The 71,094-nt window shown below is 42.0% G+C and overlaps 5 protein-coding genes across 7 annotated transcripts in view; 3 read left to right on the top strand and 2 right to left on the bottom strand.

Moving 5' to 3' along the window:
• Nucleotides 1-17,931: 17,931 nt before the first annotated feature.
• On the top strand, nt 17,932-40,659 carry abcf1 (ATP-binding cassette, sub-family F (GCN20), member 1). Of its 2 annotated transcripts, XM_083925868.1 has the most exons (25): nt 17,932-18,109; nt 19,822-19,868; nt 19,978-20,043; nt 21,690-21,813; nt 21,910-21,944; nt 22,024-22,107; nt 23,463-23,516; nt 23,615-23,695; nt 23,783-23,878; nt 25,132-25,254; nt 25,466-25,566; nt 28,610-28,695; nt 29,367-29,506; nt 30,604-30,752; nt 30,831-30,914; nt 32,490-32,614; nt 32,970-33,082; nt 33,416-33,590; nt 36,023-36,097; nt 36,370-36,440; nt 36,520-36,552; nt 38,783-38,951; nt 39,035-39,099; nt 39,177-39,249; nt 40,487-40,659. In XM_083925868.1, the coding sequence occupies exons 1-25, from the start codon at nt 18,046-18,048 to the stop codon at nt 40,651-40,653; spliced, it is 2,400 nt and encodes a 799-aa protein (XP_083781994.1). In that variant the 5' UTR covers nt 17,932-18,045; the 3' UTR covers nt 40,654-40,659. The 2 variants fall into 2 exon arrangements, with proteins under 2 accessions (XP_083781994.1, XP_083781995.1); XM_083925869.1 differs by lacking the exons at nt 17,932-18,109; nt 19,822-19,868 and having other exon boundaries at nt 22,024-22,106; nt 23,461-23,516.
• Nucleotides 40,660-41,012: 353 nt separating this feature from the next.
• mrps18b (mitochondrial ribosomal protein S18B) lies at nt 41,013-45,110 on the bottom strand. Its single transcript, XM_083925870.1, has 7 exons — nt 45,005-45,110; nt 44,341-44,500; nt 44,165-44,262; nt 44,006-44,074; nt 42,526-42,592; nt 42,367-42,426; nt 41,013-41,222 (listed from the first exon to the last, which is right to left on the bottom strand). The coding sequence occupies exons 1-7, from the start codon at nt 45,083-45,085 to the stop codon at nt 41,026-41,028; spliced, it is 732 nt and encodes a 243-aa protein (XP_083781996.1). The 5' UTR covers nt 45,086-45,110; the 3' UTR covers nt 41,013-41,025.
• Nucleotides 45,111-45,861: 751 nt separating this feature from the next.
• On the top strand, nt 45,862-57,180 carry ppp1r10 (protein phosphatase 1, regulatory subunit 10). 2 transcript variants are annotated; one of them, XM_083925903.1, is made up of 18 exons: nt 45,862-46,003; nt 49,359-49,467; nt 49,579-49,665; nt 50,168-50,303; nt 50,383-50,434; nt 50,764-50,853; nt 50,938-51,066; nt 51,157-51,262; nt 51,392-51,495; nt 51,623-51,750; nt 52,029-52,188; nt 52,587-52,730; nt 52,816-53,062; nt 53,282-53,357; nt 53,487-53,705; nt 53,875-53,998; nt 54,114-54,500; nt 55,916-57,180. In XM_083925903.1, the coding sequence occupies exons 2-18, from the start codon at nt 49,361-49,363 to the stop codon at nt 56,074-56,076; spliced, it is 2,457 nt and encodes an 818-aa protein (XP_083782029.1). In that variant the 5' UTR covers nt 45,862-46,003; nt 49,359-49,360; the 3' UTR covers nt 56,077-57,180. The 2 variants fall into 2 exon arrangements, with proteins under 2 accessions (XP_083782029.1, XP_083782028.1); XM_083925902.1 differs by having other exon boundaries at nt 45,915-46,124.
• A 6,324-nt stretch (nt 57,181-63,504) lies between these two features.
• agr2 (anterior gradient 2) lies at nt 63,505-66,142 on the top strand. The gene is made up of 8 exons (XM_083925845.1): nt 63,505-63,546; nt 63,942-64,063; nt 64,160-64,223; nt 64,310-64,362; nt 64,583-64,659; nt 65,244-65,307; nt 65,675-65,758; nt 65,859-66,142. Exons 2-8 carry the CDS (start codon nt 63,955-63,957, stop codon nt 65,906-65,908), a joined length of 501 nt encoding a protein of 166 aa, XP_083781971.1. The 5' UTR covers nt 63,505-63,546; nt 63,942-63,954; the 3' UTR covers nt 65,909-66,142.
• Nucleotides 66,143-70,399: 4,257 nt separating this feature from the next.
• tspan13b (tetraspanin 13b) overlaps nt 70,400-71,094 on the bottom strand; it is a 10,917-nt gene continuing 10,222 nt past the window's right edge. Inside the window, exon 6 of the mRNA XM_083925492.1 lies at nt 70,400-70,511. Coding sequence (XP_083781618.1) covers nt 70,437-70,511 — 75 coding nt within the window. The 3' untranslated portion in view covers nt 70,400-70,436. The remainder of the gene's footprint in view (nt 70,512-71,094) is intronic.

Genomic DNA, 71,094 nt, shown 5'->3' with positions numbered 1-71,094 from the left:
CTTTTCTCCGAACCTTCACAAACCTTTGTACTTGTGATTATTTACCTCCATCACTGACTAACTCAGCTACTTGACGTTTACATTGTGGCCATTAGGTTGCCCTAGTTAGAGCAACTAAGGTTATATTTCACAATAACAGCACATTGAGTAAATTTACTCTGTGTGACCTCAGCAGCCTTGATATAGGAGTCTATAACGTGAGCTAGCTAAGCAGTGTTAGCTTAGCTGACATTACTGTTACACTGTGTTAAGATAGGCAGCCCCATGCTGTTCACTGTGAGATTGACAAGTGTGAACCAAAACAGACAGGGGCGCTCTTCATGAAGTAAAGGTTTGAATCCATGTAGACCGTACGGCCTCAGACAGGGGCGCTCTTCATGAGGTAAAGGTTTGAATCCATGTAGACCGTACTGCCTCAGACAGGGGCGCTCTTCATGAGGTAAAGGTTTGGATCCATGTAGACCGTACGGCCTCAGACAGGGGCACTCTTCATGAGGTAAAGGTTTGAATCCATGTAGACCGTACGGCCTCAGACAGGGCGCTCTTCATGACGTAAAGGTTTTAATCCATGTAGACCGTACGGCCTCAGACAGGGGCGTTCTTCATGAGCTAAAGGTTTGAATCCATGTAGACCGTACGGCCTCAGACAGGGGCGCTCTTCATGAGTTAAAGGTTTGAATCCATGTCGACCGTACGGCCTCAGACAGGGGCGCTCTTCATGACGTAAAGGTTTTAATCCATGTAGACCGTACGGCCTCAGACAGGGGCGCTCTTCATTGGCTAAAGGTTTGAATCCATGTAGACCGTACGGCCTCAGACAGGGGCACTCTTCATGAGCTAAAGGTTTGAATCCATGTAGACCATACGGCCTCTGAGGTAAAGGTCCAGTTTTTTACAAAGTTAAAGTTTCCCACTGCTGTTGCAGCAGCGGAGAATTGCACAGGTTCTTCCTAGACATCGTTCAAAATTGAAGCTGCATAAAAAGTATAGGTAAAAGTAGAAAAGGTTCACTTCTAATGACAGCTCCCATTCAAGCACACGCATACTGGAGGGAGACGCCATCGTAGTAATTGTGGCGCCATTAGATGGTGAAACACACAAATGGCTCGCCAATTACACCACCTCAAACTTCTAATGGGTCATAAGTGATGATAGAGAGATAACTTCTACATAGTCAACACTGTTTTTTTATGAAAATATCTTACCTTCAATGTATTAAATGAGTCTGTATACAACATATCTGTGTTAGAAATTATCAAAAATGTAGAGCTGACATCTTTAAAGTAATGTTTGAACTATACACTATTGCCTCTCAGGTGTTTAGGGGCAGTGACTACAAGATTGCGATCACTACGGCAACATCAAAGCCAAACTGACCTGCCAGACCATGGTTGTGAGGTCAACATGACAACCCTGCCACCCATGTACGACAATGAGACCTTTGAGATGGAGCAGGTGTTGAGCAATGATGACTCTGCGAATTGTGCTACCATGGATACAACGATTTCGTCGACAAGCTCATCTCCCCCTGACAAACCTCAGAGAAGTTTCCGGCAGAAACGACAGGAGGAGCAGGAAACAACGGCCTATCTGGAGGGATGTGATTACATGAAAGAGGAGGAGGGAAGGAGAGAGGAGGATGAGGGGACGGTGGTAGGAAGCAATCTGAAGGAAAAGAACAAAGGGTGTGATGGGGAAGCAGAGGAGGAAAGAAAGTTCAGTGGTTTCTGTCAAATAGAAGAGGATGGAGGGAGCCAAACAGAAACAGATGAGGATGAGTGCAGTAAGGACAAAGAAGAGACAGATAGAAGAGAGGGCATGGAGGAAAAGACGGAATGGAGACCGGAGGAAGAGGAAGAGGAGGAGGAGGCAGGTCAGCAGGAGAAAAGGGGCAAGGAGGATGGAGAGGAGAGGAGAGGAAGTGAGGAGGAGGCGGGTGGTAACAAGGAAAAAGGGATTGAGGAGGGTAGGGGGGAGGAAGGAGATGACAGAGAGGAGGATGGAGAGACAGACATTTGCGGCAAAGACGACGAGACAGGCAGTAAGAAACAGGAAACAGGAGAAGCATCGTCCTCCCCGGGCCGTCGCAGACGTGTCATTCGCCTGTACCAGTACGACGAGGACGGCCAGCGATTTGGTCACCTTCCAGACGCCGCCCCTGATGAGTTTGGCCCCGCCCCCAGGCTCAAACAGCGCTCCCTCTCTTTGACACGTCTAAACGCCATCATGACCGCCGCCTCTGCAGGGCCGCTGGACACAAGAGAGACAGGGGGGGAGGAGATAGAGGAGAGACCACTCTTCCACATGGAGATATAACAGAGAGTGGACAAAATAATGACAACAGTATGTCAGAGGAGTTTAAAGGACTGTTCCATCTTCAGTGGGAACCAGTGATTGCCACACACACACACTCATGGGATTAGAACATCATCTCCTTATCAAAGAGTGGTTTAAAACAATGGTGATTGATCATATGACCAACAAGCACTTGTATTTGCTGCTTTGTAGAAAAATACCATCTGAATCTCTGTCCATCAAAACCGTTGTCATCATTAAATATTTACACTATTGTTAATATAAAATCCCATTTTGGTATGTAGGCCTACATAGCAAAAGGAAATGACTAAAGTCTGATATCTTGATTACATTATTACTGTTCACTTGTGTTTACTTCCCTTCATATTAATGGCTTTCATCATTTATGTTTTCAGTGACTACATTCAATGCAGAAAATATTCAAGGGTTTTTTGTTCTGAAAAAAGTATATTCCTTCCATATTCCTTCAAGCGGTTTACATGGATAATATCAAATTAATATTCAGTTCAAATATATGCAGCCTTAGTGGACCTGTTGGACCATGCCAACAAAGCCTCCCTCTTTCAGTCTTTCAATGACCTTCTTGAAAAGGTTGCAATGTATCTGTATCCAAGTATATTTTTTAAGTATATGTTTTTCCTACCGACGAGAAATGTGGGCTTTTTCTTTGGGGGAGGGCTCATGCATCTCTACCACAGCCTTTGCAAACTGTTGGCAATTGGCAAACCTCAGTTGAGACACATATTCCAAATGAGCTGTATACATGTTCCTCTGCTCAGTATCTTTTTAAAGCGTTTCATGTTCTCATCAAGGCTTTTCTCTAGGACAAATGTTCAATGTGCTGAAATCATCAAGAGCTCCTTGAAACATATGCCCTCAAGTTTGTGGAAAGACATTGTTTTCACAGTGGCTGAACAGATTTTTACTATTCAAACTGCGTTAAAACGTCCACCTTCCTTTGTTGCTATTTGAATTGCAAAGATAGCCCTTAACCAACATCGAACTCTTCTGTTTGTGTATGTCAAGAACAAGGCATGGCAACATTGGGATGGCCCGTCCAAACACTGCTCCTATAACCTCAATAATACCAGAAAGTGTTTGTCAGGAGTTTTCGATCACCTCCTGTGTTTGTGGTTTTTTCTTTCTCTCTCTGTCTGTCTCCTTTCTGGTGTTGTGGTGTGTTGTGGGAATTTTGGATATTTGTAATTCATAATCATAGTTTTGTCAGGTCAGACACAGTTCAGTATCTCCTCTATCTCTGTCTTAATGGATAATGCAAATAACTAACTCATGATGGTATAATGGCAGATTTGTGCATCTGCACCCTGTGTTAGAGACCTTGTGATGAGAGAGGTTCAGAATGTGTCACGCCGCGGTGAGGTCTGTCATGTCTTTGGGTTTTTGTCTTGTGCATTTCCTGTTTTATTTTGAAAGATAACTCTCCTCTTGTTCCAGGTCACTTGCCCTTCCTCTTGTGTCACCGGTCTGACGCCATACTCTGATTCTCGATTGTGTCCACCTGTGGCTCCCCTTCCCTCATGTGTATAAAGTCCGTGTCTTTCCCCCTGTTCTGTGCCAGATTATTTCGCACCTTGTGTTGAATGTATCCAGCGGTTTTCCACAGTCTTGTTCGTGCCATTGAGTTCATTGTTTCCACATTTAGGTGTTTGTATTCCTTGTGTAATTACTTATTTTGTTAACTTTGTTTTTTTGTCAATCCTCCTGTATGGAGCGTCATAGTTTAGAGATTAATTTGTTAACTTTGCCCTTTTGTTTTTTCCTCCTGGACGGAGTGACTCTATTTTGTACTTTGTTCTTTGACCGTAGATATTTGTTTGTTCCTCCTGTGCAGAGTGATTTTTTTGTTTGTGGCCTTTTTGGTCTTTGCCAGTCTCTGTTCTTGTCGTCAAGGAATAAATTCAGTTTTGATCCGCGAACCTCCGCATCTGAGTCCTCATTCCTGCCTGGGCCTGAAAGAATGTTCAGAATTGTAATGTCTAAGGCATGTTTTTGTTCGGTCTAAAGACGTCACCCAACCAAGGCTATTCGCGTCCTGTCCCTTCCTCTAAAAGACTGTGCACGATTTGGCGCGTTGTCATTCCTGCTAGACTCAGGGATGAACGTATTTTTGTCTGCAGAGGAAAATGCTTTGGCAAAATAAACCATGGAGAAAAAGCTGATCCTGTTTGTTGATCTTTATTGAAGAATCCATTTCCACAACAATTTGGCGTCCCTGGGTGGGCACCCGGAGTGAGAGGAACGGGCTGGACAGGACTGATGGTGAAACCTGTGCACAGTGGAGTGAAGCTCCTTCTTCAACCTCACCACAAATTAAACTGAGAAGTGGGTGCCTAACGTCCAACAGCAGGCGTGTCCTCTCACTGCTGGCGCCTACTGAACTCGGTGGAGGATCTCTTCAATAATCTCCGGTGATTTTCCCTTTGTTGTTGCTAGAGGACGAGGGTGCAAGTCCCTCTTCCGCAAATGGTTCGAGTCCATTTGTTTGTTTGTTGACGTCTGGAGGACGAGGTTGCGAGTCCCTCTTCCGCAAATGGTTCGAGTCCATTTGTTTGTTTGTTGACGTCTGGAGGACGAGGGTGCGAGTCCCTTTTCCACAAATGGTTCAAGTTTGTTTGTTGAGGTCTAGAGGACGTCTGGAGGACGAGGGTGCGAGTCCCTCTTCCGCAAATTGTTCGAGTCCATTTGTTTGTTTGTTGACGTCTAGAGGACGAGGGTGCCAGTCCCTCTTCCACAAATCGTTCGAGTCCATTTGTTTGTTTGTTGATGTCCTTTACGGCCCTAGAAGATGAGGGTGAGGGACCCTCCTCTGCAGGAAGTTCGAGTCCGGACAGTAGCTAGGGAGTTTAAGTCTGTGTGCGTTGTTCCCATGTGCGTCTCTTTTTCTCTTTCCCTCTCTACCCCATCTGTGTGCGTGCGTGTTCGACAGCTGTGGAAAGAGGAGTGTGTGTAAAGGCTTTGTTTTAGCTCAAGGTCACATCAACAGTACTAGCCCTTTCCTTCGCGCTGAGGGAAGAGGGAGCATAAGATAATATAGGGAGAGATTGTTTTTAACAGCAATAAATAACTAGAAAGAAAAATAAAGTAATTCAGTTGGTATGGTGTAAAACTCTGTATGTATGTATGTATGTATGTATGTATGTATGTATGTATGTATGTATGTATGTATGTATGTATGTATGTATGTATGTATGTATGTATGTATGTATGTATGTATGTATGTATGTATGTATGTATGTATGTATGTATGTATGTATGTATGTATGTATGTATGTAACCAATTAATAAGGTAAAGTTACTGTCGAAAATAAATAAATCTATAGATCTGTAAAAACTCTAACTATAACCCATAAATATATATGTAGATCCATGAACTGGATTCTAGAAAATCTTTGACTGAACAGGTAAATCACTGACTGACCCACTTTTAACAAGAATTTTTGCATTGGAATGAATGTTGCAGGCCTGTGTGTGTGTGTGAGACGTGTTTTGACTAACCAGATGACCAATTGAGATACTGTATGTGCCTTGGCAAACTGCTATCAGCATGTTGAGCAGCTGGCTTTCATGGTTCCGAGTAGAAAAGGTTAATATGACTAAGCTGTGATCCAAATTGACAATTGAAATTCAAAGTTGGGTGTGGCTATAAAGGCCAATCGCCATTTTGGAACAGTGGCGCAGAAGAAAATCGGAAGTAGGTGTGGTTGTGCTATTCAATTGGCATTTTGAAGTTGGGGCGCAGTTGAAATTTAGGTATTGGGCGTGGCATGGAGGCCCGCCATTTTAGAACCTGGTCGCCATTTTGAATCAAAACGTTGTGCAGTTTAAATTCTTGGTACACGTCACTTTTGCCAGGAGTGGTTTGGCAAGGCGCCAGACAGGACAGGGTGCAACAGATAGCACCAGCTGAGAGGAACTAGCAGTTGGCTATAGGCCCTAGTAGCATAGCTACCAGAAAGGCTAAGTGTAAGCATTTACGATTGATTGCAGCTATTACCATAGATTAGTTAAGCATAACTAGCATAGCTAATGCTAAGCTAAATAGCATTGAGCTAAAAACTAGCATATCAATTTAGACTTTGGCTATTGCTACAGACTAGCTTAGCATAACTAACATAGCTAATGCTAAGCAAATTAGCATTGAGCAAAACTACCACATGAAATTAGACTATGGATATTATCATAGCCTAGCCTAGCATAACTAGCATAGCTAATGCTAAGCTAATTAGCATTGAGAAAAAATAGCATATAAAAATTAGACTGTGGGTATTGCCATAACCTAGCTTAGCATTACCAATATAGCTAAAGCTAAACTAGCTAGCATTAAAGCTAAAGAGTTAATGGTTCAATTGATTTCAATATCACTAAAGACGAGCTTAGCATAACCAAGGTAAGCTAGGCCCAAACTTACTACCAGTAAAACATAGAAATAGCATCCTAAGAGAAACAATAAATCACATAATTGACACGCCAGTGTGGCTCTAGACAGACCTAAACTAAGCGAGATGGGGCCAACTCAAAGCAAACGCAACGAAGGCATAGCCCTAAGCCCAAATCTTCCGTGAACAGTATGAACAAAACTACAGTGAATCTTACGTTGACCAATTCAAATTTTGGGCCACTGAGTGCGGTTTTCCCAATACAGGCAGTTTTAGTCTCAGACAATTGGATTCTGAAAAGGAACCTCAGGCAGAAGGAGAAAGATGACAGGGAAAAGCAAAAGAGCAGGAGGGGCAGAAGAAAGGAGCCTTTCAAAGCTGATTGGGCCGCCGAGATAGCAGGCTACAGGAAGCCAGGCTGAGAGACAGAAGGCAGCAGACAGGCAGAGAAAGGGTAACCTCTCCGCCCCCTCCTTCTCTGTGTCTTAAACTAGATGCGACCCTCAACCTCGACTCGGCTCCTCCGACCAGGCCGGCTCCCCAACCAACCAACCAGCAGCAGGAGCAGCTGGCTCAGCCCCAGATCCAAGAGGCTGCCCAGCCCGCACCACAACTGCACCAACCACTCTACCCCCTCGATGACCTGGCTGCACTGGGGAGGGGGGAGAGGTGGCCAGCCGACCACCACGACAGGCAGATCCAGGGGAAGAGGCAGAGGACTCGACCCCCGGCGATCGCGATCATCTACACAACCCCCCACCTACGTGCACGTGTTGGCTCCCACTACACCAGGAGCAAAAACCTGAACGGCGTGACAAACATGACAGAGGCTGCCGCCCTGTTCCCCAAGGCCAAGGATGGAGGACAAAAATATGCAGCGGGGCACCTGACTTTTTGCCAACATTTCCGACCTACCACGAAGAGACAATCACCACGGAGGTCGCGTAAGAGACAGAGGACGAAGGCCAAGGGGGCGAGACGACAGCTGTTTCATCTGCGGAAAGCATGGACACTGGCGAAACGACAGCCCAGAGCGTGAACAATGGCAGACCAACCGCCAGGGATTCCGACACAGGGGCTATTGACTGGTCGGAGGGCAGGGGAGAGTGAGGGGCGCATCTGGACCGGACACAGGCCATCCGAACGGAACACGTGAATACACCAACACATCCACACTCTCTCCATGACACAGTTTAAATTCCGTACTGCAGGCTATTGAATGCTTAGAAAACACACACATCACAAAAATTGCAGGACTGTATGCTTAACTAAACTTTGCTGCCTATAAGAATCTACCCACACTAACACTCACTGTGGCAGATGTACCCCTCACATTCCCAGTAGATTTCGGAGCGACAGAATCTGTTATACGACACACCAATTTCAAAACAACAACCAAAATGAGCAGGAGATGTGTTGGAGATCTTATGTGTGTGTTAGGCATAAACATTAACTCAGGCCCGAAAGGCCTAACCATAATTAAAAATGATTCATACACTAAAGCCTTCCTGACTTCTCCTGATAATGCGGCTACTTACCACTATCTATGGCCCCTCCCCCACTCGAGCCTCACTGCTGCGGCAGCCAAAAACACACACCCTGGTATTTTGTGTCACACTGACCTGCATTGTGCTGAACACATCTGCTTAGGGAAAGATATGCTATTTGAACAAACATGGTTTAAACAAAGTACTCTGTGTGACAGTTTAGAACTGCAATGCCTGTATTGGGATAACACACGCTGTGCAATCTCTGTGTGCCTGCCTAATGTTTCTTTCCAAGTGCCGCAGTTCCCGTATGTTTCCCTGATCAAAACAGAGGAGCCGCAAAATCTGGAACCTTGGTTGACAAAATGCATCAAGGCAACCGGATGAAATCAAACGGCCGACCCCGCAATTGAGCATCATGAAGGTTTAAAGGTGCATCGAGTAACAATTCAAAAGGCAGTTACTGCTCTGGGAACGGTCGAGATAAAACTTCATAACCCAGAGGTATCCTCTACATCACACTACACTGCACCATACGGAAAGATAATGATTAATAATGTCAATGACATACCAGAACTGAAACAAGTGCCACCGCAAGTGTGGGCACAACACCGGCACAATGTAGGTTTGTAATCACCACAAAATCCTCTTACAGGCCCTGCCAGCGACAGTATCTCTTACGGATAGAGGCTGTGGAGGGCCTCAAACCGGTGTTTGAGGCCCTCCCCAGGGCAGGCATCATCGTCCCCTGTGAAAACTCACCCGTCAGCATGTCACAAGGGGGGATGACACGTGATATCCAAAGACATTGGTTTTACAAAAGGTTTCTCACTTTGCTCACAAAATTTTTGCCAAAAATTTGTGATCTCTGCAACAAACAATGCAGGCAGAGGCATTAGGGTCAAACAGAGCGCCCATCCCCCAGCAGCGAGACCTTTTTGATCACTTACAAATGGACTTCATAGAACTAACACCAAGTAAGGGAAAGGAAATTTTGCCTCGTTATGGTCGACATGTTCTCAAAGTATGTAGAGGCTTTTCCCACTTCAATGCAAGATGCGTCAGCAGTGGCAAAAGCCTTACTAACACAAATACTTCCCAGATGGGGAGTCCCCTTACGAATATCAAGTGCATCAACAGCGCATGGAACGCTGCCTACACCAACCGTGAGTGCAAGAACGCGGGCTCTTAACTGGGAAGACTGAACCTCACACACACCCACAGCCTGGCCTCTCAAGGGGGTGTGCGCCACATTATCGGGACAAAATGCTGCACCCATGTGCTTGCATTAGGTGACAATTTGACTCATGTCGTCGCCCACTTGAACGAACTGTTGAGAGAAAGGCAAAAACTCAGAAGCCCATGACGGCTGGGACCTTTGGTCCTGGCTCACGATGGGGGGATGGGAAACCACCGCTGTCAGATTACTATTCCCTGTGTTGATTGTGGTGGTGGTAATGTTGTTGGTCATTTGTTGCGTGTTGACTTGCTGCAGAGCTCTCCTGGTTTCCTTAGTGAGTTCCGCCATGGGGTAGTACCCATGAATCACCATGACCCCAGATGAAGATCTGTGGGTACCACCCTATTTTGGATTCAGATATTGAGCCAAACTGATGTAAACACAAAATGTGAACGTTAGAGGGTGATTACACTAAACCCCATGCATGATAACAACAATAAAATTCTCACCCTTTTGTGCAAACCATGACATGTAATTGTGTGCAAACTGTCTCACTCAGGAACTGCCTGCTTGCCTGTCTGACCTTAGCTCCTTTACCTTCTACAGCTTGACCAGTCCGCTACAAAGGGGGGGGATTGTTTAGATATCCTTCGTCTCAACCCGGTGAAGAGTGACAACCGACTTTTTCAAGGGGGCCGTAGAAAGTAGCTGAGCGGTGACGGTGAGTAGGGGCCCTGTGGTTAGAAGTTTGGCCAAATACATGTATGCTGTATTCGCACCTTCTTTTTTTAATCATATTTTATCCTTTTTCCCCTTCAGGGTGGAGGTTTCAAACCATCAGGTCAATTTGTGGCCTGTGGTAGGGAAAGAAAGAAAGAAAGAGGTTTATCTGTATTATGCTATTCATCGTTTGTTCCTTTACCCCCTCACTCGTGTGTGTGTGTGTGTGTGTGTGTGTGTGTGTGTGTGTGTGTGTGTGTGTGTGTGTGTGTGTGTGTGTGTGTGTGTGTGTGTGTGTGTGTGTGTGTGTGTGTGTGTGTGTGTGTGTGTGTGAGAGACTCCTGACATGGCTCAGCGTTTGCGTCTTTTACCGTGAAGTTGTTACCGTTCTGTATGTCATCTTTTACGTTTTTGTTTGTCGAGATGTTGAGTGAAAACGCTCTCTACCTAGCCTATTTATGGCTAATGATCGCTAATCTAAAGCTTGTAAATGGACTTTGCGTACAACCAGTGCAGTCTCTCACCGCAGCTCCAGGTAGGCGCACCTACTCACGGAACTACCTAATGGAGCTGAGACACCAGCCGGGAACCGATGGATCCCTCCATACAAACAGCATTCCACTTGAAATACTCCGGTGGCACAAGAGAAAGCGGATACGAAGGAAAAGAGGCTCGAGAGGTGGGATACGGGACAGATTAAGGAGGAGAGGCAGTCGGCTACCGTTCCCAGCCATAACCCTTTCGAATGTCAGATCACTATGGAAAAAGGCCGAGGAACTTTCCACACTCATCAGATACAACCTTGATTATCGGCAAACCAGTCTCTTTTGCTTTTCTGAGACATGGCTTACTGAGGATACAAACTTCTAGCTAGATGGTTTTACCATCATTCGCTTTGACAGAGATGCAATAAAAACACGGAAGTCACTTGGGGGCGGGCTCTGCATGGCTGTCAATGACAAGTGGGCGACAAACAGTATGTTGCGGGGGCTGTGTCCTGCAAACACTACGAGACAATGACTGTGTCTTTTAGACAACACTATCTACCCCGGGAATTTTCTCAGATAACTGTCATCTTAGTATATGTTCCAGGGCCCGACTTCAATCTAGCCGCTGAACACATAGCTGAGAGCTATAACAGAGCTGTCAATCAGACTGGAGACCAACCAGTGTTTATTCTAGGTGACTTTAACAAGTGCGATATCACCTCCTACCTGCCAAATTTAGAGCAACATGTCACAATCCCCACCAGAATGCAGAATATACTAGATTTATGCTTCAGTAATATCCCAGACGCCTATATTTCCAAATCAGTCCCACCCCTTGGCCGTTCTGATCACAATGTTATTTTGTTACTGCCAAGATACAGGTCACGATTGAAAACAGGGGAACCCATAACACAACACGTTAGAGTCTGGAATAAAGAGGCAGCTGAATGCCTAAGGGGCTGTTTTGAATTAACAGACTGGAATTTGTTTTTTAACGACAGTCACAATGATTTTAACTTTTTAACAGGCCTACTTATCTCCTACATTCTATTTTGCGAGGATACTGTAACACCCATCAGACAAATAAGCATCTTCCCAAACAATAAAAAATGGGTTAACAAGGACATGAAAATCTGCCTGGTCCAGAAGAAGAAGGCCTTCCTGGAAGGAGATAAACCCAGGGTGAGGGAACTGGAGGAGTTTAGGAGGAAGGCCAAGTTGGCTAAAAAAAAAAAAATATATATATATATATATATATATATATATATATAAAACAAGGTGGAGCAGAAATTAATTTCTGGGAATGCGAGGGAAGCATGGCAAGGCTTGAACATAATGATGGGCAGAACACCCAAACCTGCAGAGACTGCCTGCCCGGATCCAACTCTGGCAGAGAAATTAAATGTCTTCTTCACCCGCTTCAATAGGGACAGCACAACATCCACCTGGGCCCCCCTAGCCACTAGCTCCAGTCGCCAATCCCTCCTTATTGATGAACAGCTGGTGACCTCCACACTGCGCAGAATCAACCCACACAAGGCCTCTGGCCCTGACAGGCTTAGAGGTAGGGCACTAAAGGAATGCCCCACTCAGCTAAGTGGCGTTCTCACCAGGCTGTTCCAATGCCTACTGGACTCTGGCTGTGTCCCTGACGAGTGGAGGGAAACCACCATCATTCCCATCCCCAAAAAGGCACCTGCTTAGGCCCTAAAGGAATACAGACCAGTGGCACTAACATCTGTGCTGTGCAAATGTATGGAGAAGGTGGTCTGTAACTTCCTATCAGGGATTTTGTCAGACAAACTGGACCCATACCAATTTGCCTACCGTGCAAGACGTGTTGTGGAGGATGCAAGCCTCATACTTTTAGACACAAAAACCTGGACTCAGCACACCCACACACCAGGATTTTATTCAAGGACTTTTCCTCAGCTTTTAACACAGTGAGCATCAACAAACTTTTACATCACCTATCAGATCTTCAGGTTCACCCAACACTGACCCTGTGGATAAAACATTTTCTGCTGGACAGACCAGAACAGGTGTCTTTTAATCGGGTTAAATCAACAAAGCTCATTTTAAACTCTGGACTCCCCCAAGGCTGTGTTTTATCCCCAATCCTCTTTTCGGTGTACACAAACAACATCCAGTGTAACAGTGAGGGTATGGCACTTTTTAAATATGCAGATGACATTGCCTTGGTTGCACACATGTCCCACATTGATGCCCTAGCCCGATATCAGCAGGCATTGGACAAGCTGTCTGATACTTTTGTTGAGCTCTCCTTAGAGCTCAACATAGCAAAAACAAAGGAGATATGCTGTGGGGGCAGAGACAAGGCATCACCTTTGTTCCAGCCACTTAACATACAGGGTCAGCTAGTGGAACAAGTGCAGGCATTTAGGTACCTGGGCACAGAAATAGACACCTCCCTGTCCTTTTCACAACACACCAATACAATATTCAAGACGTCTTCATCTGCTCAGGAAACTCAGGACATTTCAGGTTAGCAAGGACATGCTAACTTTGGTCTACCGCTTCCTCATTGAATCAGTTCTCACTTTTAATATGTCTTCCTGGTACAACCAACTCACCATCAAGCACACAACAAGACTCTCCTGGATAGTAAACCATGCTGCCAAAATAACTGGTTACCCCCATACCCCCCTATCTGAGCTGTACAGTCGCTCAGTGATCAGGAAAGCCAACCTGATCCCAGAGGACCACTCTCACCCCCTCCATCACTCCTTCCAGCTACTACCATCAGGCAGGCGTTTCAATGTACCACTGGCCCGGAAGAACATTTGCAAGAAATCCTTCATCCCTTCTGCAATAGCCATACTGAACAACACAAAATGACTACCACAGCTGATACCTCAACACCCCATGTCTTGTCCTTATATGTCTGTGTGTATGTTTCTTGTGATTGGAGCCTTGTCAAAGAAAAGTTTCTGTAACCCTTGTGTAACAGACAAAGTATTATCTTATTATCTTATCTCTCTCTTAATTGTTAGTTGCAGGAAATATGTAGGCATATCAGGGAGAAAAGACATGATGAGGGAAGAAATGAAAAAATTAGGAGCAGACAACCGTAAAGAACATACTGAAGTGTGGTTAGTGGACAAGCTAGAAGATGTCTGGACTGATGAGGAAAATCTGTAGGAGCCATATAACATGTCGGTTGACTTAACTCCAGAAGATGGCAGTAATGCAACACCAAGGATACGAGCTGCCATTAAACCTCAAAGAAGACGTTCAGTTGTCACTGACATACTGGGTCGAGGTGAAGGGGTCTGGAGAGGAGCAACCGCACAAAGGTGCTGTGTGACTGCTGGGGACATGCACAACCACGGAAACTGAACTTTTGGAGAAGAAGAAAGAATTAATTGAAAGGAAGGCGGAAAACATTGGAGGTTTGTCTTATATGCAAGTGTTTACTGATGGATGTGAGGATCCAGGGAGCAGTCGTGTAGGAGCAGGAGTTTCAATACCTGAGTTTAATGCGGCCATATGTAAAGAAAGTAATAATAATGAATATGTTTGAAGTTTATTTCTGACTTTCAACAACAAAAACATATTAACAAATCACATATCACATCATCCTGTGGGCCCACCACTCGCAGGAGGAACCACTTGGGTCGGGTGCGCTGCTGCACGGGTGGCAGTGAAGGTGAGGGGCCTCGATGGACCAGACACGGGCAGCAGAAGCTGGCTCTAGGGACGTGGAATGTCACCTCTCTGTCGGGGAAGGAGTGCTACCAGCTTACCTCTCCACAGTCTCGGTTCTGGAACCGTATTCCTGGATAGGGGTTGGACACTATTATTCTCTGGAGTTGCCCAGGGTGTGAGGCGCCGGGAGGGTGTGGGGATACTCACAAACCCCCGGCTGAGCGCCGCGGGTGATAGGGGGGAAAACTCATATGCACCGAACAGCAGTTCAGAGTATTCAGCCTTCTTGGAGACCCTGAATGGAGTCCTGCATGGGGCTCCGGTAGGGGACTCCATAGTTCTGCTGGGAGACTTCAATGCCCATGTGGGCAATGATGGAGACACCTGGAGAGGCGTGATTGGGAGGAACGGCCTCCCTGATCTAAATCCGAGTGGTCGTCAGTTATTAGACTTCTGTGCTAGTCACGGATTATCTATAACTAACACCATGTTCGAACATAAGGATGCTCATAAGTGTACGTGGTACCAGAGCACCCTAGGCCAAAGGTCGATGATCGATTTTGTGATCGTATCATCTGATCTGAGGCCGTATGTTTTGGACACTCGGGTGAAGAGAGGGGCAGAGCTGTCAACTGATCTGGTGATGAGTTGGATCAGAGGATGGGGGAAGATTCTGGACAGACCAGGTAAACCCAAACGAGTAGTGCGGGTGAACTGGGAACGTCTGGAGGAGGCCCCTGTCCGAGAGATCTTCAACTCACACCTCCGGCGGAGCTTTTCTGGCATCCCTGTGGAGGTTGGGGGCATTTAACCGGAGTGGGCAATGTTCAAAGCTTCCATTGCTGAAGCTGCAGCGGTGAGCTGTGGCCTCAAGGTCTTAGGTGCCTCAAGGGGCGGTAACCCTCGAACACTGTGGTGGACACCGGTGGTCAGGGAAGCTGTCCGACTGAAGGAGGCCTTCTGGGATATGCTATCCCAGAAGACTCCGGAGGCAGTTGCAAGGTACTGACAGGCCAGAAGGGCTGCAGCCTCTGCTGTGTCAGAGGCAAAGCAGCGGGTGTAGGAGGAGTTCGGAGAAGCCATGGAGAAGGACTTTTGGGCGGCACCAAGGTGCTTCTGGAAAACCATTCGACATCTCAGGAGGGGGAAACGGGGAACGCTAGTGACCTCAGCCGATGAGGTAATTGGACGGTGGAAGGAGCACTTTGAGGGACTCCTTAATCCGACTAACACGGCCTCTTTTGTAGTGGCAGAGCTGGAGGCTGATGGGGGAATCATTGTCAATATCCCTGGCGGAAGTCACTGAGGTAGTCAAACAACTCCACAGTGGCAAAGCCCCAGGGGTTGATGAGATTCGTCCAGAAATGCTAAAAGCTTTGGGTTTGGAGGGTCTGTCTTGGTTGACACGCCTCATCAACATTGCGTGTAAGTCTGGGACAGTGCCAAGGGAGTGGCAGATCGGGTGGTGGTTCCTCTTTTTAAAAAGGGGGACCAGAGGGTGTGTGCCAATTACAGGGGTATCCCACTACTCAGCCTCCCTGGTAAAGTCTACTCCAAGGTGCTGGAAAGGAGGGTTCGTCCTATAGTCGAACCTCAGATTGAAGAGGAACAATGTGGATTCCGTCCTGGACGTGGAACAACGGACCAGCTCTTCAATCTCGCAAGGATCCTGGAGGGGGGCCTGGGAGTATGCTCATCCAGTCTACATGTGTTTTGTGGATCTGGAGAAGGAATATGACCGGGTTCCTCGGGAGATACTGTGGGAGCCGCTGCGGGAGTATGGGGTGAGGGGGTCACTTCTGTGGGCCATCCAATCTCTGTACACCCAAAGCGAGAGCTGTGTCCGGATCCTCGGCTGTAAGTCTGATTCGTTTCCGGTGGGGGTTGGCCTCCGCCAGGGGTGCGCTTTGTCACCCATCCTGTTTGTGATTTTCATGGACAGGATATCGAGGCGTAGTCGTGGTGGGGAGGGGTTGCAGTTCGGTGGGCTGAGGATCTTGTCTCTGCTTTTCGCAGATGATGTGGTCCTGATGGCATCGTCGGTCAGTGACCTTCAGCACTCACTGGATCGGTTCGCAGCCGAGTGTGAAACGGCTGGGATGAGGATCAGCACCTCTAAATCTGCTCTACCGCACCGTTGTGACGAAAAGAGAGCTGAGCCGGAAGGCAAAGCTCTCGATCTACCGGTCAATCTTCGTTCCTACCCTCACCTTTGGTCATGAAAGCTGGGTCATGACCGAAAGAACGAGGTCGCGGGTACAAGCAGCAGAAATGGGTTTTCTCAGGAGGGTGGCTGAGGTCTCCCTTAGAGATAGGGTGAGAAGTTCAACCATCCGTGAGGAACTTGGAGTTGAGGTGGTTCGGGCATCTAGTAAGGATGCCCCCTGGGCGCCTCCCTAGGGAGGTGTTCCAGGCACGTCCAGCTGGGAGGCCTCGGGGAAGACCCAGGACTAGGTGGAGACATTATATCTCCACACTGGCCTGGGAACGCCTCGGGATCCCCCAGTTAGAGCTGGTTAATGTGGGGTCCCCTGCTAAAGCTGCTGCCCCCGCGACCCGACCCGGGATAAGCGGATGAAGATGAGAGAGATGAGATATCACATCATATCAACCTGAAACAGGTGTAGGCTGAAGCTCTCGCTTATAATGCCTACCCTTTTTAAACAAATCATGTATGGAAATAACAATAAGAAAATATAAACATACATATATATACCTATACACATACACATGCATATACACTTTTATACATCTATACATACATACATACATACACATAAACATATACAGTATATACACACATATTATTTTTAAAATAACATATAAGAGTAAGACTATTTGTAAATAAAAATAAAAACATCTTACAAAACGACCATGTATGCAAGCGAATTTGCACAATTACAGTCAGACAAACACAGCTTATCCTTTTTTTTGTTACTTACTTTCTGCTCAACCATTTTCATATTGTTTCAGTATATTATTTTTAAACTCAGTGTACTACATGTCTTTGATTCCTCAGTACAGCTGTTCCATAGATTTACTCCTTTAACTGACAGACAATGATTTTTTTGCATAGGTCCTCACTAAACATTTTTTTAACACACATTTTTTCTTGAATCATGTTGGTATTATTTTATTGTAAACAGTTATTGGATATTTTCTGGTGATTTGTGGTTTTTGCTTTGTACATGATTTGTAATGTTTTGAATTGGACTAGATTCAAGATTCAATAAAAGGAGGGATTTTTTGGTTTTCTTTACCATTCTTATGGCTCTCTTTTGAAGCATAACGATTGACTTGGTAATTGTTTTGTATGTATTTCCCCATACTTCCACACAATAAGTAATGTATGTGAGCACAGGGGAACAATACAGAATATATGAAGACTTTACATTTAAGAAATATTTTACCTCATATAATATTGCAGTTTACTGGGGAATCTTGGTTTTGATACAAGTTATATGGGACTTCCAATTTAATTTAATGTCTATTATCACTCCGAGAGATAACATTGTTTTTATTCTAAGAATGTAACCTGAAGTAGTGTACATAAAGCCTGTTGGTACACACTCCGGTACAGTAGGCGGCGGTATGCAGCTTAAACGTTGGTTTGCGAGCCGCCATAAATTAGAGAAGAAGAAGAAAATTCCGTAGAAGAAGAAGTTTGTTGATGACCCGGCATGTGTCGTTGGGCCGCATGACATGTGTTGCTGTTAAACCTTACCGGGTAGAAAAAAGACCGAGTTTTACCGACGTTCTTTTTCAAAGGTTCAATTTAAAGTAAGAAAATGCCCAAGAAAACGAAAGAAGAAGCCGAGTGGGTGGGCGACGAAGTGGCCCCAGCAGCAGCTGGTGAGATGACGTTAACGTTCAGTGAGAAGTTAGCCACCAGGCTAGGTCGCATTACAGCTAATGTTAATCAGTCACTAATGCAAAACTCCACCGAAACTCTTCAATGTTCTCTTTAACCTGCTCACTGGCGATGAATTATGTCTGGTCACACGCGACTTTACGTCTTTCATGATGTTTTACTTTCTTCCGATACATTCGGATGGAAGACACTTTAATCTAGAGGCGATCATTTGAATACAATCCCAACATTTTAGGTTAGCTACAGCTGTAGATGCTAGATAGGGCCTTAAATTCTGTGACAATAGCATGAGAATGGCCACAGTGTGACGAGCCAGCGCTCGACATGCATTCAGTCTAAACCAATGTCAGATGGAACGTTTGCGTTCACGATCTAGGTTTTGCCAAAAGGATGTTTGTCGGAGAACGTTATCGATGAACGAGATCATATTTAATTGCTATATTTGTGAAAGAAGTTTATTGTAACAGGACATATACACCGGGCTCATTTGGCCAACAAACACTACTATCCCAACACTAACAATAAACAGTATTATGGAACGTCACACCTCATTTGAAATGGTAACTTATAACTGAACTGAATAATCGAACGGCGTCCTGTTCCACAGTGACTTTAACAAAGCACAATTGAGCTGCGTTAGTCTCTCATTCATCAGTGATGCAGTCATGGGTGCATACACCCCCCCCCCCCCCCAATAAAAACACCCCAGATGATTCAACATTAAACATTGGTTTTTAATTTTCTTCACATTTCGGATTCACATCCAAACAGAAATGATTGAAATGGTGGATAAAATAATGTTTGACAAACATATATCTGCCTCCACATCCATCTCTGCTCTGCTCCACTACAACACACATGAACGGGGAGTTTCTTACACAGACGCTGATGATCAGCAAGGGCTTCATATTTTCATATTCATCCATATCAGTGAATCATGTTTAAAGTAGTCCCATACACTAGGTGGAAAGGAAGAAGGTGAGAAGACATTATATGCCAGAGACCTTTAAATTATAACCTGACTTGGCCAGATGGATTGATTAGTATGATTCTCATTGTCTCAGCAGATCCATCTGGGAACTCTCTGGAGATCTTTTGGGAAGAGGCAAAAATACTAGTTGATGATGGATAAACCATCTGTCTATCGGGCCAAATCAACCAATCAGATCAACGAAGCGTATGACAAACAGCGTTTAGGCTAAACATGTCTGTAAAGGATATCTGCCGTTTGTGTAACTGAATTTATGTATAAAAAACACAATTTCAATTTCTAATAGAATTAGGGCTACCGCTGTCTGAAAGTGTGTCTAGATCAGAGTGGATTTGCATGCGTTGCACCACACTTAAACCCGCCGCCATACCAATGCTGATTGGACGTTCACTTGGCAAATGGCTCCAAATTTTCATCGCCACACGTTACCAGACTGATCTGTAAGTAAAATACAAGGGAGCTTGTGAGATCAGGATGTTCTCACAAGGCTTCTTAAAAAATAACTGTATTGGTTATTGTGACTTTTTTTGTCCCCTACTGAGACACTGTTAAAGGGCTGCACGTTTATCCCAAATTAAAACAATCCAATCAAAGTCAGCACATTGTTTAATTTGAAGCGTAGATTGTGGAATACAAACCTGACAGCAATCTCTGTCTCAATAATGGCTGACAGCAAATAAAGAATCAGTTCTCTCCCAACAGAAAAAACAGTGAAAAAGGGGAAGAAAGATAAAAAGGGGAAGAAGAGTGTGAGTACTCCTTTGTTTAGTTTCTAAATATTAAAAGGCTTCATAGCTGCTGTTTTGTCTCTGTGGCACAATATGTCTCAGTAGCTTTGTTGTGACTGTTTTTCTTTAGTTCTTTGAGGAACTCACCACAGATGCCAAACCTGAGCTGGTTGATGAGGTGGCACAAGGAAAACAGGTAATCTTCACTGTGAAAGTAGGTCTTTTAAAGGGATGCTTTCCTAAACCAGCTGTGTGTCAGGTCATAGGGGCAGTGTTTGACTCCTTTTAATGGCAAAAATTCCTGCAGAGCGTAGCAGCGGAGGTCAAACGCTTCATTCTGCAGATGTGCCAACCTCCATGCACCCCGCCCATGCCAAGCCATGCACCATTTATCTCCACACACTGCCCAAATGCAATTACACACAGCTGGATGTAAATAAGCAAAATATGACTTTAATTAACAGGATCAATGATGGGACACTGTTAAACAACTACAATTTGATGGCTAACATAACTTTTTCAGCAGCATGTGAGAGGTCTAGTTTTGTGCCATTGATGGCAAGTCTGTAGGAATTTTATTCTAAAGTGTAGCTCATCATTGGCTATATTAAAATATGTTATATTATTTGAGCATTAAATGTTATCACTTTTGACTTCTCACTGCTTTGGTTTGCTGTTGCCTGGTGCTGAAACGCTGCTCTGCCGGCGAAGCACCTTTCACAACGGCATAGGACAAGTTTCTGTAGCGTATTTTGCATTGTGCTCCGACAGCAAAAGAACTGTTCCCAAGTCTGATCTAATGATTTAATAGTCAAGTTAGACTGCTCTAACCACTGTGCCACAAAGTTAGTGTGTGGCTGTGAATGTATTTGAACACACCAGAGCAGAGTAAGAGTCAGAGAGTCAGAGCTCCACAAATAATCAAATTTCAATTACAGTCAAGATTTTGGCTTCCCACGATCAAATTTGTGGAAACTTCAAATTAAGTGATATTTAACATGCATCATTCTGGTCATAGAATGCTCCATATCCAGTTTTTCTTCAAAGCTTCTGACGCTCCTCAAAACCACTGTCTGATCACATGCCTCCAGCAGCCAATCCGAGTTGTTCCCTGCACCACCGCACAGCCTAGTTTCCGATTGATAGCCACTGAGCAGCTAATGTGGGGAAAGCTCCACAACAAGTTGCAGTTCCCGGTTTAAGAAAACATAAAAATGTCTAACGTAGCAGAGGACGAGGCCGAGGGGCTTGTCCCCAGAACCGGGACGTCATCCACTGTGAGGAAGGATTTTGATTCAAGGCAAGTGACACAAAAGAAGAACAGGTCATATACAAAGACCGCCATAAAGTTTTGTAGGCACAGATGAAGATGCACTGAATTTTGGTGAATAAGAGGACCTATTTTATTTTAATGCACATAATTGTACATTAGAAGGAATGTAGCACCATACGGATCTGAAAGCATTATAATCAAATTTGTTTTGGTTAAGATCAACAAATGATCGTGATAATTATTTGTGATCTCAATACTGATCAAAATAATTGTGATTATCATTTTGGCCATAATTGTGCAGCCCCTAGTTCTGACACCCAGATTGGCAAAATAATGTTACACAGATGCACTCATCTCTGACACTCTCTTTGTCGTTAGCGAAGAGCGGTGTAGAAATCATTCAGGTAGCCGCTTTTAATTTTAACAGGTCACCTGCCAATGACTCCATTATCAGGTATTGCATTGAGGCTCTGTTTATTGCTACTTCTAAAATGCCTTCTCCTCAAACTTCAAGACTTTGTCAGGTTCTGTCTGCTTGCGCCATTTCAATTTGAAACTGTTCTTTTCAGCCTCAGAAAAAGAAGAAAGACCGACGGAAAGGTAAAGGTGGAGATGGGGATGATGATGATGAGGACGTCATGCATAAGCTGAAAAAGCTCTCGGTGCAAGCAAGTGATGAGGAAGATGAGCCAGGTATGAGAGGGTTCAAGACTGATCCATGCAATAAGATCGTTCTCATTCTCCCAGTTGTACATCATTCTTCAATGGTCTTGCCTTTCCTTTTCACAGTCATCGCCCCCAGTAAAGGATACAAGAAGCCTAAGGTTTGTCATTATTCTACATTAGCACACTGTCCTGGCTCTTCACATGTTAGTAGTGTAAAGCATCACATGTGTCCTTCAGGGTGGAAACCTCTTTGCCGCTCTCAGCCAGGGCCAGAGTGATGAGGATGCTGATTTGGATGAAGAAGATAAACCAGCAAAAAAGGTACAGTGCTGTTACTCTAGGCTTATGATTACCACAAATAAATACCGCATAAGTGCGTTCACTGATCTCATGTCTGAATATTGCATCTGTCTCTGTGTGTCTCTCTAAGATGTGTTTCTACATTGATTTTTAATTATTTTGCAAGTTACTGAACAGTGCAACCGAAGTATTTCTCTATGTAAAAATATAACCCTAAAAGAGAAAATATATAAGAAAGCATTTGCGACCCAACCCCAGAGAAGCGGTTGAAGATGAGATGAGAACCTCTCTGAACAGATTTGAAGCAGTTTGTGCAATAGTACCAATTTATGTGTCAAATACACTGGTTACAAAAAGCTAACAAAAGCAAAGCACCTGTTGCCTCTGCTGGGTGCGGTGTGACTGGTCTCACTCTCAGCAGACTGTTTAGGATACTGTCTCTTTAGGTGGTTGAAAAGGTTCGTTGTTACCATCAGGCATGTGAACCTTGTGTGACTGTGTGTGTGTGTGTGTGTGTGTGTGTGTGGGGGGCAGCTTTGGGCAGAAGGCGACCTCTGTGAAGTGACAGCACTGCTTTCTTGTTAAACACATTAGGAGTCTGCTGGTTCACGGGACATATACCTGTTTTTTAGGGGCATATTTTACAGCCTGTTCCATAAATTGGACAGACGGCATCGATGCAATGCTATAGTCCGACGCTCACCTGCTGTTAGGGCACGTTAGTTTCGTTTTCATTTTCAGCCATGACTTCCCTCTACTGTCTGAGTCAAACATGATGGGGATGAGAAATCCTTGTCACTGCCTGTAGATCTCTATGATTGGTTGATCGGCGTCTCTTTAGGGTGGTGCATGAGGCAAACTAGCCGATAGTGTGATTTGGTTGAGGGGGAAAAAAGCTGACGCCTCTGTGCAGAGCATGGAACAGCAGTGGATAGAATGTGCCCTATAGACGATACAACGATCTCTCTGCTTTGGCAGATCTTCAACACGTTCTGATCCTTCACCATCTAATATCGCCCAGCCCTAATTTAAGGCTAACTGGACTAATAGAGCCAATCTACTCTCCACGTAATGCACTTAAAAGCTGGTTTGCCAAACGCCATTAAAACCCAAAGAAGAGCATATGAATGGTGACCAGTAACACAGCAAAAAAAGTTACACCCACAAAGCATGGTAAACAAGACAAGAGAGTGTAACGCATGTCACAGTGTTAAAGTTAGTGTAGCTCATTAGGTTAGTTAATGTATTTGGACAATTAAAGGCTGCTAATCAATCTGTTTGCTTCAGTCCCTTCCATTCCCTTAAAATGTGGGAATCTTGCTCTAGATATCCTTTTTGATTGCATGCATAAATCATCAAAATCTGTTTTTTTTTAGTCACCAGAAAATGATGATGAGAAGCCAAAGAAGGGGAAGAAAGAGAAACACAAGGCAAGTAATAATCACTGATGTTAGTTCTGTTTTATTCATTTCTCTCATTTTCAGCATTGTCCAGGTAACTCTGATGTGATTTCACTTTGTCCATGTAGCAAGGAAAGGCTGCTGAACAACCCCGCAGCGAGGATGAAGATGACGAGGAGGAGGATAGTGACGGAGGCGACATGATGAAGGTATGTTTGTCTTCTGCATAGTTGTCTCTCTTCCTTTTCTGCTTTATATCAGTGTGCTGACTTTTCTCTCCTGGCTGTAACCATCAGAGCGCTGAGGATGTCATCGCAGAACAGGCCAAGCAGCAGGATGACGATCCATTCGCTAACCTTAGCAAAAAGGAGAAGAAGAAGAAAAAGAAATTGGTAATCATTATATTTTCTCTTATGATGCATTAATTATATACACCTCATATTTATATGAAATGTCAAAGTAATGAGGAGAACTGCTCAGTAGTGGTTCCCAGACTAAGCAGTTGCAAGCTCTTAGTCTCAGGAAAAAGCCTATGATGCTGTGCGGATTAGCAGATAAATATTAAACTAAAAATTAACAAACTAAATGAAGTATCCTGAAATGCTTGAATTTACTTGGATTTCAATAAAGTGCTTAAATGTGATTTCTTTACTTTTATAATAAAACAATGGCCGACCTAAGAAGTTTGCCTTTTAGATCAAATAAACGTTATTTTTTTGACACTTTTTATACTTTTCAGTAGCACAAAGTGCCTTACAGAAAATAAAAGCAAAACAAAACGTGAACAAAAACACCATGAAAATCCAAAACCTCCAACCCCTACAAATATACACACAAAGATACACAAAGACATACACACTCACGCACACACGACCATACACACACCCAAACACATACACTAGCTGTTGCTGAGAAGACATGGCTCGGCACCAAGATCTGAGGTGAGGAAGAATCTACCTTTGGGGGCCGCGCACACCGAGAGGAATCATGGTCCCAGGCAGACAGGAGGCTCCACACCATAGGTCTTAGGCCACCCGGACCAGGGCCGTCCACAGGACAGCACCCGCATCGGTGAACCAGAGACAACTCACGGTGTGGTCGGCCCCCAGGAGGAAACACTGGAAAACAGAGGGGCTAAAGCTGTAAAATAAGATAAAAAAGAGTAGAGGCTAAAAACTGAGGGAGTAAAATAAGATAAAAGACAAAAAACTGAGAATGCAGCAGCCTGTTTTACAACTTCACTGAGACATCATAGTGGTTTCTAACTCAGGAACAGAAGGAGACATTTGGTCCAATACTGAACTGGTCACACTGATTCTGAAGATGTGTGTGAAGCATCGTTTCACGAGAAAATCCTTCTGTTTTTGTGTAGATTCCACTACATATATTACTGAGTTCTGGACAGTTTGGATATAAACAGCAAGTCGACTGTTTTACCAAGGCATACAACGACAAGGCTGTAATTCTAGTTTAATTTGGTTAAAAAAAAGTCACTATAAATCCATATAAAATGGAAAGAAACACTTTGAGACTCACTGGTATGGCTAGTGAGGATCTGGAGGAGCTGTGTTTGGTCTGTAAAAATAACCCTGATGATGTGACGAGGGTTACTTTGTGTTGTGTTGGTGTGTGTGTGTGGTTACAGATGGAGTATGAGCGTCAAGTGGCCAGTGTTCGTGCCCAAAATGCCTTGGAGGGAGATTTCTCAATTTCCCAGGCTGAGATGTCTTCCAGACAGGCTATGTTGGAGAACGCCTCTGATATAAAGGTTCTGTTCTTACCAAACCTTCTCAATGAACTTTACTGACAGCGCCTGAAATTCTGTTCTCTTGAAATGTGAACTTCATCCTTTCTTAGAATGTTGTGATAAGGCCTTCAAGATGATTTAACAATGAAAACTAGTTTGCAACTAGTGATGTTGCATGTACTGCAGAAATCGTCTGTATTGTGTTAGTGAAGATCTGTTTTGTGCCCTTTAGCTGGAGAGGTTCAGCATATCTGCTCACGGCAAGGAGCTTTTCGTCAATGCGGACCTTCTGATTGTGGCAGGAAGACGATATGGATTGGTTGGACCAAACGGGTAAATATCTATTCATTTTTTTCAATGACTGGCTCTGAATACTGGCACAGAGACTGCTTGTATGATGATGGGACTCAGATGAAACATGTTACTTTGCAGTCATGAAATTGACATATACTTGGATGATACGAGGTGCCAGTTTTGATACTGAAAAACATTTGTCTGGTATTTTTGTTCTTGTATATATTTAAAGTTTTTATAATATGTTTTCGGCTGTATAATATTTGCTGTTTGTATATCTGGAGTTTCGTAGCAAAAAAATAATTTCCAAAGTATTTCTGATTCTGATTTCGAACAGCAAACTCGCATGTAGTTGTAGACTTTGTTTGTATCCGTCGATACTTTTCAGGGCAAGATTGAAAGACCCGAACATCGCTGCTTAATTTCAGTATGTTTAAACACAGTTTCGAATGATTGTACAATGTAATCCGAACCAACACGGATCAGGGTTTCCCGCAGAAAATAGTTAGTTAAGGTAGAGGGGTGTAGATAGACTACAGACTACTGCTACTACTACTACAGACTGTACTACATTGAATAATTATTTATTTTACACTAAATATTACATAATAATAATAAATATTGTAATAAATGAATATAAGCTTTTCAAAATAACTGTCACTCGATCATGAAATAAATTACATACAGCTCACAATCAGGACACACAGCCATTGTTAACAAAAGCACACTTTAACACTGCTTACAGCTTCACAGTGATGCTGGACTGACCCACTTCGAAGTGACAGCGATCACTCTTTGTTAAACACATTAGATGTCCACTGGTGCTCGGGACATGTACCTGTTTTTCAGGGACATATTTTACAGCTTGTTCCATACATCCTATGAATAAGTATGGACAGACAGCGGCGATGTGACACGACAGTCTGATGCTCGCGTGCTGTTAGGACACAGTCTAACACGGCGAGTATCGCTCATAATTTTTTAAAATATAGAATTGTTTTTGGAAGACGTTAGTTAAGGCGGCTGCCCAAGCTGTAATGTGCTGTGGGAATTTCTGGAGATACACGTGCACACACCTGACAGACTACTCCATTAAGTCATACACTACATATACAGTATGGATTTCATGTTCCTCTATGAAGCACATATTGTTGCTATGTCAGTGCAGCAACATAATTATATTCTATCAGTATTTTTTTCAACACACTTTATGCATTCTGTCAAAATAAGACCTGAACCTCGTCCATAGCACCCGCTTCGGACGTCATAACTCCATTATGTGGCCGTAATCAGCTGTTATCAGCCTCATAGCTTTGGGTTAGATGATTCCTGCTGCATCTACCAGCAGCTTCAGAAGGCTCTTATCTATTGACATGATAACGGTCACCCTTGGTGTCACTTTTAATAGTCTGGAACTTGTGTTGGGAATTCAAACAAAACAGACGTTACTTGGTTAGGATTAGGTAATAAACTTGTGTAAATGTGTTTAGGATTAAAATACCAAAGAACCATAGAAAGTGAGTTAAGGGGTTGAATATGTAGAATTTTGTTAAAAGCTGTACTTAAAAAATAAAAATACACCCACAGAGCCTTTTGAGGGGTACAGAATGAAAGTATTGCTTTTCCGTAAAAAGAATATATTTAGTCTGAATTAATATTTTACGTTTTTTTTTTGACAGGTTTGGCAATGACTGTCACGTTGTGTTTCCATTGTAGCAGCCAATAGCGTTGGGCGTTGCTGGTTGCCAGAGTTGTCTGTTGTTGCTAGAGAAACAAGAATCCTTTTGAGTTGAGAGCTAGCTAATGGATTCCACAGCACTCAAAGAAAGACTTCAGTTGAAGACTGGCTAACATTAAATACTGTTGTCAAATTAACTGACGAGTCCAAATGAGTGGTTCCCCTGAATTATTCATCACTGACATGGAGCAGGCTGATCACTGACACACTCTGCAACAAACCTGGCAACCCGACTGCTGGAATTATTTTTTGTTGTTGCGACTACGATCTTGAGACACTAGATGGTGGTGTTCTGCTCATTCTACATAGTCAACCTTTAACTTGAAAAGCTGTCATCTCACATGTGACGAGACCTTAGGTCTCCCGTATAAAAGTCCTGTGTGTATCTGACTCGACCACCATGCCAAACTTCCCCTTACCATGGAATTTTTGATGTTTTAATATATCCTATACATCATCACTCAGGGCTGTGGTTAAGCTGTTTACAGCTATGTTGATGGCTGATCCAGTTTACATTACAATAGATGGTAATGGGTGTCTGAGGCAACTAGCAGGTACGTAGAGTAGGGCGCTAATGACAACTGATAACGCCCATTCAATCATCTGACAACAGGCGAATCAGCTGGCCAAAGTTTATGCATATTTAACTCTGAGCTGGGTCAATGTGTGCTTCCTACATAATGTGTTGGCACAACACTTCAATGGAAGTGTCAGTATGATTTTATTTTGTATTTATTATTTGCATTTCCTGTCTAAGATTGGTGCTGCCTTAGAGTGGCGCCTGCAGCCAGATGCCTCTCACTCGTCTGAAATTGCCTGCACTTGAACCAGTTTCTTTCCATCGGGGAGGAGGATTTGATTTTCTCTAAGAACACATGCAGCTGCCTCGTAGTAGCAAACCTTTGAAAAATACAATACAATAAAACGCAGATGATCAGCCAAATACCAAATATCGGCCTCTGATAATGTGTCGACCCCTAGTGCAGATGAATGGTGTGTCCCTTTCTGATGCCAGTGTGTCTGGAGCTCCCCACTCACTAACCGGTGGGGTCCGTCAGGTGGTGCGACAAAGATTTTTCCACCTGCATTCCTGGTTGGAATAATACAGAGCTGATACAGAGGATCAGCAAAGTTTCCTTTTTAGTGGAGCAAAGTAAAAACAAACTAGCATGTTGGGCAAAGACATGCTCTCTATGGAGGTAAACAGTTTTGAACGGTGTTAGTCCTGCCACTGCCACTGTTTGGCTGATTGCTTGTCCCCCTGTCAGGTTACTATGGCTTATAATAGTAGCCATTATCTTTCTTGATGTTTCCCTAGACTCTTTTCTTTGTCTCATCTTTCAGCAAAGGCAAGACCACATTACTGAAACACATCGCCAACAGAGCTCTCAGTATTCCCCCCAACATAGATGTGCTGCTGTGTGAACAGGGTAAGTGAGGTGTCAATAGGTGCGTTTCCATCAGGGTCAAATGTGGCCGCTCGGAAAGTTTCAGGGCACGTCCTCTCAAATGGCCGTTCGCTCACCGTGTTTACATTACAAAAAAAGGTACTGGAGGTGACGCATCACTCTGATTGGATTTCTCTCACCGGCGATCAGCTGATCAGTGATACAGCGGCGAGTTCTTCCTCAAAGTGGAAGCTACAGAGTTTGATTTAAGGTAGCCCGTATGATTCAAAACCTCTTATGTACAAGTAACATTAAAGAAAAAACTCCACCTTAAAGATTCAAGGCACTGTAAAAGTGTGTTGACAGACAGACAGGCTTGCGTGCGTTCGTTCTTGCGTCTGTACACTACTGTCTGCTGTTCCTGGCCGTGTTGTGGCGTCTGTACGACCACACGTCACATCCTGCTGAGAGCTACATCCAATCAGCAGTCGGGCTTCCCTCTGGGTTTTTTTGGACCTGCTCTCTCGCAGGGCCAAAAAAACGACCCTCGTTGCCTCGAGAGACTCGCATGCAAATTAGGGGCGTTTCGGCTAGATATACCCGCCTCATTCCGGGTATTCGACCATAGTGGGAACACAGCTAAAGTGCTCAGCATCATTTCTCTGTCCATGTTGTTACCCACTGACTCTGTCATGTGCTTGTTTTCATGTTAGAGGTGGTAGCTGATGACACGCCGGCGGTGCAGGCGGTGCTGAAGGCAGACACCCGCCGCCTGAAGCTTCTGGAAGAGGAGAGACAACTCCAGGCTCTTCTAGAGAAGGGAGAGGACAGTGTGGCAGAGAGGTTGGACAAGGTGAGTGAGTGAATGAGTAAAAAAAGACCAGTACCCTTGGTGTAGTTAGGGCCACTTGCAACTATTACTTTTTATTTATAGTGCCAAATCATGACAAAAGTTACCTCAAGACACTTCACATATAGAGTAAGTCTAGACCACACTCTATGACTTAAACATTATCTTTATAGAGACCCAACAATTCCCCCATGAGCAGCAACAGAACATGGTGAATCCACAACAACCCAATTAACATAGTGATGAGTATGCAAGCTGTACTTTACAGTTGACTCTGTTTCGTCAATCTGACAACAAAGCAAGGAATCTCTTCCTGTCTTTCTTTCTGTGTGTCCGTCACATACCTCTAACACCAATCTTCTTGGCGGGTGTATTGCTGGGGACCCTACAGAAGAATTTAGAAGAAGAATTTAGAAGAATTACAACGCGCAGGGTTGAATTTAGTACAATTTGGATATGCCACATATTCAATATTAATAAACTTATGAATAAACCATGAGGAACTGCTTTGGGCAGCAGCAGGGGTGGGGCTTCAGGGCTCTACAGACTACTTCCCATTTACTGTCTATGTAACCAGCTGTGCAAGGTATTGTGGGAGTTTTGAGAAACAAGGGTCACGTTGCCCACTCCTCATTTGCATAAAATTGAGGTCTGGCTTACTTGCAAACCAGGCTTACTTGCAATCTCTCCGCCTCTCGTAAATCTTTAAAAGTAACGGTTGCCTATTTAAAATGGTGTCAGGTTTGCAGCCTATTTTTTACACCACAAATGTTTTCAGAAACACGTTTGGTGAACTATTTTGGTAATATAATTGAATGTTTCTAAACCAATGTTTCATTTTAACATTTGGGAGCAGACAGCCCTGAATGAACGCATTTGTCCAATCAGGTGCAGCCAGCGCAGTTGTAGGAGGGTGCAGCCAGTTTTCTTTGTTTGACAGTGGTCATTGGATTTGGATGTGGTTGGATTTATTAATGACGTTTCAGGTGCACTCACCGTCATTTTGACCTCCAAACAAAGATGTTTAAATAATGTGGATAGACTCTTAGCTTGTCTGACTGCTGGTGTTTGCTGACATGTCTATTTCTCCTCCCTGACAGGTCTATGAAGAGCTGAGGGCAATTGGAGCTGCAGCAGCTGAGGCCAAGGCCAGAAGGATCCTGGCTGGTCTGTCGTTTACCTCGGAGATGCAGAACAGACCCACCAAGAGGTTCTCTGGAGGGTGGAGAATGAGAGTCTCCCTCGCCAGGTACACCATTACAAACCTTATGGATGGAACTGGTCCAACATCGACCTGTTTTCACTCACTCTTAACTTCTGTGCCCAGAGCTCTGTTCATGGAACCCACTCTACTGATGCTGGATGAGCCCACCAACCACCTGGACCTGAACGCTGTCATCTGGCTCAACAAGTACAAAGGAGCTTTTTAATCTAATATGTTTCCCTGCCATGTCACTGAGGATTTAATAATGGTAGTTGAATTAGCATTGAGAATAGGATGGAATGTTGCTGATGTTTGTCTGTGGATGAGGGAAGTTAACCACTGATTGAACTTTGACTGTTGAAATCATGGGGCTCTCAAAGTGAGAATGAAGTCGCACTCAGGATAGATAGTTTTTTTATATATGAACAGAGATATATGTTTGTTTCGCCTTGGAGAAACAGATGTGTCTTTGTTCATATATAAACAGAGTACACAAGATGCTGCTTGGCTTCAGTTATTGGAAAGATGATGACACACGGTGATGACAGTGTCTGATAGGGCTGAAAGTAAGGCAGAAACAATTACTCGAGTTACAAAAAAAAATCATAGAGATAAAATCTCTGCCTAGTTGATTCGTTTAACACCTATCTTGTGTGTTATGCGGCCTGTTCAGCGCAGGGATCATTGTTCCACACGGACCGTTTTAGCGGATGCACACCACTATATCCGGAAAAGACAGAGGATCATCATCAGAGAATGCCTAACGTTATCTGTCCTGGTGAACGCCTCCATGTTTAGTTTTTCATGAATGTTAAACATAACGTTACCTACCTGATCAGTCTTTATAGTTTTGTTTGAGTAAATGTGTCAGTGGAGTTTTGTTCGTTGCTTGTTGTTACAGTACACGGGAAGAGAGAGGCTCGCTCTTTCTGATAATATCCATCTCTAATTAATTTATTAATGAATCTATTTATCTTTGAAACCTGTTTGAGTAAACGTGTGTCAAATTTTATGCACCACTTTGAATTGTTTAAATAGTAAACTTATTCATGGTAAATTGCGAGTGTATTGCCTTCAACACTCTATCCCCCTTGCACACACTCAAACGCAAACACACACACACTCACACCCACCCGGGTTAGATTACCACACCAAATAGGCCTACCCCAGACATAATATATTTTATTGCGAAATAATGCAAATTCTAATATTTTTTCCCTCAAAATTATAGATATATTTTTTGTGAAAATGAAACAGAGTGTTAAACATGACCCTGTCCCACCTGCATGTTGGGGGTTTAAAGAACACAGGACGTCACAGGCCATTTAAGTGAATCTCCGGAGCACATTATCCTGTCCTAATGCGACTGTTCAGGCTGATAACTGGAAAAGTCAAGTCTTTGTTCCTACAGGACCCGTACAGGGACAGTACAACGTTTACAATAGTGACAAGTAACTACGGACAATAAAGGTTTCTTATTGGTCAGTAGAATCAGTTTGCTGCACCAAGCTTTCCTGACAGTGTTGAGAGTGGCTATACTCTTATTCCATTCCATCAGTGAAGCTCAGAATAACCTTGGCATGGCAATTGCAATTCACAACTTTACCCTTTTATTAGAAACAATAATCCACACAATGTTAATCAGCTTTCATTGCTGTTGAAAAAGCAAAACTTATTTAAGAAGACAAGTACACTTATTTATGTCCTTAGCCTTTTTATGAATATTTTGAAATGATTTCTAGTATTATATCAAGCTGTGTGCTTGTGATCTCTGTTTCACAGCTACCTTCAAGGCTGGAAGAAGACTCTCCTCATAGTTTCCCACGACCAGAGTTTCCTTGACGATGTGTGTACAGATATCATCCACTTAGACAACCAGAAACTCTACTATTACAGAGGGAACTACTGTAAGTACCAATTTAGATCTTGCAGATAGAGGATATGTATTGTGTTTAAGATAACATGAGCCTTAATATAGATTTAATTCCCATTAAGAATATCTTCTTTACATACTTTACTACTACCATTTGCATATCAGTTTTGATTTATAGCTGAGGGTTCATTTCCTCCAAGTAGAAAAAAATCTCCTGAAATTTGCAGCTTCATCGTGGACATGTGGACGTGTGTGTTGAAATGTGTATGTTTTTCCTGGGTCAGTATCATGGTTAGACAGAGTAGGACACACACAGCTGAAAACTGTTACGGGAAATCCTGCTTTACATTACTTACACACTTTTTTGTTTGATTTTGCTTTTCTTTAAGTGACCTTCAAGAAGATGTATGTGCAGAAGCAGAAAGAACTGCAGAAACAGTACGACAAGCAGGAGAAGAAACTCAAAGACCTGAAGGCTGGTGGCAAGTCCACCAAACAGGCAGTGAGTACGGCTGATCTCCTGGGTCCGGCTCTCTAAAGCTGGAAGCCACCCCAAAACATGCAGAACAAGACTTTAAAGATAAAACTAATCTCCTGAAATCTTGAAATAAGTTGCTTAAATAACAAAACAGTTAAAGCTCTGTCAAAGGGACAAGTTTTGTTGCTTCATGGATGATAGAAGCAACAGCTGATGCTGTTAAAACTTGCCTATAAAGTATTAAAAGTTAAGCTATAGTGTGTGTCACACCTTTCTATTCCCAGTTGACACCAATGTCTCTCCATTCTAATGCTGTTTTTGTAACTCACCGCAGTTTCTTTAAATGTTTCCCCTCAGGAAAAGCAAACAAAGGAGGCCCTGACCAGAAAACAGCAGAAAGGCAAGAAGAAGGGAAGTCAGGAGGAGGAGAGCCAGGATGCTACAGAGCTGCTGAAGAGGCCCAAAGAGTACACCGTCAAGTTCACCTTCCCCAACCCCCCTCCTCTCTCACCACCCATACTGGGACTACACAGTAAGAACAATGGCCTCCCTACGCCACACCAGATCACAAATACCAGTTAGTCTGGAGCCTCTCAGACCCTGTTTCCATTTAGAAGTAACATGTGTTCTGGGTGATCCGATCACAGGTGGACAGCTCTCAGTCTGTCTTGTTCTCACCTGCAGCAGCCCTATCCACATGAGTCTTCAGTCAGCACTTGTGATCTGATTTCACCTCCCCATTCTGTGTGTAAATCAACACATACATCGTTTAGGATATTGATAACCTACATATTTGAATGAAAGATCGTTTTTGTCAATGTTGTGTGTGAATTTCAGTTGTTCCTCTTATCTCACATAAATCATTATCACAGAAATGTGTTTGGCTCATGAAAGTGCAATTTCATACTTACATTTTTTTTATTTTAATAAAAGACCCCTGTTGTTTTTTATTTAAATGCTTTTATTGTGAAGCAGTGAAATCAGGAAATGGGCTTCATCTGCAGTCATTTAACATGAAAGTAAACTACAGCAGCCAACGTACTGAACACCGAGACTTTTAAAAGTAGATTTCTTTCTGCTCTCCTGCACAAATTACAGCAGGTTAACATCGTTATTTATATGTTCATAAAATACATCTGGAATTCTGAACATGTTACACACAAACACCACCGTTTGTGAGAGAGAAAGGGAGGTATGAAATTGCTCTTTCATGACTCAAACACATTTCTGTGATAATTATTAATGTGAGATAAGAGGAACAACTGAAATTCACACACATTAACAAAAACGATCTTTCGTTCAAATATGTAGGTTATCGATGGAAACGATGTATGTGTTGATTTACACACAGAATGGGGAAGTGCTCACTGAAGACTCTTGTGGATAGGGCTGCTGCAGGTGACACACTGACTGAGAGCAATCTACCTGTGATCGGATCACCCGGACACAATGTTTTTAACAAGTGGGAACAGGGTCTCAATTACGGGTGGGTGTTATGACGATATTAGATTATGATGGATCAGAACTTCCAAAGCAGAGAGATCCTAGTATCGCCTATAGGGCTCATTCTATCCACTGCTGTTCTATTCTCTGCAAAGACGCATCCGTTTTTTTTTCCCATATCCAAATCACACTCGGCTAGTTTTAGTCCCCTGCACCAGCGGACTTCTTATGTGTTTAACAAGGAGTGAGCATGACTTCACAGAAGAGCCTCTAGCTAAACCTGCCACACAGTCACACACTGCAGTGAGAATCATTACCACTGAGCTCATTCTGAATGGACCTTATCTGGACTGTTTAGCCTCAACAACACATTTCTTTAGGATTCGTAGTGAAATTAGGGGTTTTTTAGATAATAAATAAAACAAATACTTGACAGTCGTTCTTGCTCTCTTTGATTAAATGCAGCTACTAGCTGAGAAAATGGGGCTGAAAATACTAGACCAGGGATGTTTTAGGGGTGTAAATATACATTAATCTGGATGAATATATTGATTCAATGATTTAATATCCTCAATGCAAAGTGAAAATATTGATACATAATTATTTTTTTAAAGTGTCTTTATTATCAAATTCAAAATTTATATTTCTCATTAAAAAGAAAAGTTTTTTTCATTAGAATGTTTGGAAGAGCTCAGTGAAAAATGGTCAAATCATGTTTAGTGTCTTTATGTGAGATGATATTAGGGAAGGGAATACAGTTAGACATGATTCAATACGTACCTCAGTTCTTGGGTGCAGTTACGGTTCTGTTTTGGTACACGTTTTTGCCTTTGTTGTTTTAACAAGGTCGGGAATTATGTTGGTGCTAAAAAAATGTGTTAGTGGCACAGTGTAGCATGGATTGAGGGTTCTGATTAGCACCTCTTACTACGGAATTGGCTGCAGATCTTGTGTAATTAACTTCCCCACTACAACACCAAATACCAAAATGTCCCCACACCACAGATTTGTAAGAAGACTCCAGTGTTGTAGTTGCTCCAACTTGCTCAGTGATCGGATATTTACTCGGCAGGGAGGAGTTTCCCCATCCACAGCATGTGAACTCATGCTGCGAAATGCTCCTCTGAAAAAAAAAAAGCTCCGGCAGAGCCAGTTCAGAGAGATATGCGAAGCATGGAAACATGAAGTTACATGAAATTTTATTGCTGAACTGAAAATACCCCAATTCAAGTTCATATTGAACCAGGGATGGCGTACCATGCGGTCCAATATTATACTGAGAACTGTTTCATCACTAGTCAATATAAATGTGACTGATTGTGTTAAATGGGCAGTTGATATCGTCTCATATTGATCGCAGGCCTCTGAACTGAATCCAATATCAGCAAATATTGTACCATTTTGATAAAACTTGAGCTTTACACTCCAAATTTGTTCAATAATAGTTAATGAAAATGTTTAGACTTGGACACCTGCTTAAAAATTGTGCAACATTTTGACTCCATGCTTGCTCCTGTACAGGTGTTGACTTTGCGTTTGACAGTCACAAGCCTCTCTTCAAAAACGTTGACTTTGGAATCGACATGGACTCCAGGAGTAAGTATGCTGCTTCTATCATAATGTTAGATTAGTTAAGAGCATTTTTACACGTATGCAACAAACAGCCTGTGTACTTTATGTTTTGCAACGCAAACACACCTAAACATTAAAAGCAGAAGCTGCACCATTGTGGATGAGGGTCCCTCCCACTTTTTCCTCCATGGATACGCTTTGTTCAGTCTGCTACTGACCTTTCACATCCTCATGTCCTGACTGCATCTTTTTTTCATTAAAAACAGACAGTTCACTCTTTTTCTTCCTTCCTTAAGTTTGTATAGTTGGACCCAATGGTGTTGGGAAAAGTACCCTGCTGCTGCTGCTCACTGGGAAACTGAATCCTGTAAGTGTGTAGATGCACAGAAATGCGAATTTACCTCAGATATATGTACTACTGAGGTAACTGGATGTTTCTGTTTTAGACTAAAGGTGAGATGAGGAAGAATCATCGCTTGGTGAGTAACTTACTGTTAATGTTTGACTTAAAATATCCATTCTGTACCCTGTAACACTGAGACCCTGATTATGTGGGGGGGCCTGGTTTCACAAAGATAGACTTTTGACTTTGGCTTACCGCTTTTCAGACATTTAGGCTGCGGCCGTGAAAGTTAAGTCATGCTGTGTTGGCTAATGCCATCATACTTGCCACCATCCTGCTACAAGAGAGTTTTAAAAAACTAAACTAAACCCCTCTCTTCATTACCCGCAGTACTTGTGAGACGCAGGGTGAGATATGCCTCGTCATTTCTTCTTGTCTTTGTTTTGGTAGTTGTGACATTTGGTGTAGTTTCATCATCTACTGTAGGTGTACCTGGAAGTCCTTTCACAAATGTGTCCATACTCTGCTAGCAAATTGAGCCTGGTCCATGGCTGTTTATTTTATTTTAATTTATTCTTTAAAGTTTTAAGTTATCAGGCATTTCAGGAATAGAGCGGTTTAAAATTCATACATTACAAACCCCAATTCCAAAGAAGTTGGGACGTTGTGTAAAACCTAAATAAAAACTGACTACACTGAATTGCAAATCATTTTCCACCTATATTCAATTGAATACACTACTGACAATATATTTAATGTTCAAATTGATAAACTTTATTGTTTTTCTGCAAATTTGATGCCTGCAACACGTTCCAAAAAAGCTGGGGCAGGAACAACGAAAGAAAGTTGAGGAATGCTCAAAAACACCTGTTTGGAACATTCCACAGGTGAACAGGTTCATTGGAAACAGGTGAGTGTCATGATTGGGTGTAAAAGGCTCAGTCGTTCACAAGCATGGGTGGGGCGAGGTTCACTGGTTTGTGAGCAAACAGTTTAAGAACAACGTTTCTTAGCGTACAATTGCAAGGAATTTAGTCTACAGGCTCTGGAACACTTCAGAAAACCATTGTCAGATGACATTTATAGATGACACCATGAATGCGTGGATGTGGATATACCAAAATACTGGCTGACAAGATGACTCCCAATCTCCAGAAGCTTGGCAGAAGAGGAATATTCCAGCTTGATAACGATGCAAAGCACACTGCCAAAATCACACAAAAGTTCCTAAAGGAGGAAAAAGTGAAAGCTATGACCTGGCCAAGTAGGTCACCTGACTGGAATCCAATAGAACACATTTGGGGTATTTTAAAGAGAAAGGTAGAGCAACACAACCCCTCAAACAAAGAAAATGTATCATCTCTTCGAAACTTGTGCAACACTGGTGTCCTCCATGCCAAGCATGATTGAGTCTGTCATCAAAAATAAAGGTGGACATACGAAGTATTGACAAAATCCAAGATTTGAATCTCAGTTATGAAAGGTGTACTGACTTTTGTTGCATTGCGTTCCTACTGTGGGGCCTGTATTTTTAATATCATTATTTTCACTTTACACAAGAGCAAATACCTGGCTGTTCAACTCAGAAGTGATGCAATTACTGTTAAGTGATACAATTTTGAATCTGACATTTCAGTGATATGGCACAGGAGTGTACTTATGGAGTAAGACAGCTGTCAAAAAGATGTGTCCATGATTAAAAGACTCCTCCATGATTCTAACCATTCGTATTTGTAAATAAAAAAGTTGTACACAAAATTCTGCTGTCATACACGAGTCTGAGAAACTGTTCTGGTTAGGTTTGTTTTTATGCGAGTATGAATCTATTCATCATAATTCAGGGTTCGATTACTTTCCCCTGTGACCTGCCTGTGACCTATGTGATGTCATTTCAACATTTTTTCTACCCGTACCCACAAACTGAATTCGTGTTCACAGGGGAGACTTCGTAGTCGTAGAAATATAGTTGTACTCACAGCTTTTAGATTCATACTCACTTAAAAACAAACCCGAACAGTTTCTCAGACTTGTGTATGCATATTGTATGTAAAATGTTAAATATTCATACATAAAGTTATTATTTTTAGAAAGCAGCCTTCTGAGTATAGAGTACTACTGCAGAGTCCTATTACTTTCCCCCTCTCTTCACTCTATTGAAAAAAAAAAAAAAGGCCAACTCTAGCAAGAAAGTAGCTCGCTCCAGCACTGATCAACCGTCCTCACATGAGCAGGTTTGCTCGTGGTGCTCTGCTTTTTGTGAAATGAACCGACCATAAACTTGTGCAGTGTGAACACACGTGACACAGCTATCACTCAGCTTGTGTGGAACATTTTCGCTTTAACTTGGATCTTCCGTCTGCCTACAGAAAGTGGGCTTCTTTAACCAGCAGTATGCTGACCAGCTGAACATGGAGGAGACTGCCACAGAGTACTTGATGAGGAACTTCAACCTTCCCTACCAGGACGGCAGGAAGTGCCTGGGACGTTTTGGCCTGGAAAGCCACGCCCACACCATTCAGATCTCGAAACTGTCCGGTATGAACATGAATTGCCACACATTTACTGTCTGCTGCAAGAAGGAAAGGTTTTCTAACGCTGTCTGGATTTGTGTCTAACAGGTGGTCAGAAGGCCAGAGTAGTGTTTGCTGAACTGTCCTGTCGTCAGCCTGATGTACTGATCTTGGTAAGTGCCGAAGAGCCTTTTGTCCACACTGTTGATGTACTACTAAAATGACTGACCAACCTCTTTTTCTCTCACAGGATGAACCCACCAACAATTTGGACATTGAGTCAATCGATGCCTTATCAGAGGCCATCAATGAATATAAAGGAGGTAAGAAGAGTGACACATGAATACATGACTTGTCCACCAGCAGAGAATGATTTCACAATTGATGAACTGAAAATCATAGGATAAAGCAAGGAAGTGGGCAGAGGCTATGAAGGTTATTTATTTTCATTGACGAAAAAAAAAATATGTACCTACTATTTATACTAATTTATATTTCTACTTCAATTCCCAAACTGATTCAACACACTCACTTCTAAGTATCATTCAGACGACTCAGGTGTAGCCAGACTTTGGATTGGCATGAAGTCTGGACCACAGTTTTCTTTTTGTTGAAGCTGCAAAATGACAAAAAGCAGCAGAATTTGAAGTGGAGTGAGCCCTCTTCCTGCAGTGCTCCCTCACTGTCCGTAGCCCCTCCCACCACATGAACACAGCTTCATACATACAAGCAATAGTCATTAATTTCATCCTAATGCCTTTTATACAGCAGCACCAGCTAACGGAGAAGCTGCACAGCTGGTGTTAGCCTTTAGCCTATCATCCATCCATGCATGCATACCAGCTTATCTGTCGCTTTAACACTAGGGATTATAAGCAGCAACAGTTGAAGAAACGTTTGCCGTTGTAGACAGTTGGGATACAAAGTCAAGAACGAATTGTAATGTTTCTCGAAGGCCGTAGCCATCACTTCAACTGTCACTGCTTAAAGTCCCTATTAACAGTTGGATGACAGAAGTAGGTGGTGCTGTGGCTTCAGCCTCTGCGCCTGCTAGCAGGGTAATGCAGCCATCTAACAGAAAGGTACCAACTTTCAAATTAAAGAATAGTGAGAGGTAGATAAGAGGGTAAAAATGTGTGCTGTAATGGAGACACTTGCTAATCAGCTCACACATTATGGAAGCTAGAAACAAGTGAATAATCAAAACTACTCCCAGTAAGTCAGAATGTTGAAATACTAAGACATAGTTTCCACTAATAGACCAAATTTGATTTGGCTATTTTTGACTTGGTGTGTCATTTATTCTACCGTTTTCAGGTGTAAAAGACCTTTGGTAAAGCATACTCTATCTGAAATAGGCTGAAATCTAGAATGTATTGATCTACATTGGAAAAGAGATTGACATTACAGACAGTAAGAGATGCCTGAGTGGAGTCTGAACAGCTAAGACTACATTCAGATGATTGACCAATAGAATAAGCTGTCCACCACATCTTAAAAGCATCAGTGTACTGGTTGGGTCTTTATGACAGTACTAACTTTCCCTTCTTCTTGGTCCAGCTGTGATCATTGTGAGTCACGACGCCCGGCTCATCACAGAGACGCAGTGCCAGCTGTGGGTGGTTGAGGACTGGTCCATTAACCAGATTGATGGAGACTTTGACGAGTACAAGCGGGAGGTGCTGGAGTCTCTGGGAGAGACCATGGTCAACAAGGTCAACCCATGATAACTCAAAAGTGACTTTAACATAAAAAGTGTGGTGGTGTTGCAGGGTATCTATTCCCTTTCTTCTGGAGTGTAACATCTTTAATGGCATGGGGTTGGACATATACTGGAGTGTTAACCCTACTGTTCATTTCTATAAATATAGAGGGAGATAAATAATTATCTGTGGTCAAGATCTACTAAAGCCAAACAACAAAACAAATAAATTTTCATAATGGTTTTATTGTGCCATTTTTATTTACATACCAGTAGGATATGAAAACAGGATGGAACTTGTGCGCCAGAAGAAATAAAGATGTATAGCAAACCAAAGTGAGCTTGGTTACAGTTGTTGCATTGACAGAAACATCACAGCATAATCCAGTGGACTGAATCACTTTAAGTATGCCTTATAGGTCTTCTTGACTTTTGCCACTTCATTCTCATCGGGTGTTATTTCACCATACCATTTATACCAGGTGTCCCCAGAGGTTAAGGATGGGGGAGGTGGCGTGGACCCCACAGCATCATGGAAATTGGAGTAGTCCTCTCCTGAAAATTCCACATATGGAATCTCAAAGGGAAGTAAACCTGAAAGAGGACACAGGGTTTTGGAATGATGCCACAACAAAAACACTTTGACCATCTGAAGTTATAATCTGTCTAGGAGAGAAATTCCTTCATTTTGGTGTGGGAAGACTTCAGGCAACCTGCCCTGCCTTACCTCAACAAGCCACCTAAACAACTGGAAGACTTCTAGAATCCCATGAGGCAGTGCTCTGTTCCACTCCAAATAAATGTGACTAAATCCTGTTCCCAAAATACAGAGGATCTATTTGCTTAAAGTTGTAATCTGTAAGATTTTTGTCAATTTAATTGTCTTTTAAGTTCCTCTCTATCACAGAGCGAGTTAAAACAATGGTGATTGATCATGTGACCCACTAATGAAAGCACTTGTTGCCCCTTTGTTGAGTATTCCCATCTGTGTGTCTGTGGAGACATTCCCTCTAAATGTAAATAAGCCTCCATGTTAGTGACTCTGCTGACAGTAGTTGGTCTGTCGGCCCAAATGTCACCAACAGTTATGCTGCGTTCACTCGTAATTGGAAATCGCAAACCTCATCTTCTGATTCAGGCTTGTAAGGGCCGAAGTGTAAAAGGAACATGTGTGTGTATGGATTCAAGAGGGCAACATATAGGGGACAGACTGGAAGTAGAGAGGTGAATGTGTTTCAATAAAGTTTACAAAAGAGCAAAAAAAAAAAAAATACAATTGTCAACACACAAGCGGTGTTTCTTTAGTTGTTCAACACGCACCTCACTTCCCCTCAGCCCTTGATATTATTGGTACTTGGAGAGCTTAGGGAAAAACTAACCAGCAACTACTGTGTTCTGTGAGGTAAAATCACTGTTTTTGTAATGGAGTCTGGTGGCTCTGACAAGAGCATAGAACACTAAACTTAAAACTGGACTGACCGCAAGGTAAAGGAGTGAAAATAGTCTAAATATAGAGTACACTTAAACTGGCATCAAATTTTTTAGGTGTCTGAAATCCGTTTAGCTGCTGCCTCTGTCCACAGCAGGACATTGCTCAGCTTGTGTGTCAGTTCTCCTGTCTGCTTCTCCAGACTGTTGACATGCTAACCATCCTAACCATCATCTACTGTAGATAACACACGGACTGTGGAGAAGTACCAAGCACACATCCATTTGAGTCTTGTTTTGCGTTACATACCGTGATCTCTTGCTGTCTTGATTGCCTCATTTAGCTTCTTCTGCTGCTTCATACACACACCTGGAGACAGTACAACCAACAACATGAGCCGTCTGGTAGTCAACTGGAAGACCCTTGTGCAGCAATACATGTGCTCACTTTGATGACATGATGACTTACCAGTTCGAGTGGGATCATACACCATTCCAGTGTGGGGACTGATGAACTGCTGCAACAATTTCACATTCTGCAAGAGAAGAAGGTAGGAGACGGAATGAGTTAGACTACTACTGGCGTTATGAACGACGTAACGTTGAAACATGAAGCTATACATGTTATATGGAAGTGGATACGGGTATGATGGGATTTTGTCACCCCAGTTTTATCAACTGATTAAACAGAACACAAAAGAAAAACAAATTAAGTAAACATTAATTGGCAGCACATGCAGCATTAAGAGAAAGGGCCACAAATACAGAAAACAACCAAATAAAGTGCAAGTGGCACTAAGTAAAAAGCGATGCATGCTGGTTGTTGCCAAGGTTTTGGCAACTTGTGAAGTGAGCTGTCACTAGGGTTGTAAAATACACTTAAATGTGGTTACGGTTGTTGGTTCATAATTTAATCATGAATCAAATATCATTGCAGATATCTGATGTTAAGCTAGTGTTAGCCTTTTGCTTATTAACTTGCCCAATTCAATGATTGGGACGAAATGCACACTTCATTGTGAAACAAGCAAACATGTTGAATATAGCGGTGCTATAATGGTTTATATTTAACCATCTCAAGTCTGTCAAAGACATCTAGAAAGGATGGGAGCCACTGGTGTACTTTCTCACAATATATTGTATTTGATAAGCTTATAATCATTTTTCATGTAGTAACTATTATTCTATAGCTGTCAAATAAATGTAGTAGGGTAAAAATGACAATATTTCCCTCTGAAAAGTAATGCAGTAGAGGTATACTCCAAACATTAGAACTGGCCTAAGTGATACCGAAGCAAACAGGACAGGAGAGCTCATGGTATAGTCCTGACTGAAATATGATTAGATGATTAATCGATCAGTCGATTGACAGAAATATCATTGGAAACAATTTTAACAGTGAAATCATTGCTTTCAAGCCAAAAAAATATTTAAGTCACACGCCCTCTGTTTCTCAAATGCGATATGGGGTTTTTCTGTTCTGCTATACACCTACGCTTCTGTGAAAGTAAAGTGAATTTATTTTCATTTTGACTGTTGTTCAGACAAAGCAAGACATTTGAAGACACCGCCTTGGATCTCTCCAAATGTTCCAGTTTGCTCTTGTCCTGATTATGGTAATAAGCTTTTGCCATTGGATGGCACCTCCATGTCCACAAAAAGCCTCAATCAGGGTATGAACTGGTTGTCCTGCTTGCACTTGTTGTGGTCCTTTATAACATTCGTTCTTGATTGTGACCTTTCTATTAAAAACACTTTCTACCCATTTTCTTTCATGCACCAACAGTTTCCTCTGTATTTCATACAGAACTAACTTCACAGAAGCACCAACATGATAAAAAAAAACATTGTCATTACTTGCTTTTGTAATGGAATCATTTCTGTATAACAAAACTAATGTACTGAAACTCAAGCATCACATATGTGTGTTTAGTGTGTGGCAAACCCACCTGATGGTGGATAATAACTTCAGGATCCCGACAAACTGGACAGGGGTTTGCACAGATCTTGTCTCCTCTCTACATAACAGAATCAGTGTTAAGGTTACTTCACATGACATACAAGACACATGGAACTAATGGAGGATGAATCCAAATAGAAAATATTACAATGCAGGTCTTGCGTGTCTTCTGTGGGGGAATTCCACCTTTGTGGTTCCTCCTGTAGCCTGCCCACACTGGATTGGTTCCATACCTCTCAATGTACTCTGTAGGGGAAAGGCATACATTGTAAAAAGGAAGCACAGTTAAGGGCTAAAGATGAGACGTGATTTTCATTGAGATACCATCACTCTCCAGATAATCCCAGGGTTTGTCCTTGTAGCGGCTGACAGCCTCAGCTGTATCCTCATCCTGGAGTGATGCTGCTTTGCAGAAGGATCGACTTGGAGGTACAAACGGAGAGAGGCCCGGGCTCGATCTCACAGGTAGCCTCTGAAGACTAAACTGAACGACAAATCAAAGAAGCTCACTATTGTTATCATCACATCATCCCATATACCAAGTTGTTATGGAGGCATGGAGCCATGACTTCATTTATGCTGTTAGGTCAGTATAAATACAATAACATAAAACTGTATTAACCCTCAGGGAAATAAACAATAAGGTGCAAAAAACTAATTAACAAATTCGACCTGCCTTTCGGACCCCGTAGCTAGATCATACAACCGCTGCTAATAACTTTGCGCCACACTTGAAATCCAGTGTCTTAAATGGTGTTTGGTGCGGTATGTAAGGTGCACCGTACCGAGTCATACCATGGCTGTATAAAGAAAATAGACACAATACAAAGCCATGCGTTCGACGAAGTAGAATTGCCGAGAAGTTATCAAAATAACGTTACATGACACCGTTTCATCTGCCTTTAAAACATACAAATCACAATACAAACTGGTCACAGATCAATTGTTCGGATGATGAGTGTATCAGCAGCAAAGTTAAATTAAGTACCTCATACGGCCGTAATGAGTGTAAAATTGAAGGCGATAGACGACAGAAACCCTTCGTGATGCCTCGTATGGAGGCAGCCATTTTTTCTGTCAGTGTTATAGCTGCTGTTGCTCTTTTCTTTACACATCCGTGGGTTGAAGGTGAAAGGTGAAAGATCAAGCGATACAAATAAGCGTTAAACTTTTAAAAATCTAAATTGATATCATTAATAATTGATTTGTATTGTGTGTAAATCCACATTCTGTCATTATTCTTTAGGTCTGTTGGGTAAACATGCTTGTTCAAATGACGTGTTCTCGCAGACGCATGTGATTATCACCACCCCTCCAGACAAGCCAGTCGCCATTTTGAAGAAATATTATTAACTAAATTTAAATATAAGATAATAACTATAATCCAACTAAATCAATATAATACGTTGGTGTGCTTTATTGTCAACTTAATGATGCAATTGTACGATACTTTCAAGTTCAATCTAGGGAGTGATTAGAAATAACAGTTTCCTACGTGTGTGATACGCCATTTTGCCCTTGGCCAGACCAGGAAAGGTCGGATATCCACCATTTTGTTTCAGCGAAAACGGAGAAAACGTTGCTCGTGACGTAAAATTCGTCACGTAGTATAAAAGTCAAGTCCCTCCTCTTCGAGCTCATTCCTGGATTTGGTCAGAGGTAAGTGAAGTCAGAAAGACAGCAAGGCTTATTTTCAGCATTGTGTCCGTCGAAACTCCTATAGAATGTATTCAACAACCAACAAAGGGCGTTGATATAGATGGACGATGACATTTGTTAGAGTCGAAATTAAATGTGTGTTTTTGTGTGTTTTGCAGGTTGGTATGAACGTGCTTTGCCGAAGACTGAAACGTCGAGGACTTTGAACAACTCTACTCAAATTCATATTTTTTTCTTCAAGTAATGGACATTTGATTACTATTTTTGCCTCCAGTTTGTTCCCGAAGGAAAGGCTAGCTTTTAGCTATCACAGTCCCACCCATAAGAAGTAATTAAGTTGATATATTAAAACCATGAAGGTTGACGATATAAAATTAATATAAGAGAAATAAGTGCCTGAAAAGCACTCTCTAATACACCCGAGACGCCGAGGACCTATAGTGTCAATAGTAAGTTGATTTTGAAGTAACGTTGAATCGAGATCAAACAAGTGAATATGGTCGTAGATGATAGGCTAGCTAGCGGCAGCTGGTTAGCCGGCACCGTAAGTTAGCTTGGTTCTTGGCAAACAATTTGAATATAGACAATGTTATAGTATGAGCTCACACAGGAAAGTGGACGGAGGCACAAGGCTCCGTTTCTTTGTGTGTGAGACGGAATGGACGAGCTGTACCAATGAAATTAAATATAATCAGTAAATTCGTAAAATAACCATAAGCAATCTATTCATAAAGATTGCCGTAGGCATAGGTAGCAAATTCCAGTAAATGAAGTCGGACTTTTTGCCTGCCAGAATTGCTTTGTAGGGGCTGCTCCACGGAACCAACACCCACCGCAATCTATACATAAAGATTGCGTTAGCTTGAGGATTGTGGACATATTTTATCAAGCACTGTGTGTTGACATGTCGATAATTAAAGCACAGGGGCTTCCCGAGGGCCCGCATCATGTACTCGGCAATCTGTGGATAAAGATTGCAGGATGACTCAAGCGAAGTGGTCTTTCGAAGCACAAACAGTCGGGATTGGCAAATGTGGTGGATTGGTTGTGGTTTGTTTTTCGTCCTCGGGACAGCTCCGGGGGCTATCCGTGTTCTCGGAGCAACATTTGGGAGTTTTACAAAAATTGAAATCGAGGGGGGAAAAAAAACCAAATGTTACAGACTGGTGTTCGTCGCATTGTCCGAATGCTAACATACGCGTATGCTTCGGTAGATATGTGGTGCTCGTCGACTTGTTTTCCCATCGACCTATGCTAGGGGAGCCATTGTCGCTTGTGCACGGAGTGGTTTTCCGTCGTCGAAGTGGTTAACTGAGGGAGGGTTCTGATTAGCAGCCGGCCTCCAGCTCCCTCCCCTTTGACAAGCATCGTAGCCACAGGAGCAGGCCTGTACTCAGCTATGACAGATGTCAGGTTAAGCACAAGCCTTTTATAGGCTGCGATGCCCTTATATAACCGAGGGCGTTTTGCATTGTTATATGATTAATTCTCTTTCTCCTTGAATATGCCTCGTTGCCTTAGCCACTGGCAAATCTGTTGTTTTTCAACAGTTAAAACACAGCACTATTTTTTAGAAGGCTAAGTCATTCGAATAGAGTCATAGTTTGTTTTTCCCTAATGTACCAGTGATATATGTAATAACACCACAGTATGACTGCACAAATAATGTTCTTTCCCCCACTGAATGAGGAAGCAGGGCCGTGTTTAACACTGATTTTGTGTTTATGTGTAACAATTGTGACATTTACAGGAATTGGGTTATTTGCAGTGTTGTGGAGGTCTGAGACTTTATAAAACTTCTACTACAACAGTTACACGGGTAAGACCTAACTGATTCCTCACGTCATGACATTTCCAATTAATTAATTTCTGCCCGTTCTATACTGTACATCGGATGATATATTGGCACGAAAACCGTTTCATAATAGAATGCATAAACGTGGAAGAGGTATGCATGCTTATGGCTCAACCCAAATAGTTATACCATGAACCATTTTGAAGTTGTTCACAAGAGCTCTTGTCATGATGTGTTTAATCCATACTATTTAAGAAATTCATGAAGGCCAACTGACTTGGTGTTGGCTGTCTTTGTTTGGATCACAATAGACTTTTCAGGTATATAAGGCATATGCAGACTGAAATTATGAAACACCCAGCACCTTTCATTCATGAATTAGTTTTACGTTTAGAATAATGTGTGACAGTTCCGTCTGTTGTCATGTGATGTTGCACTAACAATTCTATTGATTTGTATTGCATTTCTCTATTGTGTACAACACAGGCAATACAGTTCTAGTGTGTCAGCATAAAGTGACCTGTAGGTGGCAGTAAGTGCCCAGATTTGATCCCCTGACTGAAACTGTTGAAAGTGATGTCACTAACACCACTGTAGTCTGAATTAACCCTCACTATTTAATATACTAATTCTACACTTTTAAAGCATTTCATACCTTATACAATTGCGTTCAATCACATTTTTTGGTGCGTATATCCTGAATTTTTCCCTTTATCAGATACAACATGAATGAGTGAAAGAAGGCCTTTACACTAGGCACGTTTGATGTGTTTTCTCTCCTTGTTTGAGATGTGTTTTTGCACAAATGTGAAGGATTGTGATAGATGTGTGGCATTAAAAAAATATAAATCATTACCTATAACATTTCTTTTAAAAAGTCTTCTCTTTGGCTATTTTTATTCCAACAAAACTTTGACCTTTCACCTTGTTTTGTGTTTGATTCATATCAATATTATTCATATATTTGTAAAAATAAACAAATCATAGTTATAGCTATTGAATGCTTTTAATTCAGTTTGTTATGATTATGGAAACTGTTAGGTAAACTGTACAGCATTTTGTACGCCAGCCTGAAACTGAATAAACAGTGCTGCTTCACACTCAAAAATGAACATCTATCAGTCGATATGTCCTGTCCTGCAATTAAAGTAAGAAAGGAGACATTCTGTGTGCACTGAGGAAGAAGTTCCAGCATCCTTCCCTTGTCTGTGCTGAGCTGGTGAACCACTCCAACCATCTGCAGTGTGACTTAGAGTGCTGAGTAGCAGGAGGAAATTGCTGCCTGAACTTGCCTGTGACTCGTGTTTTTCATGTGACCAAGTCGGCAAGATCATCAGTCTAGATAGTGAGTTGTGTCTTGTGTCAGGGTGGTCTGCTCCTGTTTGGCAGCTCCGTGAATATGCTGTTGCTCAAACCCTCAGCAGATCTGATGAGAGCTGGTTAACCAGCTCGTGGTGTTGATCTCCTGGTTTGGGTGCTGTGCGTCAGTTCTTTGGTCCTTGATGTTAATGGACTGTCCATAATATGAACAGGTTGGTGTGGTCAACCACTGATCAGGGAAAGTCATTCGTGTTCAGTGGTGAGAAGAAAGTGACCTTGTTGGCCTGATAACAGTTCAGATTTTTGTGTGAGGTACAGTGGCCTTTGAGCCTTGATGAGGCATTCCTAGGAACAGAACCGAGTTGTTGAGTCCTAATTCCTAAATATAATCTGGGTGGAATTCTGAAGTGCAGAGCTCCCTTTTTTATTTGGCAGGCAAAAAGTCTCAGGAAACAGCTCTTTAATACCTTTTTCCCAAATATTTCCTGTACATACCAGAAAATGCAACACACTAGTTTCCTGTTAGCATGCAAGTATGTGTATTAATAGTGTGAGGTGTATATTTCAGATATGGCAGGGGGACCAGTGGACCCCAGGGAGATTCTGAAGGGTGTGGAGGCTTTGCTGGGGAAGGATGGAGAGCTCCGCAGTCTCGAGGGAGTCCCAAAGGTGTTCAGGTGAGGAACTGAAAAGTGGACATGTTTACTGTAAAACTTTAAACTCATCAATCCAATTGTGAGTCGTACACCATGTGATATCATAACACCTGCTGCTCCTTTTCATTGCAGCCTGATGAAAGCTTCAACCAAGATGGTCAGTAGATGTATGTACCTGAGCATCTTACTGCAGACCAAATCCCATGATGTTCTTAACAGGTAGGCCTTATTTTGACCCTCTACGCTGTATATTTTAAGTGCTGTTCTTCATATTAACAAAGGGATGGATGAAAGTATGACAACATTCCATTCAATGAGAATACTAGTTCAAGTCAACCCTTGTAAAATGGAATTCTATTAACGTTAAAATATTACTGAAAATTAAAAAGAAAGAATTCTGTGAAAAAAAACACTACTTTAACTGTTCCATGCTATTCTAAAACAATGGGTTGAGAAATAAGGCTTCAATTTAAACAGTTAAGCGCACACATGAGCATTATAATCCATGTTACTTCTCACACCTTCCACACTTGTTACTGGTAATGTCAGTTGGATGTTTGTAATGCAGCAGTCTTAGAACACACAAGGGGATCCACCGAACAACTCCTCTGAAAATAACCACTTGTAATAATCATATTGCCAGGTCTTTGTTGATCTGCAGGTGTAGTCAGTGACCATCTGTATCCTTGATGATACATTCATTGTTCCCTCCTTCATCCAGGTTTATCAGAGTTGGTGGCTACAAGATGCTCAACTCCTGGCTCACTTACTCCAAAACAACCAACAACACCCCACTGTTGCAGCTCATCCTGCTCACACTACAGAAGCTTCCTCTCACAGTTGACCACCTCAAACAGGTACTGTCTTGATTTATCCCCAGACACTCCTTCAGGTACAGCAGCTGTAGATTCTAACATTCTGTTTATCTTCTCCCAGAACAACACAGCCAAGCTGGTGAAGCAGCTCAGCAAGAGTGCAGACACCGAAGGTGAGTGTGATTTTATGTCAAAAATGTCATCCAAACTTTCAAAAGCTAAAGTTGTTAGGTTGTGTGCACACTAAGGTGTGACGGTGCATCCACAAACATTACATTCTTTTCTCCATTCTGTATTCTGCGTCTTAGCCCCTGTTAGGGGAAAGGGAAGCAGAGTCCTTCATGCACACAACCTAACAACTTTTTGTTTCCTTAAGGAACCCATCAATTGCAGCTCACATGCAAACCGAGCTGCAGTTTGTGTAGTGAATGGCTTGTTTTTTTATGGTTAGGCTTTGCATCCCAAATATATATAGTGTATGGAACTTGTCTTTTACTTTTAGAGCTGAGGAAGTTGGCGTCTGTGCTCGTAGAAGGCTGGATGGCTACAATCCGCTCCCAGAGTGTCTCGAGCAGTGGCAACTCTCCTGCTGGTACAGTGCCATTTTTTCACTATGAAATGTCTGTCTGTGGCTCCTACCTGCAACAATTAGTCACACACTCTGTTTATCTTCTAGATAAGAAAAAGAAGAAAGAGGAGGGCAAGGTGCTGGTGCGGGATGTGAAGGAAAAGAGTGTGGAGGAGGAGAAGAAAAAGGAGAAACCTAAAGCTCATGCACCCAGCCACGCAAAGATTCGCTCCATAGGTAAACTTCTCCTGATGAGCAGTGATCAACCTGAATGTTATATTTGAAGACATTCTGTATGAAACAATCAATCTGTTTTGTGTTGGGCAGGATTGGAGATGGACACGCCCAACGTGGCCCCTGCTAAGAAGACACCCACCGCCCCACAGCTGGGTGACAAATACAACATCAAACCTCCAGTCCTCAAGAGGCCAAGGTACTGCTCCCTCACTATCAGCATAGCACCACCTTGTGGTGTGTTCATGCAACTGGCTCATTGCTGTCCTCAGGTGGCTGATGATGGTACTTACATCCTTTTCCTTTTCTGATCATTTTCCCTTCACAGCTCTGGTCCATCAGATGCTCCACCTCTGGAGAAAAAGTACAAACCTCTAAATACCCCCTCTAACTCTGCCAAAGAGATCAAAGTCAAGATCATTCCAGCTCAGCGTAAGTTTAAACATGCATACATTTCTGCCTATATTTAAAGACAGGATGCCATTTGAAGTGTGTATGAAAGAGATGATGATGACATAGCAGCTGTGGAGTTCACTGCTCTCTTGTGCCCTCACTGCAGCGATGGAGTGCACAGGGTTCCTAGATGCTCTTAACTCTGCCCCAGTGCCCGGGATCAAGATCAAGAAGAAGAAAGCTAGTGCTGGTCCTACAGCGACTACCAAGGCTGTCTCCCCCACGTCTAACAAGGTAGATTGTTTTTCAATCAAATGTATTTATTATTTATTAAACTTATTAGAAGTTTTTTCCCTCAGAATAAATTTGATTCTGGTGTGTAAAATGTTAACGAAACATGATAGACTTTACTGTGCTGTCTCTGTAATCATTCCCACACTAATAGCTGTTGCAATCTCCTCATGCAAGAATTGGGATATTTTAGCTGTCAAGATCTTTGTCTTGTTATACATAAAATCTTATCAAAACTCTTGTAAAACCATTCGCGCACTTGTTCCTTTTTTTATCTTCAGGCGAATCCATTTGACAGCAAACCCTCTGGGTATCCTTCATCTTCTGCTAAACCATCGTCTCCAGAAACAGCTGCTTCAATCGCTCCTGCTGATGAAAACCAGGAGCCGGAGCGGCCAGGGACCCCTGTTCCCTCTGAGGAGACTGAGGTTTCCGACAATGGTAAGGTCCTTACAATCTCACTGATAACAACATTAAAGTGATTGGAAATTAATAATAATGCATTAGATTTATAATATGTACAGATACCACTAAATGAGCTAGAGGAATAACTAAACATTTGAGACCCAGAGCATGAGAGCGACAGGGAGACAGAGAAGCCATTGCTAACTGCTAAGCTAAAGTAGCTAACAGAACTGAATAGCTATCTGAAGCTACTATGATTGGATGATATGAAAATAGAAATGAGCGGCCAACCCTACTCACTAACGTTGTTTTCGGTGATAATAGTTTAATGAGATTCTTTGACATTATACAGTCTTGTGTTTTTCTAAATTCATTAAAAATGAGTGTTTTTAGTCTCTTGACATCTTTCTTTCTTATTGTCTCTTGTTATGTAGGTGAGAAGCCCAACGCTCTGGCAGAACCACGTGGAGAAGAAGAGAGCTTGACGAAGAAGGGCAAGAAAAAGAAGACCGTTCACTGGGCTGAGGAGGAGCAGCTCAAACATTACTTCTACTTTGACCTGGATGAGACTGAGAGAGGTAAGACGTGCTTCTGAATGTTAAATTTTCTGACAAGTATCTGATAAAAATATTAATTATTAACGATGTTACACTTATTTCGCAGTCAATGTCAACAAGATTAAGGACTTTGGTGAGGCCGCCAAACGGGAGCTGATGATGGACAGGCAGACGTTTGAGATGGCCCGTCGGCTCTCCCATGACACTATGGAAGAAAGAGTCCCCTGGACCCCCCCAAGGCCCCTGACGCTGACCGGCAGTCTGGTCATCTCTGGGGCCAACAGCACGGAGAAACTCACCCAGAGAGACCGTGAGATGGGCATCCTGCAGGAGATCTTCCTCAGCAAAGAAAGGTAGGACAAAGGCTGCTGTAGCTGTGGGAGCTTGTCAATTTTTTTCTGTATCAAAATGGTATGGGATAAAAATAAGAAAAACAGACAGTTTTCAAAAGAAATCTGAACCATTGACCCATTTTATTTTTATTGTACTTAGAAATCTTTGGAGAATTTGACCCTAAGAAGTTAGGGTTGGGCCTTTATTGTCTGTTAATGAGTTCCTGTCCTTTCCTCCAGTGTGCCTGACAGTCCACATGAACCAGACCCAGAGCCATATGAACCCATGCCTCCCCGTCTCATCCCTCTGGATGAGGTTAGTACACCGAAACAGACACACACACACATACATTCTCTTTCTCATATCTCTTTCCCTTGTCAAATAAATGGTGAACAAGTGTGTAATACTTTACGTGCTAAGCTGTCAGTCTGGTGTGCCCTGCAGGACTCCTCCGTGGCGGATGACGGCTACGCCGAGCCCATGGACACCACTTCACAGCAGGGCTCTGCCATGGCCCAGAATGAGAGCTCCAAGCTGCCGCCCGTCCTGGCCAACCTCATGGGCAACCTGAGCACCAGCTCTCGCAGCCCGCAAGCCACAAACACTGTCAACAGCCCTGTGGCTCCCAATGTCAATGTACAGGAGCTGCTCTCATCCATCATGGTAAACATATAGAATAGTCACATTCTGGATCCGGGTTTACTTATTTAATTTGTTCATCAAAGGACGCCAAATTTCACATTTAATCTTTCATGAAATGTAATTTTCTGGTGTAAAAGCCACCTGCAGTTGGTAGTTAGTGTGGAGCTAATGTGTAGCTGTCTGTCATCAGGGTGCATCTGGTAACCAGTCTACTGAAGACTTGATCAAGCAGCCCAACTTCTCAGACAAGATTAAACAGCTGCTGGGCTCCCTGCAGCAGACCCAAAACCAAACCCAGGGTGGACCTCCACCAGGTAAAATTCACCTTTTATTCTATCCCCTTGTTCTCCATCTCTCCTCACAGCTGCATGTCCACCTGTTGTGCTCATTGTATTGCTCATCATTATTAACATGTTTCTTTCTATGTAGTCAACCAGGGTTTGTTGGGTCATGGTCCAGGCATGAACAGTATGAACAACATGAACATGCACATGCAGATGCCCATGAACGGCGGCTACCCGCCCAACAACCCGCCCGGCGGCCCTCGTTTCAACCACCCTCCACCCCCTCACAACCACGGCCCACCTTTCAACGTCAGCGGAGGCCCGCGCATGATGGGGCCACCGCCAGGCCAGGGCCGAGGAGACAATGGCAACTACTGGGGTGATGACTCCATGAGAGGAGGGCCTCACAGGGGAGGCCACTTACACCGTGGAGGGCGGGGCCGAGGAGGAGGAGGAGGAGGAGGAGGAGGAGAGCCAGGCTTCAGGGGCAGAGGACGAGGGGGGCCCAGAGGAGGACACAACAACATGAATGGTATGTGTGACATGGACTTAGTCTCAGATATTAGCCATAGCTGGCACAGATCACAAAGGGCCAAGTAAAAACCTGACTACGGGTAAAATGACCTGTACTACAAATATTACTACATATATACACACTGGAGATCAAAATTGGAGAACAAAGTGTAAATACTTGATTTATTCCGGAAAATAAATTTCTATTTTTATTGTTCAGTATTTGATAGAATATCTTAGGTAAACATACCACTGCCGTGCAACAATGTTTGTGTACAGGCCCTTGCTATGAAAAAATCAATTTTTGCCGTTTTAAGGAATGAAATGTTGTATAATTGAGGCTGCTACATGATACATGATAAATGTTAATATTCAACTACGCATAAAACATATGTCTCATCGTTAAAGCTCTTCTTGAGGAGGGGTTGCGCTATAATATCACTGATGGCAGGAATCTCCGCCCGCTCAGAGTAGTGAGAGAGAAACCCACACACACGCCGCTCAGAGTAGGGAGAGAGAAACAAACACACACACACACACACAAACACACCTCCAGCCAGGTGGTCGCTAAATAAAAATCCTACAACACTGCACGAACCATGGAACGTCGGCATTACTAAATCCAATGACTAGTGTTTGTAACAGCTACAGTATAAATACATGGAGACACAATGGCAGCAGTTTTATAGACGAGGCATTCGACATTCATGTTTACAGTTTGACCCACAAACTAGCTAAGCAGTAGTTTAAAGCAAAACACATCCAGTGCATGCATTTGGCATTGTTGCTTCCACTTTCAAAGTGTATGGCAATATTCCAGCTAAGTTAAACAGTTAGAGGATGCTTTGAAAGTTTAAAACTCACCGTTGTCTTAAAGAGCACGGAGCTACCTGTGGACGCCTGTCTGTGAATAATGCTGGAAAATACTATCGGTGAACACAGCAGCCCTTATCAGCCGATATGATACACGTAAAAAACACAAATATCGGTCGATCCCTAGTAAAAAACCTTCAGATAAGAATGAAACTGGGAAGGTGGTGTTTGTAAGTGCTGCTGAAGAGCAGATTTCTGGCTCAGTGAGAAAACCGCCTTTAAAGATATGGATTGTAAAAACACTACAGGTGAAAATGTGATCTATTAGATCTTATCATGAAACTTCTTCCTTTGATTGCTTACATTAAGATCATTCTTTTTTCTCTGAAATTTCATGTTAATATATGTAATTGATTATGCTAACTTTTGGTGAATTTTAGAGAAATCTACAGACACAAAGTGAAGTCAAATACACGTTTTCTTTCCACTAGTGTGAAATAAGGCATGTTAAGGAAGTCAAATAGCCTAAAATCTCCAAATGAAAGATGAAGTAGAGTGGGAGTGGTTATTAGGAATGGTTTGGGTTGATGTGATTGTAATGCGGTTGTTTCCTCCTGTCAGACATGTCCAAGAGGCCTGTGTGTCGTCACTTCATGATGAAGGGAAGCTGTAGGTACGAGAGCAACTGTGCTTTCTACCACCCTGGTGTAAACGGACCACCACTGCCCCCCAACCACCCCGCTAACAACCAACACAACCAGCACCAACAGCATGGATACTAGGTGACAGTGCTGTCAGCCAGGGTGGAACTCTGAGAACTGTTAGCCTCTGAGAGAGCTACTCTCTGTGATCAAACTACTGCAGGGTGTTGGGACCTCTGTTCAAACCACACACACACACACACACGTAGAACAAGAAGTTGAGCTCTTCTGCAGGTGACTGAGCCGAAGCAGTGAGCTCTGCCTCACCTGAGAGAGACATGAGGACACTGAAAGGCTGTGAGATGATCACTGATGACTGTTTTTATTGTGATTATTTTAAACAGTGAGACTGAAACAAGCCACCACACTTGACCACTATGACTGAGTTGCCATGGCTAGCTGCCTATCTGCTCTATCACTTAACGTGGTGGACCAAATGGAAGCCTCCACTCAGCAGAAAGCTTTCCACACGACTGAATTCCTGTCTTATTTAGGCTGTTGTACTGTGTACCTACATGTGATGTTGCTTTCATATTCCCTTTCGTTTGGGTACCTCATGGGTCAGAAACGTTTCCCCTCTTACATGTCACATACTGAGACGAAAATGTAGAAAGCACTTTATGAAGAAAAAGGCCAACAGAACTGAAGAAGAGCTGCATAGTATTTAAACTGCTTTATGTCACCCAGTCCTGAGAAACTGTCAGATGAGCTCTGCTGACCTGGTGAGGCTCTTCCAGCAGCTGGTGTTGAATGTGAAGAGATTATTATGTGTTCTGTGTAAGCACTCTGGTTCAGCCGCTCAAAGGCGTGCGCGCTTGTGGGTGTGTGTGTGTGTGTGTGGTGTGACAATCATGAGCTTCAAACATGTCGTGGTCCTGTAAGAAGAGCAACTCCTCCCTGATCTCAGAGCTGCTGCCTGTGTCTTCTGGACTCATCTGAACCCTGGAGGGGTTTGTGTCGTCAGTGTTAGAGTCAGATGAATGATGGCTCAGCTTAATCCAGTGTTTTCTGTGAAAACAATGACCTTTGCGTCTCTTGTGGGACTGTAAGAATGTAATGGTATTTGATGCTCCCTCCATGTTTTTTTATTTTGATGAAATCTTGAGAATGTCGGCCCTTTTTTAAGATGGAAGATTAAATGTTTGTATGAATACAAAATACACATTCATACAGTCAGATTTTCTGTTGAATTCTTTTGTACACAGTGTATTGAATAAATGTCCAAACATAAAATTGCTGTGTTTTATTTGGAAGTTGGACTGCTGAGAACAACATGCAATTTGGATGAAATGGAAGCATTCCACAAATAATTCTTACAGGAAACATATTGCAGGAATACATCAAAGCACGGCTCCCTCTGTCCACACCAGGAAGGGACCTCTGCACTGTAAAAGATGGGAGACAAGTATAGATTCAGCATTATTATATATGTATGGCATTTTTACTTATATTTAAAAACGGCATCAAAGACATACTGGCATGCTATTCAGTAGTGGAGCTAAAAGTCTGATGGTGGGACCCATGGAGAGACCATATTTTCAATTCAGTCTCAGGACACTTTACAGAGTAAGTAAAGTCCACACTCTATGACTTATTTATGATTTACACAGACTCAACAATTCCCCCTTTTAGCACAGTGGTGTTGAAAACCTTCCCTTTAACAGGCAGAAACGTCAGACAGACCCAGCTCTGTGGAGGACAGACATCTGTCTGCACCGGTTGGGGAGGAAGAAAAGAAGAGAGAAAAGACAGACAGATGGACAAAGAGAGACAAAGACAGTCAGAGAGACAGTCCCAGAGATGCAAGCAACTACAAAAAAATAACTATAATATCTATAGTCATGTGATATTTACTTGTGTATAGGTGAATCTTGGTAGTGGTGATGGGAGGAAGGCCTGGAGGTCACTGAAATAAATTCAGGGTTCCTAGGCAGTATGGAAAAGGAGTGCATTAAATTTGAGTATTTTCCAGGTACAAAAATATTTGTATTGTTTCCAGACTATTATCTCACTTTCAAAAATAAAACATAATAAATACAAATAAAAACAAATTTACTAACACATCACAGCCAACCTGTAGATGATATGAAACTGATTAAGCTGGCTGTAGAATGGTGTCGGGTTACCATGGTTAACAAATAATTGTTGTCACTGTTTTCTTTTCAATCTGATTTGAATTATTGTATTACTAAAAAATAATCCCCTTTCTTCCCTACCTGATCAATAGTTTCAACCCTGCTCATTGTAACTTTTTCCCCTATTGTACACAAAGCGGAAAAGAAAGAATAAAATGCGTAAAGTGCTCTGAGGTAGGGCAGCAGTGAATATGTGTGTTTAGTGAAAGACTTGAGTTCATTGACACAACATGTGTGTGTTAGTATTCATCAGCTTTATCTGAGGTGAGGTAAAGTGTTGGTGAGCTGCTGCATTGTGCTTCACTTGAAACCAGGAAGTTGCATCCTATTCGAGCTGGCCAGCCAATAGCAGTGTGAGTGTGAGAGAGTCAGCGTCAGATCCGTGTTATCAGGGCAGGGCTGAGTGCAGCTGGTGAATGTGAAGTGTTAATAGGAGAGGCCTTTAACCCTGCCCTTTAGTTCAAATATTGACCATGGTGCTGTGACAACACACACTGATGGAGAGATGGAGACAGGGAGTGAAAGCCAGTACAGAGAGAGGGTGGGGTTTAAGGACACCTCAGCACTAAACTGCTCCCACATCCTGGTTACAAGCCAACATCACAACCCAGCATCCAAAACAATTATTTATGTAGTACGCTGGGTCGTTTGATTTGTTCAGCTGTTTACTAAGAATGGAATGAGTTTAAGAAAGGGTATGAGCAAACAGCTTCACAGAGGAATAACATTCATTCTAAATTAGATCCCAAATGGATCCATGGACTAGCACTTATGTCAAAGTCAAAGTAAGTTTTATTGTCAATTCTGCAATATGTGCTAGACATACAGAGGAATTGAAAATGTTCTGACTAGCTCTGGATCCTTTCTAAAGGACAATGTGACAGAACGACTGCTGAGTAAGCAGGTGTTGCTTACAAAAATGAAATCTGATATTTAAATGTTGAGTAGATTGCATTGGTTGGAGGCAGTTTGAGCCATTTTCAACCCATGAAATGTCAGTTTTTATAAAGTTGGTGAGAAATGCCAATATTAACAGCAACATTGTGTGTTTCATCACAGTACTGTCATAACATTTAGTTGACAGATCATAAACACATTTAAGTGTGCAGTACCTCCCGAAGTTAAAGTTATACTCTGTAAGATTTGTTTAACTGTAATTTACGTAAGTTCCTCTCTATCACAATGGTGATTGATCATATGACCCACTAATGAAAGCACTTGTTGCCTCTTTGCTGAGTATTCACATCTGTGTGTCTGTGGAGACATTCCCTCTCTAGATGTAAATAAGTCTCCATGTTAGTGACGCTGCTGACAGTAGTTGGTCTGTCAGCCCAGATCGACAACAACAGTTATGCTGCATTGACTTGTAATCGGAAATCGGTAATCTCAACTTCTTAGTCAGACTTGTAGTAAGGACAGAAGTGTAATAGGAACATCTGTGTGTGTCTGGAAGTAGAGAGGTGAATGCGTTTCAATAAAGTTGACAAAAGAGCAAAAGAACCCCCAGGACAGGCGCTCTCGTCGTATGCCCCCATGGATTTAGTGGCCAAGCTTGGTACTGCAGCAGAAAGTCATTGTTAAACTCGTAAAAAAAATAAATAATAATAATTCAGACTAAATATATTTTTTTATGGAAAAGCAATACTTTAAGTTTATTATTTTTTTTAAATATGTAGCTTTTAATAAAGATTCTACATATTCAACCTTTAATAAGCCAAAAGTCTTGTTTTCCTAATTTAACACCAAATCCATGTCTATCTATTGAACCTAGTTCCATTTATAGTGTTTATGGGAACAGAAGTTATTTTCCCTTTCCTAAAATCTGAGAAGAATTTAGACTGTAACCTGGACACCCTGACGACCATGGCAGAGAGGAGGATGCTGTTCAGGCTACGGTCTATCCTGGACAATGTCTCCCACCCTCTCTACGACACACTGGCTCAGCAGAGGAGCACCTTCAGCAGAAGACTCCTCACAACCAGATGCACCACAGGAAATCTTTCCTGCCTGTGGTCATTAAACTATACAATGCATCCCTTGGAGAGTCTGTCACCCCTATTCTGTAATATGGACTCAATCATAAACAATCTGTTATAGGCACCTTGCACCTTTTTATGGTACTTATTACAGTACTTTTGATCTGTCTATATTACATCGTAATTTTGATATGTAATATATATAGTTATATACAGTATATATACTTTTTTATATTTCTGTTTTTACAAATATGTTATCCGTATAATATTGTTGTTGTTAAATATGTTGTTTGTAACAAATTTTCCCTGGGATTATTAAAGTATTTCTGATTCTGATTCTGATTCTATTCAGATTCTGACATTCCAAATCTATTTGGGTTATGAATGTGTGAAAAATTGTGCAGCACTTGGTCCGGTAGAAAGGCGATTTCTAAATGCAGCCCATTTACCATCATTCGACAGTCCATAAAGTTAAAATATTTATTCAAATGAATGTTATCCATTTTCATTTTCAAGAGAGAGTTAGAGGGTTCTTTGTGATGGATTAAAGAGCTGCCCCCAACCTGGAAACCCAAGATCTTCTTATTAATGGCATATAAATAAATAATCATTACTAAAACTATGAGTTACATGTATAAACCCTTTATAATGGGCAGCTTATCAGTAGTAGGCTAACACCATGTGTATGACCACTTAAAGCTTATTTAAAGAACAAAAACACAAATATGGCTGACTTACCATGTACACCCTTCATTCAAATATATATATATAATTATTATCATTTTCTTTTCGTTGTACAGCACAAACGCTAGTGAAGTAAAGGAAAGAGAAGAAGGTGCTGTAGTAGAGCAGCAGTGCAGGTGAGGATGTGTGTGTGTGTATGTGTGTGTGTGTGTGTGTGTGTGTGTGTGTGTGGGGGGGGGGTCTGCTGTTCCAGGATGCAGCAGACTGATTCAGTCACTGAGCACAAACCGATCTGAGTGAACAAAGCTGCCTTTCATCCACGGAGCCCTGCTGCAGGACACAGGACCCTGAGGGGGTGCTTCAAGATAAAGCTCAGGCACAAACACTCACACACACCTTCACATTTGAATGTCCATTAACGTTCAGAGACAGCGCACATTTACATGCTATAATCTGGCCCACTAGGCTCCGCAAGTTTTTGAAACATGCATATGAAAACATGTAGCCTACGATGTTCACGAGACTGAGCCATTATATTCTAAAAATAAAGAACTCACGTAAAGAGACTCAAATTAAAGGAATGCACGATTTTACAATGTGTACTCTAACATAACCTACTCCACTACTTGCCCTTAAGTAACTCATACCATGCCACCATAAATCATTACTTCTTAGAGGCTCACCTTATCATTCAAAAAGTTCTGCACAGTGAATTATTGACTGTTCTTACTTTTCTTGTTTATTTGTCCTAAACAGCCAACAGAGTATCACTGTTTACTTTGTTATACTGTTTTATTAGTAAATCATCATTTTAACTGTTATATTAGTAAATCATCATTTATTGTACTGTTATATTAGTAAATCATCTTTTTACTGTTATATTAGTGAATCATCATTTTAACTGTTATATTAGTAAATCATCTTTTTACTGAACTGTTATATTAGTAAATCATCATTTTACTGAACTTTTATATGAGTAAATCATCATTTTAACTGTTATATTAGTAAATCATCATTTTACTGAACTGTTATATTAGTAAATCATCATTTTACTGAACTGTTATATTAGTAAATCATCATTTACTGAACTGTTATATTAGTAAATCATCATTTTACTGAACTGTTATATTAGTAAATCATCATTTTAACTGTTATATTAGTAAATCATCATTTTACTGAACTGTTATATTAGTAAATCATCATTTTACTGAACTGTTATATTAGTAAATCATCATTTTACTGAACTGTTATATTAGTAAATCATCATTTACTGAACTGTTATATTAGTAAATCATCATTTTAACTGTTATATAAGTAAATCATAATTTTACTGAACTGTTATATTAGTAAACCATCATTTTACTGAACTGTTATATTAGTAAATCATCATTTTACTGAACTGTTATATTAGTAAATCATCTTTTTACTGAACTGTTATATTAGTAAATCATCATTTTACTGAACTGTTATATTAGTAAATCATAATTTTACTGAACTGTTGTATTAGTAAATCATCATTTTACTGAACTGTTATATTAGTAAATCATAATTTTACTGAACTGTTATATTAGTAAATCACCATTTTAACTGTTATATTAGTTAATCATCATTTTACTGAACTGTAAAATGACCAGTCCCAGCCTGGTCAGATGCATACATGAACTGATGAAGCCTCTTGGATGAGAGGTGAAACGTCTCCCTAGACAAACAACCAAGTCCAGTTGCTTTTGACTGAAATTGCTTTGAGGATAACAATGACCTGGACAAATGAGAACATTCACAGGCTCACTGAACTGTTATATTAGTAAATCACCATTTTAACTGTTATATTAGTAAATCATCTTTTTACTGAACTGTTATATCAGTAAATCACCATTTTAACTGTTATATTAGTAAATCATCATTTTAACTGTTATATTAGTAAATCATCTTTTTACTGAACTGTTATATTAGTAAATCATCTTTTTACTGAACTGACAAGTCATTGTTCATCTTCATGACTGAATCGACGCGTTGCCTTTGTAGAAAGACGCATTCAGTCACACTGTGTCTTGAGCCAATGCCATGCAGACCAATCATCATCCAGCCTCCCAGCGCTGACTTGTCTTTGGATCCACGCCAAACACGCCGATTCCACCCACGGACCAATAAAGATGATCATTAAGTATCCATCACAGTGTTCAACAGCTCTACATTTTACAATAGAACCCAGTTACAAGCTGTGTCAGGTGTGCAGAGAGCTGCCTACAAACACATAGAGATAAGCGCTGCTCATGGCTAACAAACATGAATGGTAGAATGCACCTAATGTGGGTTTGATTCCGATACTATAAAGCATCATTCAGAAAAAAAGACAAATCTTAAGTTACAACTAGTTCCTATTATTTCCCCACTGCGCGTTTTAGAGGGAGAAGATGAATGAATAAAGAGGTTTAAGAGATGAAAGTTATTCAGTGGGCGCTCTTGGTACTTATAACGATTTCCGATTTCAAGGGGTGTTTGACCATTACTGAAATATTTGCTTGGTTTTAATCATACACCACGATGTATTTGGCATTACACACGGTAACTGCAATCTACACATTTTCCCAAGGGAGTTCGGTGTGTAAAACCGAAAGTTGGATCACAGTGGGGGGATGGGAAGAGGGCGGGCCGCAGGGGGCCGGGTGCTTAAATACGGGACAGGTGAGAGTAGAGGCACAACTGATCCTGGAGCTGCAGTCCACCTACACTCTCACCTGTGCAGTCGGGAACAGGTAAGCTCCAGCCACAGGCTACAGGACTACACACGCTTCAATGAATGCATTTTAACCACGGTTACATTCATTTTCCCCCTTCAATCTGCACATGCTGTGTAAATACAGTCAAGTAGGCTTATTCTCATCTGTGATTCTTGTTTTGTTTAATCACTTGTGTTCTGTGTGTTCTAAAAGACAAATGATCAGGGGGATTCCTTGACTACTTCTCTCTCTCTTCACTCTTTTCTGGTGAAAAAGCCAACAAAATAATATTTTTAACTGCAGATTCTTGTATACTACTAACTAGCAGCGGATGCATACCAAGCATTTTCCTTCTCAAAGGGAAGGGACAGTTATACTGTTCCTTTACTGATAACGCCATGTGCACATCTTGTCTGTTCTTCATGTTCCAGTGAGTTTATAAAGATGGTCAAAGTGGCTTTGTCGGCACTCTTGGTCTTGATGGCCATGTCCTCCACCTTCGGGAAGTACATCCCCAAATCTGGCAAGAGGATCCCTCAGACTCTGTCCCGAGGTCTGTGAGCATCATCTGAATGACTGAAACTTAAGGACAGTGTGATACATATGCACAGTCTGTCATGTATCTTTAATGGTGTCCATGTCTGTGCAGGATGGGGTGATCAGCTGATCTGGGCTCAGACTTATGAGGAGGCTCTGTACTGGTCCAGGTCAAGGTAAGAAATAGTCTGGATCCTGTCGTCAAGATGTTGAAGTGTGACGCTGATGTTCATTAAAGCTGATGATTAAATGTGTTCCACAGAAACAAGCCTCTGATGGTCCTCTTTCACCTTGATGACTGCCCGCACAGCCAGGGTAAGTGCACCGCCTGGCTGCTGTCATTTCACTTATTAAGTTACTCATGCAGAGAAAAAATGTTCCTTTGAATGAAGAGCCACACCTGTTAGAAGAATAAGCAGTCATTTGTTTGCTCATGTGTCAGGTCACATCCTGGTGCTGTTCTGCATCGTGCTTATGTGCTAATAAACTCTAGAGTGGACTGAGTTGTATAGTTAAAAACCTGTTTATCCCGCAGCACTGAAGAAGGTTTTCTCTGAGGACAACGAGGTCCAGAAAATGCTCGATGAGGACTTCATCGTCCTCAATCTGGTGGTAGGTTACAGCACTTTCAGATCAGACTAACACGGTGTGTTGAAGGTGCAGATCTGTATTCAAGTTTGAACTGTTTTCAAAGCTTTAAAGCCTTGTGTCATACCAGTGTACAGCTGATACCTAAAAGGGATCATTCATTTGGCTGTTCAGCATTAAAGCCCCTGCAAACCAGGTATTCATCTATCATCAATTCAATTCATCTTCAACTGCTTGTCCCTGTCGGGTCGCGGGGGGCTGGAGCCGATCCCAGCTGAAATATTCACCACGAAACTGGCAACATCACAGCTAAACTGAAGCTTAGTTCTTGTTTAACTTATAGTCAACATAAGTAAATAACCCTCCAACTGCAACCACATCTTCATTCAAATGTTGCTAAACCGGGATTGTGACACAGTCATTTGTGACGTCACCTTTTTCCAACGGAGCCTCGCCCACTCAGAGCCAGAAAGAAGAGCTCAGACCATAAGAGCCCAAACTCTTCTGACTGATTTTAGTTAGAGAAAAGGGGTTTGAGGCTCTTCTAAGATGGAAGGGTTCAGACTGTGATAGACTTGATGATGTTGTATTCCTTTTCTCCCCTACAGTATGAAACCACAGACAAACATCTCTCTCCTGATGGACAGTATGTTCCCAGAATCCTTTTTGTCGGTAAGAGCTATGTGGTAACACAACATTTTTCTGTAAACCTGTTATTGATTAGGTTACTCAGATAAAACATAACACTTTGTTTCCTGTTTTAAATTTCCGTCTTCACACAAAGCATCTTAGCTGCAGATGTGTGAGTGGGAGAAATTTTGACATTTGTTATCAGTTTAGTTATCTGTTTCCTTTCATACCAGTGCCAAGGTATTCACACCACTTAGATGCTATGACCTGTTATACTTTCAGCAGAGGAAAGAAAGGAATAAATATTCAGATCCCTAAGACCTTAAGTCAAGATAGCAATACTGCAATACTAAAACACAACAGCTCAAGTAAAAGTCCTGCTTACCCAGTTCCAATAATGTCTTTACAGACCCCACAATGACGGTGAGGGCCGACATCAATGGTCGCTACTCGAACCGCATGTATGCCTACGAACCAAATGACATCAAACTCTGTAAGTGCGACAGCCAACACACTGAAGTTTGCCAGAAGTGTCTGATTGTGTCCATGAAACAAAGACTGATTCACTGTCAATGTTTTTGTGCTCCCCTCAGTGAAGAAGAACATGAATGACGCTAAGAAGCTCCTGAAGTCTGAGCTCTGAGCATGAGGACAAGACACACATTCAACTCGTGACCCTGATGAGTAAATTGTCACCACAGATGCCAATATCATGCTGTTACTACAGTTTACACATGGAAACCCAAGCACTGGAAAGTTCATTCTCCTCCCTTGTAATGTTTTCTCCTTAAATTCCATTCCTGATTCTTACCTTTGTTATTATTGCTGTGCATCCAGAATGTCTTTTGAATAAATATGGAACTGTTCTTACATACAAGACGGATGGTCTGCCTTTTTATTTTCCAACGATTTGCAGGGAAGTATAATACTCATAAGAAACCATGAATGATGAAATGATTACGGTTCACTATCAAACAGGTCTCTTACATTAACCATAATTACCACCTTATACCTTGTATTCTGTACCATTCATCCCCCTCAGTGTTTACAACACCTCACTTATACTTAAATCTTCATCAATTTATCATTTTTCCACCTGAGGGCAGTACACACACACAATACAGCGTACATGAGCAGGTAGTAGGTGTTTCCTCTTTTTAATTATGTGATTGATTGTTAATATAACATAAAAAAAACAATACCAGCATATCTTCAAAAGCTGAATTAAGTACTGAAAGAGAGTTTCATTTAAATGAGTTGGCGAGCAATCCATTCATGAATCAGCATGTTGTGTTAGAACTGACTGTGTTTGTGTGTGTGTGTTTGTGTGTGTTCAGTTTCAAATTGCCAGCACTGAAATCTTTTTCCTGTTGCCAGGTTACTGAGGCTCAACTGGGACTATTGTCCTGTGTAATAAGCTCCACAAAACCGCTCAATGTGGCACAAGTTGGCTGGTCAGAAACCTCAAAAATACAGAGATTCGTTCAGCATGACCTGCATTGATTATGACAGATTTTCAGGAGGAAAACCAAGGTCAGTCTGCTTTTCTTTGAAGGATCTAGCTTTAAGTAAATGTAGAATAGTTGGCACCCACACTTTTCATGCCACAGTTTAGTGTTTGCATTGTACAGGTGAAAATTATGAATCGCTTTGTTTAGTTCAGAACAGTTTAGCTTAAATTGTGGTCAAAGATTTGTAGTTACTAGTTCCACATTTTGGGCTCATCTAACCCCTGTTCACATGCACCTCAGTATTTAAAACAGTAGGTGAATGCATAACCATTCACAGCCAAAGCCTAACCTAGCACTGCACATCTGGTTCATTTTACAAATGAGCAATAAGTCATAATCCATAAGATATGAGATATCTTGTTTCTAGGCCTGTGAATGTTCTCATTTGTCCAGGTCGTCTTTCTCCCCAAAGCAATTTCAGTCAAAAGCAACTGCACTTGGTTATAAGTCTAGGAAGACGTTTCCCCTCTCATCCAAGAGGCTTCATCAGCTGCCGTGGTTAAGACTCAGTGCAAAGATCTCTACAATGGAGAAACAAAATCTCCACCCAGTTAGTTGGTCCAGTCCCAGCCTGGTCCTGGTTCTGGTCCTGGTCCAGTCCCAGCCTGATCAGATGCGTACATGAACTGATGAAGCCTCTTGGATGAGAGGTGAAACGTCTTCCTGACAAATGACCAAGTCCAGTTGCTTTTGACTGAAATTGCTTTGGGGATCTTGTTTCCATCGGCCTCTGTGGCAGTAAGATGTAACTGCAGGTGAGCCTGTTCTTTCAGAGCCTCCATCTTCACGTTCACAGTCACTACTGTGTGTTGGTTGACTTTAATTTTTTGCACTTGTGTAAAACTTTATTGAAACACATTCTCCTCTCTACTTCCAGTCAGTCCCCTATATGTTCCCCCCTTAAATACACACACACGTGTTGTCCTGCAACTGACACTATTTAAAGAAAAATGGTATCCAAGAGACAACATTCTTTAATTTCTTTTAACTTTATTCATTTCCACAGCTCAGAAATTGGAAAAGGAATGGTTGTAACATGTTTCAAATAAATATAATTAATCACTTTAATACTCAAAAACAAAACATAAAATGTAGCAGTCACATTATTATGACCATTTCTTTTCTTTTTCAAATAATTATCTTTTATTCACACTACATGATGAAAGATAGGTTATAATCATAGTTATAATGCAATATTTCTAAAATGGGGTGGAACACACATCACCAAATATTAAAAAATCTATTCATCATGGGTGTGAGGTAGACATCCTTAACAATAAACAACAAACAAAACAAAGAGAAAAACCTCCCCCCCAACAAGGAGATAAAGCACAGCTATCTGTCTGTTTTGGCTGGTTAGTCACCTGTAATGTGTTAGTCTGCAGGATGCCAGATATCTCTGGCATCTACTGGCAGTAGCTCAGTCCATAGGTGACTTGGCTGGGAACCCGAGGGTTGCCGCTTCAAGTCCCTGTGTGGACCATGAATGGAGCGTGGACTGGTGGCTGGAGATGTGCCAGTTCATCTCCTCCATGGGCACTGCCGAGGTGCTGTTGAGCAAGGCACCGAACCCCCAACTGCTCGGGGCGCTGGTCACTGGCAGCCCCCTCACTCTAACATCTCTCCATTAATTTCATGTATATAGGTCCTGTTTTCACATGTGTGTGTATTTCGGGCCTGTGTGTGTAACATGAATTATAATAATAATAGAGTGAAAAAATCGAATTTCCCCATTGTGGGACTAATAAAGGAATTCCTCTTCTTATTATTCTTCTTCTTCTTCTATCTAGATATCTATCCATCCATCCATCCAGCCAGCCAGCCATCCATACATCCATCCATCCATCCATCCAGCCATCCCTCCCTCCATCCATCCATCCATCCATCCATCCATCCATCCATCAACCATCTCATCTAATCCTAAAACACATGGGGAGGTGGCATTCAGTTATTCTGGCCCCCGATTGTGGAACAGCCCGCCGGAGAAACTCAGGGCCGCAGAGAATGTTGATGTTTTTAAAAAGAGGCTCAAGAACCACCTTTTTAATCAGGCTTCTAACTGACCTGTTTAATTCATTCTAATTCCTTTTATGCTTCTTATATTTTAATTATTTTTAGCCTCTATTCTTTTTTTAATCTTATTTTACTGTTTTTACTCCCTCAGTTTTAGCCTCTATTCTTTTTTTAATCTTATTTAACTGTTTTTACTCCCTCAGTTTTTAGCCCCTTTTCTTTTTTAATCTCAATTTACTGTTTAGACTGTTTTTATTCCCTCAGTTTTTAGCCTCTTTTCTTTTTTATCTTATTTGACTGTTTAGACTGTTTTTATTCCCTCAGTTTTTAAGCCCCTATTTTTTTTTTAATCTCATTTGACTGTTTTTATTCCCTCAGTTCTTAGCCTCTACTCTTTTTTATCTTATTTGACTGTTTTTACTCCCTCAGTTTTTAACGTCTACTCTTTTTTATCTTATTTGACTGTTTTAGCCCCTCTGTTTTCCAGTGTTTCCTGAGTGTGTATGTCTTTGTTAATCTTTGTGTGTATATTTGTGGGGACGGGAGGTTTGGGTTTTCATGTGTTTCTTGTTCATGTTTTGTTTTGCTCTTACTTTCTGTAAGGCACTTTGTGCTACTGTCAAAGTATGAAAAGTGGCGTATAGATAAAGACTTGATTTGATTTGATCCGTCCATCATCTATCTATCCATCTCAGCCTTCAGGATTAACAGGGTGTTACAACCATCCCTGGACCTTCAGCCATGGTTTGACCTCATGTGGCCTAGCTTAACTGCTACTTTGGCAGATGTCAGACATTTTTATTTCTAGATTACAACACAATGAATGGTAGCTGGGGTTCTGGACAGTACAGGGGCCCCAACAAGTACTGAGTGGAGCTGCTGAAAGTGACACCACAGTCCTCACTCCACTGGAACATTTGGCCTTTCTGAATAACCGACACAAATCTTTTTTTGGAGTGTTGAATTTAAACATTTTATACACACCAAAAACAGAAGAAACAAAAAACATAATGCCAGAAATGCAGATTTATGTTTTCCATCAGGGTTTTATTGCAGTATACAGTACAGAGGCTCAGATTCATCACTGCAGCTCTCATACAGGAGCTCATATTTGCAGTCATGCACAAGGCCAATGACACCACACACAGCAAGAAACAAGACAAACTGTACACCAGACACACACACACACACACACACACACACACACACACACACACACACACACACACACACACACACACACACACACACACACACATACACACACACACACACACACAAACACACACACACACACACACACAGTCATATTAATATCTAGCAGATGACATTATTGCATTCATTGGGACAGACAAACAAACAAACAACAAAAGGGAAAAAAACAGTGTTCAGGGTGGTCACCATCAGGCAGGCTGCATAAATACTTTTGGAATATACAGCAAACTGACAATATTACCCCTTTTTAAACGTGCTCAGTGTACTAACTGCTGTGTGTTCAGACACTTTTCTTATGCAGAGCTGTCTTACTGGGGGCAACATTTGAGATGTTCCTTCACCCACAACCACTTGTCTACAGCTCACAAAGCCCAGAGAAGGTCCATAGATGTGTTGAGGGGACAGTACAGAGTGGCTGAAGCTGGTGCTGTCTCACAGGAAAGCACTGGGGTTCGCTCGGGGGTCCTTCTGGTTCCTGTAGCGATACGTGAGCCACACTCCCAGAATCTGACAAAGGGACAAATTAACAGTCAGATACTGAGAGCAAAGCAATAACATCTGCTTATCTTTGTGTTAAGGAATAAGACTGGGGAAAATCTATAAATCTATAGGCTTCAATAATATTAAGTACAAATATACATATGCACCTGTTGTTGTGCTAAGATTTGATCAAAATCCTGATTACTCTGGCAGTAATATGTTCTGCAGGAAAATAGAAGGTGATAAGGTCCTGCCTACTTTATGAATTTAGGGTTTAATAAATGAATAAGTCACCTTATTAATTAGGCTAATTAATTTTTCCTCGTTAAAAAGGGCACCACGCCAATATCTTTAGGATTTTTATTAAACTTTGGCGAAGGGTTTAAAACCAGTTATTTAAGAAGAATACTTTTCTATCAGTTTCTCTTCTCAATTATTTGATCAATATCAATCTGAAAACGCTTGTTCTAATAAAACAGGGACCTCACAGACAACAACTTGTCAACAAGTCTTCCTCTTGAAATTATTTTTGACTTCTCTCCCAACGAGCGCCTTGAAAAAGGCACACAATTCAATTTAATTCAATTTTATTTATAGTGCCAAATAATAA

This window comes from Echiichthys vipera (genome assembly GCF_963691815.1).
Source record: "Echiichthys vipera genome assembly, chromosome: 13".
Lineage (NCBI taxonomy): Eukaryota > Metazoa > Chordata > Actinopteri > Perciformes > Trachinidae > Echiichthys > Echiichthys vipera.
This window is presented reverse-complemented; position numbering and strand designations above follow the sequence as displayed.

Bases quoted from the DNA above. Each gene is read 5' to 3' on its own strand.
- abcf1 (XM_083925868.1), top strand. From the start codon at position 18,046: ATGCCCAAGAAAACGAAAGAAGAAGCCGAGTGGGTGGGCGACGAAGTG. The intron at 28,696-29,366 runs GTAAGTGAGGTG...TTTTCATGTTAG, and splicing joins TGTGCTGCTGTGTGAACAGG to AGGTGGTAGCTGATGACACG. The intron at 30,915-32,489 runs GTACAAAGGAGC...TCTGTTTCACAG, and splicing joins GCTGTCATCTGGCTCAACAA to CTACCTTCAAGGCTGGAAGA.
- ppp1r10 (XM_083925903.1), top strand. From the start codon at position 49,361: ATGGCAGGGGGACCAGTGGACCCCAGGGAGATTCTGAAGGGTGTGGAG. The intron at 50,304-50,382 runs GTACTGTCTTGA...ATCTTCTCCCAG, and splicing joins CAGTTGACCACCTCAAACAG to AACAACACAGCCAAGCTGGT. The intron at 50,854-50,937 runs GTACAGTGCCAT...TTTATCTTCTAG, and splicing joins CAGTGGCAACTCTCCTGCTG to ATAAGAAAAAGAAGAAAGAG.
- mrps18b (XM_083925870.1), bottom strand. From the start codon at position 45,085: ATGGCTGCCTCCATACGAGGCATCACGAAGGGTTTCTGTCGTCTATCG. The intron at 44,501-45,004 runs GTACTTAATTTA...TTTGTCGTTCAG, and splicing joins ACTCATTACGGCCGTATGAG to TTTAGTCTTCAGAGGCTACC. The intron at 41,223-42,366 runs GTATGTAACGCA...GTCCTCTTTCAG, and splicing joins CAAGACAGCAAGAGATCACG to GTTTACTTCCCTTTGAGATT.
- agr2 (XM_083925845.1), top strand. From the start codon at position 63,955: ATGGTCAAAGTGGCTTTGTCGGCACTCTTGGTCTTGATGGCCATGTCC. The intron at 64,660-65,243 runs GTAGGTTACAGC...TCTCCCCTACAG, and splicing joins TCATCGTCCTCAATCTGGTG to TATGAAACCACAGACAAACA. The intron at 65,308-65,674 runs GTAAGAGCTATG...ATGTCTTTACAG, and splicing joins TCCCAGAATCCTTTTTGTCG to ACCCCACAATGACGGTGAGG.